The sequence below is a fragment of the Ranitomeya imitator genome, chromosome 4 (assembly GCF_032444005.1).
Source record: "Ranitomeya imitator isolate aRanImi1 chromosome 4, aRanImi1.pri, whole genome shotgun sequence".
Taxonomy (NCBI): Eukaryota; Metazoa; Chordata; class Amphibia; order Anura; family Dendrobatidae; genus Ranitomeya; species Ranitomeya imitator.
Window position 1 is genome coordinate 157,247,307 of NC_091285.1, and position 72,089 is coordinate 157,319,395.

The window sequence follows — 72,089 nt, forward strand, 5'->3', positions numbered from 1 at the left end:
CGGGTTACTAAGCGCGGCCCTGCGCTTAGTAACCCGATGTTTACCCTGGTTACTGGCGTCGTTGGTCGCTGGAGAGCTGTCTGTGTGACAGCTCTCCAGCGACCAAACAGCGACGCTGCAGCGATCCGGATCGTTGTCGGTATCGCTGCAGCGTCGCTTAGTGTGACGGTACCTTTAGCCACAGATGAGGGTAAACACAAAAACCAAAAATGAAGACATAGTGGGTAGGACAATGGGTTAAGCTGAATATCAGGCAAGTAAGTGAGCCAAGACACACCTGGAGATACACAGTATCGGAAAAAGTACAGCCAATTCACGAGTGGAAAGCAGAGGATGTAAAAAGAGGGTATGAAAATCACTAGGAATTTTTGATGTGGGTGTTAACTTCAGGCGGAAAATAACGAGATTAATTTTCAGTATTATTTGGAATGGTTCAATGAACTTAGGAGCCAACGTCTTGCACCAAGTATTTAAGGACATATAAGAAAAAAAGTCAGCTCACCATTCCTAGATTCCAGGTGCATGGATCTCCATCTTGATCCCATGTATATGCATTTAGAAAAAGCCTTAAAAATATAGTTCAAGCTCTTAGATTAAAATGTCAGTGCTTCATTAATACAAGCTTAAAATTGCATGGCACTAGTGTTAAGGTACCGTCACACTGAACGATATCGCTGGCAATCCGTGATGTTGCAGCGTCCTGGATAGCGATATCGTTCAGTTTGACAGGCAGCAGCGATCAGGATCCTGCTGTGATGTCGTTGGTCGCTGCAGAAAGTCCAGCACTTTATTTCATCGCTGGACTCCCACAGACATCACTGAATCGGCGTGTGTGACGCCGATTCAGCGATGTCTTCACTGGTAACCAGGGTAAACATCGGGTTACTAAGCGCAGGGCCGCGCTAAGTAACCCGATGTTTACCCTGGTTACCAGCGTAAAAGTAAAAAAAAAACAAACACTACATACTTACCTTCCGCTGTCTATCCTCGGCGCTGTGCTTCTCTGCACTGGCTGTGAGCGCCGGCCAGCCGGAAAGCACAGCGGTGATGTCACCGCTCTGCTTTCCGGCCGCTGTGCTCACAGTCAGTGCAGGAAAGCACAGCACCGAGGACAGACAGCGGAAGGTAAGTATGTAGTGTTTGTTTTTTTTACTTTTACAATGGTAACCAGGGTAAACATCGGGTTCCTAAGCGCAGCCCTGCGCTTAGTAACCCGATGTTTACCGGCATCGTTGGTCGCTGGAGAGCTGTCTGTGTGACAGCTCTCCAGTGACCAAACAGCGACGCTGCAGCGATTGACATCATTGTCAGTATCGCTGCAGCGTCGCTGAGTGTGAAGGTACCTTTAGACGCTGGGATTCTCCCACTATACAGGGTAAATCCTAAGCCTTGTCTGCTTCTGCGGTCTCCCATTCAGCTTCGGTCACTGTGGATGCTGCTGAGCAAAGATGTCAGTGTAAGGCTATGTGCACATGTTGCGGATTAGGCTTAGGAATTTTTGGTGCGGATTCTGCCTCTCCTGGCAGAAAACGCACCTGCGGATTTGTCGCGTTTTTGCTGCGGTTTTCTTGCGGATTTGCAGCGCTTTTTACCCCTACAGTTTTCTATAATGGAATGGATACAAAAACGCTGAAGATTCACAAAAAAGAAGTGACATGCTGCTTCTTTTAAACCGCAGCGTTTCCGCAGTGGATTTTCCGCAAAGTGTGCACAGCATTTTTTTTTCTCATTAATTTACATTGTACTGTAAATCAATTGCGGATCTGCAGCATTTCTGCACCTCAAAAAACGCTGCGGATCCGCAGAGAATCCGCAACGTGTGCACATACCCTTAGGATTGGCGGAACGCACCGAGTATATATATATATATATTGAGTAGAAGGTGCCTTCGCAACTGGGGTCCACCGTGCATGAGAGTACATGCTGCTAGTAAAAGACTATACGGCGGTATAAGCGATACTTCACAGATTTGCTCGAGAAAGAGAACGCTGTGCCCTGTTAACCTCACAGAGGAACAGCTACCTAATAGAGCCGACAGTGGTCATGCAGTCAGCATAGCATACACAAAACTCCTCACCGGGGGTGCCGATATTCTAGGAACTTAATTCAGCTGAACCCTGACCATATGTAAGCATGACCACACTGGTGCTGAGCTCAGAACATAGGTTAATACTAGCGCATGGCCATGCGGCCATGCAAACCTTTTATAGCTGCAGCTACCTAGAGGAAGAATGCGAGCTACTACAGTACCTGAGCAACTTCATAACCTTCCTGGAGGACCAATGGGAGCTGCTGCAGTACCTGAGCATGTGACCCCCGACCTCCAATAATAGGTCTTACCCTGGGCATGCTCAGACAGGGAAAAGCAGGACTTAGTCCCAGAGGCATCTGCATTTCCGCTGAGCAGTACTGGCTACAATGGCTGAGCCTGGAAAGGCAGCAGTAATCATCTGCACCATATCAAGCTGAGCCAGATGCTGGGATCGACATCTCCGCTGAGCAGGCTCCACTGTGGCTAAAGAAAAATGGGAGACTGCAGCAGAGATGGTTCAATATTCCCCCTGTGCAGAGGCAGGAACTTGACCCCTAACATTCAGTGCCATCATCTTGCTCAGGCTCTTGCTGTTCGTCTGGTTACTGCTGGCTGTTCAGCCAAGTCTATGGTGACCAGCGATAGGCAGCGGCGGACAGACGCTCTAGAGGCTAAGTCCAGAAATCACCCTACTGAGCATGCTCGTGATGTGGCGAGTGGCGACGTCTCATTGGAGGTTGGTCATCAGCTGCTCTGGTGATGCGGCAGCTCCGGATTGGTCCACAAGCAAGGTCCTGTCCGACTAGACATGACCTGAACGTATAAAAGGTCCTCTGGGGTGCATGCCAGCACGCTAATGTCAATCTCTTTATGTGTGTGCGTATGGGGCATTGCAACAGTGTGGTCTTTTACAGCATGTGCTCAGAGTCAGCGATAAGCCTTTAGAATTCCAGTCCTCCGGAGTGTAGATTGTCTGTTTGAATTCAGGGCTGGCGTCTAGCCATTAGAATTCCAGCACCTCCGGAGAGGAGTTGATTGAATGCTTTTGCTGACTGTGAGACCACTGTTTGCTTCTCACCCCATGAGCAGGCTTCAATCCTCTGTGAGGTTAACAGAGATCATATCTACCATCATTCATATTCCGTTACTGTGTGTGAGTGACACAGCTCTATTTCAGAGAATCTATTCCATTACTGTGTGCGAGTGACACAGCTTCAAGCGCTGCTCACTGATTGATGTTTAAGGCTACTTTCACACTAGCGTCGTTTGGCCTCCGTCGCAATGCGTCTTTTTTCTAGGAAAATCGCATCCTGCAAAGTTGCCCGCAGGATGCGTTTTTTCTCCATAGACTTTCATTAGCGACGCATTGCGATGGATTGCCACACGTCACATCCGTAGTGCGACGGATGCGTCGTGTTTTTGCAGTCCGTCGGGACAAAAAAAGTTGCATGCAATGTTTTTTTGTCTGTCGGTTCTGCTTTTTCCGACTGCGCATGCGTGGCCGGAACTCCGCCTCCTCCTCCCCGGACCTTACAATGGGGCAGCGGAAGCATTGAAAAACTGCATCCGGTGCCCCCGTTGTGATTTTATTTCACAGTATGCGTCGGTACGTCGGCCCGACGCACTGCGACGGGCCCGTACCGACGCTAGTGTGAAAGTAGTCTAACTCAATGTGTGCAAGCAATCGCTCGGTGTGTGTTCTGTCATTGTTCACACTAGCTACAGTTCTTCATCTATGCACGGTGGACCCCAGGATGCGATTGCACTTCTATATTAACTGAATTAGTGCAATCCGTCCACCCTAACAACTAGGCTGTCAGAAATTGTGAAACAAAAGATATAAAGCTCATTTCTCTCCAAACATGAATAGCAAATCATAAGTGATTTAAAACAGTACTTGATAAAAAGGTCCTACCATTATTTAAACCCTCGGGACTCCTTGTCCCAAATTTATTGATCTTAAGAGCTTCCTGAATGAGGAAACATTACCTCATATCCCCTTACTGAAAAGGTTGATTAACCCTCTCTATCCCAAATGCTTGGAAAAAGGGAGATATCATGATAGTGGCACGCAATAAACTGGTGCCGATGAAATATTATGATTGACATTTCTGGTGTTAAAATGTCATATAAATGTTTAGATATATGTGTTTTTAGCGTTCACAAAGTGCGTCCTATATATGTTTTATAAAACATTGTGCAGCACATTGCATAAATGACAATCTGAGAATTGCAATTAATAAATTACTTGACATTAAAAATGTCGGAATTATCATAACTTGAAAATGTTTTAGTGTTAATCACGTGTGCACATTTTGCACTGCTTACTACTACACCTAAAAAAACAGTGCAGCATGACCACTTACCGCTAGTGATCAGCGAGTTTGCTCGTTAGGCCGGCGTCACACTAGCGTATTGCATCGGATGCGAGAGCATCGGATGCGATATGCTAATGACACTCGGCTCCTGCTCGCAGCAGAGCAGGAGCCGAGTGTCATGCGTCTGTGCTCCGATTCTCTCGCACAGGGAGGATCGGCGCACAGCTGCGGAGGAGGCGGAGAAATGAATTTCTCCATCTCCTCCATTGCTGGGGTCCGCTTATAGCGCTGTCTCACTCGCACCCATAGGCTTATATGGGTGCGAGTGAGCCGAGAGTTTTCCTCGGTCCGAGACAATCGCAGCATGCTGCGATTGTCTTGGACCGATGAAAACGGCCGACAAAAAGTCGGCTGCTGGGAGCGGCCCCATATGTTAACATTGGTCCGAGTGCAATGCAATTTTTTATCTAAGGGTACTTAAACCACAGCGCCGTTAATTAACGGCGCTGTGGAAAAAGTAAATAGCGCCCCCCAGAGTCGGATTTCCTCCAGGGTCTCGGCTGCCGAGGGTAGCCGAGACCCCAGAGAACATGATTCGGGGGTTTTTTAACCCACCCCGCATTTGCGATCGCCGGTAATTAACCGTTTACCGGCGATCGCAAAAAAAAAAAAAAAACGCGATCTCTTTTTAATTTCTCTGTCCTCTGATGTGATCGCACATCGGAGGACAGAGAAAAGGGGTCCCAGGTAGCCCCCCAATACTTACCTATCTCCCCCGATGCTCCTCTTGTCTCCCGGTGGGCGCCGCCATCTTCAAACTGGCGGGCGCATGCGCAGTGCGCCCGCCGGCCGGCCCCGCGAGAATCTTTGGGGTCTCGGCTGCCGGGGGTAGCCGAGACCCCAAAGAGCATGATCAGGGTCGGTTTTAGCGACCCCTGTTTTGCGATCGCCGGTAATTAACTGTTTACCGGCGACCGCAAAAAAAAAAAAAAAGAAGTCAAAGTGTAATTCTCTGTCCTCTGATGTGATCGCACATCAGAGGACAGAGAAATAGGGGGATTCGGGGACCCTGCCATACTCACCTGTGTCCCTGGGTCCTCCTGCTGCTCCTCCTGGCTGCCGGCAAAAGAAAATGGCGGGCGCATGCGCAGTGCGCCCGCCATCTGTCTCCATCTGCCGGCCGGCAGGAGAAGAGCAGTTGGGGCTAAAATTAGGGTTAGGGTTAGGGGTAGGGTTAGGGGTAGGGTTAGGGTTAGGGCTAGGGTTAGGGGTAGGGTTAGGGGTAGGGGTAGGGTTAGGGTTAGGGTTAGGGTTAGGGGTAAAGTTAGGGGTAGGGTTAGGGGTAGGGTTAGGGCTAGGGTTAGGGGTAGGGTTAGGGGTAGGGGTAGGGTTGGGGGTAGGGGTAGGGTTAGGGGTAGGGTTAGGGTTAGGGCTAGGGTTAGGGCTAGGGTTAGGGGTAGGGTTAGGGCTAGGGGTAGGGTTAGGGCTAGGGTTAGGGCTAGGGGTAGGGTTAGGGCTAGGATTAGGGTTAGGGTTAGAGCTAAATTTAGGGTTAGGGTTGGGGCTAAATTTAGGGTTAGGGTTGGGGCTAAATTTAGAGTTAGGGTTGGCGCTAAATTTAGGGTTAGGCTTCTTTCACACTTACGTCGGTACGGGGCCGTCGCAATGCATCGGCCCGACATACCGACGCACGTTGTGAAAATTGTGCACAACGTGGGCAGCGGATGAAGTTTTTCAATGCATCCGCTGCCCAATCTATGTCCTGGGGAGGAGGGGGCGGAGTTACGGCCACGCATGTGCGGTCAGAAATGGGATGCGACATACAAAAAAACGTTACATTGAACGTTTTTTTGTGCTGACGATCAGCCAAAACACTGATCCAGTGAACGACGGACGCGACGTGTGGCCATCCGTCACGATCCGTCGGCAAAACAAGTCTATGGGCAAAAAACGCATCCTGCGGGCACATTTGCAGGATCCGTTTCTTGTCCAAAACGACGGATTGCGATGGATGCCAAACAACGCAAGTGTGAAAGTAGCCTTAGGGCTAGGGTTAGGGTTGGGGCTTAAGTTGGGCTAGGGTTGGGGCTAAAGTTAGGGTTAGAGTTGGGATTAGGGTTAGGGTTGGCATTAGGGTTACGCTTGGGATTAGGGATAGGTTTGGGATTAGGGTTAAGGTTAGGGTTGTGATTAGGGGTGTATTGGGATTAGGGTTAGGTTTGAGGTTAGGGTTGAGATTAGGATTAGGGGTGTGTTGGATTTAGGGTTTTGATTAGGGTTATGGTTAGGGTTGACATTAGGGTTGTTTTGGGGTAAGGGTTGTGATTATCGTTAGGGTTGTGATTAGGATTATGGATCAGGTTGGGATTAGGGTTAGGGGTGTGTTGGGGTTAGGGTTGGAGCTAGAATTGGGGGGTTTCCACTGTTTAGGTACATCAGGGGGTCTCCAAACACGATAGCCAATTTTGCGCTCAAAAAGTCAAATGGTGCTCCCTCCCTTCTGAGCTCTGCCGTGCACCCAAACAGTGGGTTACCCCCACATATGGGGCATCAGCATACTCGGGATAAATTGGACAAAAACTTCTGGGGTCCAATTTCTCTTGTTACCCTTGTGAAAATAAAAACTTGGGGGCTACAAAATCCTTTTTGTGGAAAAATATATATATATATATATTCTTTTTATGACTCTGCATTATAAACTTCTGTGAAGCACTTGGGCATTCAAAGTTCTCACCACACATCTATATAAGTTCCTTGGGGGGTCTAGATTCCAAAACGGTGTCACTTACGGGGGGTTACTACTGTTTAGGTACATCAGGGGCTCTGCAAACGCAACATAACGCCCACAGACCATTCTATCTAAGTCTGCATTCCAAAACGGCGCTCCTTCCCTTCCGAGCTCTGCCGTGCGCCCAAACAGTGGTTTACCCACACATATGGGGCATCAGCATACTCAGGATAAATTGGACAACAACTTTAGTGGTCCAATTTCTCCTGTTACCCTTGTGAAAATAAAAACTTGGGGGCTACAATATCTTTTTTGTGAAAAAAAAAATATTTTTTATTTTCACGACTCTGCATTCTAAACTTCTGTGAAGCACTTGGGCATTCAAAGTTCTCACCACACATCTAGATAAGTTCCTTGGGGGGTCTAGTTTCCAAAACGGGGTCACTTGTGGGGGGTTACTACAGTTTAGGTACATCAGGGGCTCTGCAATCGCAACATAACGCCCACAGACGATTCTATTAAAGTCTGCATTCCAAAAAGGCGCTCCTTCCCTTCCGAGCTCTGCCGTGCGCCCAAACAGTGGTTTACCCACACATATGGGGCATCAGCGTACTCGAGATAAATTGGACAACAACTATTGCAGTCCAATTTCTCCTGATACCCTTGTGAAAATAAAAACTTGGGGGCTACAATATCTTTTTTGTGGAAAAAAAAATATTTTTTATTTTCACGACTCTGCATTCTAAACTTCTGTGAAGCACTTGGGCATTCAGAGTTCTCACCACACATCTAGATAAGTTCCTTGGGGGTCTAGTTTCCAAAATGGGGTCACTTGTGGAGGGTTTCTACTGGTTAGGTACATCAGGGGCTCTGCAAACGCAACATAATGCCCGCAGATCATTCTATCAAAGTCTGCATTCCAAAACGGCGCTCCTTCCTTCCGAGCTCTGCCGTACGCCCAAACAGTGGTTTACCCCCACATATGGGGTACCAGCATACTCAGGACAAATTGGACAACAACTTTAGTGGTCCAATTTCTCCTGTTACCCTTGTGAAAATAGAAACTTGGGGGCTACAATATCTTTTTTGTGAAAAAAAAAAATATTTTTTATTTTCACGACTCTGCATTCTAAACTTCTGTGAAGCACTTGGGCATTCAAAGTTCTCACCACACATCTAGATAAGTTCCTTGGGGGGTCTAGTTTCCAAAATGGGGTCACTTGTGGGGTGTTATTACAGTTTAGGTACATCAGGGGCTCTGCAAACGCAACATAATGCCCGCAGACCATTCTATCAAAGTCTGCATTCCAAAACGGCGCTCCTTCCTTCCGAGCTCTGCCGTACGCCCAAACAGTGGTTTACCCCCACATATGGGGTACCAGCATACTCAGGACAAATTGGACAACAACTTTAGTGGTCCAATTTCTCTTGTTACCCTTGTGAAAATAAAAACTTGGGGGCTAAAAAATCTTTTTTGTGGAAAAAAAAAATATTTTTTATTTTCACGACTCTGCATTATAAACTTCTGTGAAGCACTTGGGCATTCAAAGTTCTCACCACACATCTAGATAAGTTCCATGGGGGGTCTAGTTTCCAAAATGGGGTCACTTGTGGGGGATTTCTACTGTTTAGGCACATCAGGGGCTCTCCAAACGCGACATGGCGTCCGATCTCAATTCCAGCCAATTCTACATTGAAAAAGTAAAACGGCACTCTTTCTCTTCCAAGCTCTGCGGTGCGCCCAAACAGTGGTTTACCCCCACATATTGGGTATCGACGTACTCAGGAGAAATTGCACAACAACTTTAGTGGTCTAATTTCTCCTGTTACCCTTGTGAAAATAAAAATTTGTGGGCAAAAATATAATTTTTGAAGAAAAAATGCGATTTTTTTTTTTCATGGCTCTACGTTATAAACTTCTGTGAAGCACATGGGGGTTCAAAGTGCTCACCACACATCTAGATAAGTTCCTTAAGGGGTCTAGTTTCCAAAATGGTGTCACTTGTAGGGGTTTCCACCGTTAAGGCACATTAGGGGCTCTCCAAACGCGACATCGCGTCCAATCTCAATTCCAGCCAATTCTACATTGAAAAAGTAAAACGACACTCCTTCTCTTCCAAGCTCTGCGGTGCGCCCAACAGTGGTTTACCCCCACATATTGGGTATCGACGTACTCAGGAGAAATTGCACAACAACTTTTGTGGTCTAATTTCTCCTGTTACCCTTGTGAAAATAAAAATTTGTGGGCAAAAAATCATTTTTGTAGAAAAAATACGATTTTTTTTTTTCACGGCTCTACGTTATAAACTTCTGTGAAGCACATGGGGGTTCAAAGTGCTCACCACACATCTAGATAAGTTCCTTAAGGGGTCTAGTTTCCAAAATGGGGTCACTTGTGGGGGGTTTCTACTGTTTAGGCACATCAGGGGCTCTCCAAACGCGACATGGCGTCCAATCTCAATTCCAGCCAATTCTACATTGAAAAAGTAAAACGGCGCTCCTTCACTTCCAAGCTCTGCGGTGCGCCCAAACAGTGGTTTACCCTCACATATGGGGTATCGACGTATTCAGGAGAAATCGCTCAACAACTTTTGTGGTCTAATTTCTCCTGTTACCCTTGTGAAAATAAGAATTTGTGGGCGAAAAGATCATTTTTGTGTAAACAAAAGCGATTTTTTTATTTTCACGGCTCTACGTTATAAACTTCTGTGAAGCACTTGGGAGTTCAAAGTGCTAACCTACATCTAGATAAGTTCCTTAAGGGGTCTAGTTTCCAAAATGGTGTCACTTGTGGGGAGTTTCCACTGTTTAGGCACATCAGGGGCTCTCTAAACGTGACATGGCGTGCTATCTCAATTCCAGCCAATTCTGCATTGAAAAAGTCAAACGGCGCTCCTTCACTTCTAAGTTCTGCGGTGCGCCCAAAAAGTGGTTTACCCCCACATGTGGGGTATTGGCGTATTCAGGAGAAATTGCGTAACAAAATTTATGGTTACATTTCTGTTTTTACACTTGTGAAAATAAAAAAAATGGTTCTGAATTAAGATGTTTGCAAAAAAAAGTTAAATGTTCATTTTTTCCTTCCACATTGTTTCAGTTCCTGTGAAGCACGTAAAGGGTTTATAAACTTCTTGAATGTGGTTTTGAGAACCTTGAGGGGTGTAGTTTTTAGAATGGTGTCACACTTGGGTATTTTCTATCATATAGACCCCTCAAAATGACTTCAAATGTGATGTGGTCCCTAAAAAAAAATGGTGTTGTAAAAATGAGAAATTGCTGGTCAACTTTTAACCCTTATAACTCCCTAACAAAAAAAAATTTTGTTTCCAAAGTTGTGCTGATGTAAAGTAGACATGTGGGAAATGTTATTTATTAACTATTTTTCATGACATATCTGTCTGATTTAAGGGCATAAAAATACAAAATTTGAAAATTGCAAAATTTTAAAAATTTTCGCCATATTTCCGTTTTTTTCATAAATAATCGCAAGTAATATCGAAGAAATGTTACCACTAACATGAAGTACAATATGTCATGAAAAAACAATCTCAGAATCAGCGGGATCCGTTGAAGCGTTCCAGAGTTATAACCTCATAAAGTGACAGTGGTCAGAGTTGCAAAAATTGGCTCGGTCATTAAGTACCAAATTGGCTCTGTCACTAAGGGGTTAAATTATGTCTCTGAGTTTATTAAACCGGGGACTTTTTTGCAAAGAAATAAACGGTTTGTCAGAATGAAAAACCAACTTCTTGTTTTTATTTTTATTGCCCCCCTAAAATAAGATTCTTCCAATTTTAACAGTGAGCTAACACTGAAGCTCTGTTTTGCATCCATCCCAAATAACCTTTCTTGCGGAATTTGTTTAGAGAATGAATAAAGTTCAACATGTATCTCTTCACTATTACTGCAATATCTTTTAATTCTAGTGCAGTCACCATGCATTTAAGTTAAAGAACTCAAAATATTAGACGTGACATGACCCTTAGCTGTACAATTCTCCCTGTTGATTCAGAGGGGTATGGATAACAAAGCTGTTGATTCAATGTGGCACTTACTTCTTTGAAGACGGTGAAAGGTTAGCACAATGAAGTGTTGATGCCTAGGAATGATGCAGCCAGTATAATAGCATGAGACAGGCGTGAGGCCGATACATCCTATATCTGTATTATCGGTCTAGCCCATGTTCCCTAGTCGATCTAACAATGTAAATGAATGATCTTTTATTACTTTTATGATATGCACAGTAATTCAAACACTGGAAAAGGACACACTTCTGAGTATGCAAGCTGAATAATTGAATTTAGATTGTGAGCCCCATCGGGGACAGCGATGATAATGTGTGCAAACTGTAAAGCGCTGCGGAATATGTTAGCGCTATATAAAAATAAAGATTATTATTATTATTATTATTATTATTATTATATACCTGAGGCTGAGAGGTGGAGTAAATCTATGTATACAAATTTCAAAAAACTGACTAGCACATCCAAGCAGAAAACAGGTGTGAAAAGGTGCTTACTAAGAGTAGCCATCTCCATATAGAAAAATTGTAAAATTGTGAACACTTAGCGCATAAATTGGACACTTCATGTGTACCCAGCAGCCACTATAAGGCAATTTTAGTTGCTGGGAACCAGCTTAATGTGAATCCTCTCTTAGGCTAAATCCTACATTTATATGGGAAGGTAAGATCTGTAAAATGATTTCACTTTTTGCCCTGTTCGTAAAAAAAAAAATGTATGGCGCCTGTGATTTCTTTTTTTTAACCAATAAGACTTAAACTATTTATTTAGACTGTAATTATGACAATTTTACAGTATACTGTGAATGGAGCTAATGTCTTTAACCCCTTTACCCCCGAGGGTGGTTTGCATGTTAATTTTACAATTCTGACCACTGTCCTTTATGAGGTAGTAACCCTGGAAAGCTTCAATGGATCCCAATGATTCTGATATGTTTTTTTTCGAGACATATTGTACTTCATGCTAGTAGTAAAATTTATTTGATATGGCTTGCAATTGTTTGTGAAAAAAATGGAAATTTGGCTAAAATTTAGAACATTTTGCTATTTTCCAACTTTGAAATTTCATGCCCTTAACTTTTCCCTCTTGTCTAATTTACATCAGCACAATTTTGGAACCAAGAGACATCGCTCCCTATTAAACTATTTCTACTGTGATGAAATTGATGCCACTTTGCTGATGTCTGACACTAATTTTTGGAAATATGAACACTCCTGGTTGGGTGTTAATCTGCTGGGTTTGCTGTAGTGGAAGATGTCTCAGTCCCTATTATACTATTTCTACTCTCGTGAAATTGTTTACTTCGGTGATGTCAGGCCCTAATTTTTGAAAATGTGATCACTTATGGTTGGGTGTCCATCTGCTGGGTTGGGTGTAGTGGAAGAGATGTCACTTTCTATTATACTTATGCCACTTTTTTTGTGTCAGGCCCTACTTTTTGGAAATGTGAACACTCCTGGTTTTGTGTCCATCTGCTGGATTGTTTATAGTGAGAAAGATGTTGCTCTCTATTATTTTATTTCTACTGTGGTGAAATTGATGCCACTTTGATGGTGTCTGACACTAATTTTAGGAAATGTAAACACTCCTGGATGGGTATCCATCTGCTGGGTTGGCTGTAGTGGAAGAAATGTTGTTCCCTATTATACTATTTCTACTGTAGTGAAATTGATGCCATTTTCTTCGTGTCTGCCACTAATATTTGGAAATATGAACTCTACTAGTTGGGTGTCCATCTGCTGGGTTAGCTGCAGAGGAAGATGTGTCTGTTCCTGTTCTAATATTTCTACTCTCGTAAAATTGATGCCACTTTGGTGGTGTCAGACCCTTATTTTTGGATATGTGAAAATCCCTGGTTACGTGTCCATCTGCTGTGTTTGCTGCAGTGGAGGATATATCGCTCCCTATTATACTATTTCTACTGTGGTGAAATTGATGCCACTTTGTTGGTGTCTGTCAATTATTTTTGGAAATGTGCTAACTCCTGGTTGGGTGTCCATCTGCTGGGTTGGATGCAGTGGAGGGAATGTCGCTCTCTATTATAGTATTTCTTATGTGGTAAAATTGATGCCACTTTATTGGTGTCAGGCTCTTATTTTTGAAAATGTGAACACTGCTGGCTGTGTGTCCATCTACTAGGTTGGTTGTAATGAGAGAGATGTTGCTGCCTATTATATTATTACTACTGTGGGGAAATTAATGCTACTTTGTTGGTGTCTGCCACTAATTTATGGAAATGTGAACACTCCTGGTTGGGTGTCCATCTGCTGGGTTGGCTGCAGTGCAAGATACAGTGCCTTTGCGAAAGTATTCGGCCCCCTGGAACTTTTCAACCTTTTCCCACATATCATGCTTCAAACACAAAGATACCAAATTTAAATTTTGGTGAAGAATCAACAACAAGTGGAACACAATTGTGAAGTTGAATGAAATGTATTGGTTATTTTAAATTTTGGCAAACAGCTCGAGCTCAGTGAGGTTTGAGCACTTCTTCCACATGTTTGCTGTGTCTTCCAGGTTGCTTGTTGCAAACTTTAAAGGACACTTTCTATGGATATCTTTGAGAAATGGCTTTCTTCTTGCCACTCTTCCATAAAGGTCAGATTTGTGCAGTGTATGACTGAGTGTTGTCCTATGGACAGACTGTCCCACCTCAGCTGTAGATCTCTGCAGTTCATCCAGAGTGATCATGGGCCTCTTGGCGGCATCTCTGATCAGTCTTCTCCTTGTTTGAGATGAAAGTTTAGAGGGACGCCCGGGTCTTTGTAGATTTGCAGTGGTATGATACTCCTTTAATTTCAATATGATCACTTGCACAGTGCTCCAAGGGATGTTTAAAGTTTTGGAAATAATTTTGTATCCAAATCCGGCTTTAAGCTTCTCCACAATAGTATTATGGACCTGCCTGTTGTGTTCATGGGTCTTCATGATGCTCTATGTGCTTGAAACAGAACCCTGAGACTATCACAGAGCAGGTGCAGGAGACTTGATTACACACAGGTGGATTATATTTATCATCATTAGGTATTTAGGACAACATTGGATCATTCAGAGATCCACAATGAACTTCTGGATTGAGTTTGCTGCATTGAAAGTAAAGAGGCAGAAAAATATTGCACGGCCCACTTTTCAGTTTTTGATTTTCCACAAAAATTTAAAATAACCAATAAATTTCATTCAAATTCACAATTGTTTTCCACTTGTTGTTGATTCTTTACCAAAAATTTACATTTGGTATCTTTATGTTTGAAGCATGATATGTGGGAAAAGGTTGAAAAGTTCCAGGGGGCCGAATACTTTTGCAAGGCAGTGTATGTCACTGCCTATTATTCTATTTCTACTCTTGTAAAATTGTCACTTCAGTGGTGTCAGGACCTAATTTTAGCAAATAGAACACTCCTGGTTGGGTGTCTTTCTGCTGGGTTGGCTGTAGTGGAAGATGTCTCGGTTCTTATTATACTAATTCTACTCTTGTGAAATTGATGCCACATCGGTGGTGTCAGGCCCTAATTTTTGGAAATGTGAACACTCCTGGTTGGGTGTCCTTCTGCTGTGTTGTCTGCAGTGGAAAATATGTCGCTCTCTATTATACTATTTCTACTGTGGTGTAATTGATGCCACTTTGATGGTGTCTGCCATCTGCACCCATTGTTCTAGTGACTATACATTACCTGCCTGTATTCTTCAACCCTATAAAGTAAATGAAAAAAAGAGGCAAAGCCTCAGCCAGCTCACCGATTCACTTCACAGGTGCAGGGAACCCGTTCTGACCCAACAAGTCTTCAATCCAGAAAAAAAAGTTTGTAGTTCCAGCTCCTTTAAAATTTCCAATTCTTTATTTATCCATTAAAAATACAAAGTCCTTGTACAGCGTGGATGTTGATACAGTGGATACAACTAAACAAGCAATGCATTTTGATCAGATAAGATCTTTTTCACAGCTTGGACTCACCCTCATCTGTGAGTCTTTTTATATGGTGTTACTTACGTTCTTACATAGTTAATTAATCCACCTGGTAATGAATACCAGATCCGCCCCCACTGAATTTCATTTGGCATTTCTAAAGCACTTACACACTATAAAATATATACATACACAACACAATACAAAAACATAGTAATACAATTTATAGATAGTAATACATCAGTTTATTTTTCCTATTTAAGCCTTTCGGATGTCTTGTATGCAGGTTATTGATCCAATAAGCTTCTTTCGTCAAAAGAGGCCTTTTTATGTCACCTCCGCGCACCGTTTTTTTTTTTACCCGTTCTATTCCCTGGACCTTTATTGAGGACAAATTTCCTGCATGAAATGTTATAAAATGTTTGGCTACCATTGAGATATTTCTGTTATTATTACTGCCTTTCAAGGTGTCTCTTATATGTTCAGATATGCGCGTTTTTAATTTCCTAGTGGTGCAGCCTATATAAATCAAATTGCACAATTCACAGTCTATTTTATATACAACATTATTAGTATGACAATTGATAAATTGTTTTATGTCATAAGCCATAGCATTTGAGTTATCAGAAAAAGTTTTGCCTATGCGCGCATGTTCACATGTGCTGCATGATGTTGTGCCGCACCTATAGAAGCCCTTTGTTTCCAGCCGTGTAGTGGATTTGGTGTTAGAACGAAACACACCTGGAGAAACTAAATTTCCCACGGTAGTAGCCCTCCTTGAAACCACATTTATACCTTCTTCTAATACATTCAGCAGCGTGGCATCTTCATATAAAATCGGTAAACATTTATTGATTATTTTTTTTATATCATTAAACTGTGGACTATAATGTAATCAAATAAAAGGCTTATTATTATGTCTTTCTCTTAAATTATGTTTTTTCGGCACTAACATTGCTTCTCTTTCTTTCTTACTGACTATTTTCTCTGCCCTTTTCAAAGTCCATTTGGGATATTTTCTTGCTCTTAATTTATTTTCTAATTCCTTAAATTCCTCATTCCTATCCTCTACTTTGCTGCAGTTTCTTTTTAATCTTGTATATTCCCCCACAGGTATTGATTTTATTGTGTGTTTCGGGTGGCTGCTGGTAGCGTGCAGGACCGTGTTTCCACTAACAGGTTTCTTATGTGTTTTACTGATAATAGCCTGTCCCTGCTTCTCCACCAACTCCAAATCCAAAAAGGAAATCTGTTCACTATCGCACCTGTGTGTGAATTGTAGGTTAAATCCATTATCATTCATGTAGCTAACAAAGTTCGGTATGACAGATACACCCCCCCAAATAATGAGTAGGTCATAAATGTATCTACCGTACCAAACTATGTCCCCCGACTAGGGATTATTTTCAGAATAAATAAATTCACTTTCCCAAAGAGCCATGGTAAGATTGGCTAAAGATGGGGAGTATTTCGCTCCCATAGGGATGCCCGTTTTTTGCAGGAATATATCACTGTCAAAAGAAAAGACATTATGGGTCAATAAAAAGAAAACCACTTGATACAAAAAGTTTTTTAAATCTTCAGAGTAATTGCTGTGTTTTTCCACATGAAATTCCAACGCCTTCATGGCCAGTTCGTGTGGAATACAAGTAAATAAGGAGATGACATCACAGCAGAGCCATATATAATGACCTTGCCATATTTTCTTGGAAAAGGTTTTTAAAACTTCCCTTGAGTCTTTGACGTATCCTGGAAGCCTCCGTACCAATGGCTGTAATAGTGTATCCACCCATTCACACAGGTGCTCATTCATCGATCCCATGCCGGAGACTATCGGTCTCATGGGGGGAATACCGCTGCCTTTGTGAACTTTTGGAAGTCCATACATAATGGGTAGCTTTGGATATGGTGTTATTAGGTAATCAGCTTGTTTCCTACTTATAACCCCCAAATTGAGACCTTCTTGAACAATTACATCAATGTCATTATCAAAAGTTTTGGCGGAACTCCTCGTTAATTTTTCTTATGTCTCTGTATCTGACAATAATTCCCACATCTTCTGTCTGTAATTCCTGATCCCTCCTTCGGGCCACACCAGCTTACCGGCTCTAGTGGGTCAGCTTCTACTCTCTGTTTGTCATCCCTGGAGTAGCAGCTGGTGCCACCTCCTTGTCCCTTCTTGGGTAACGGATTTCACCTGCTGCCACCTATTCGAGTTCGGATTTCATAAGCCACCTAGTTACACCCATCCAGGCTTTTGGAGGGCTACAACAAAGTGGTTTTACAACCTTGCCTGCTAAAGTATCCATCTGCTGGGTTGGCTGTAGTTGAAAAGATATCGCTACCTATATTAGGCTATTTCCTCTGTGGTGTAACTGATGCCAATTTGTTGGTGTCTGCCACTAATCTTTGGAAATGGGAACACTCCAGGTTGGGTGTCGATCTACTGTAGTGCAAAAAGTGTCAGTCCCTATTATACTATTTCTACTCTAGTGAAATTTATGCCAATTCAGTGTTGTCAGGCCTTAATTTTTGGAAATATGAATACTCCTGGTTGGGTCTCCATCTGCTGAGTTGGCTTTAGTGGAAGAGATATTGCTCCCTATTATACTATTACTAATGTGGCGAAATTGATGCCATTTTGTTAGTGTCTGCCACTAATTTTTGGAAATGTGGACACTCTTGGTTGGGTGTCCATCTGCTGGGTTGGCTACAGTGGAAGATGTGTCAGTCCCTATTATAATATTTCTACTGTGGTGAAATTGATTCCAGTTTTTTGGTGTCTGCCACTAATTTTTGGAAATGTGAACACTCCTGATTTGGTGTCCTTCTGCTGGGTTGGCTGTATTGGAAGATAAGTCGCTGCCTATTTTAATATCTCCACTCTTGCGAAATTGATGCCACTTGAGTGGCATTAGGTCCTAATTTTAGGAAATATGAACACTCCTGCTTTGGTGTCTATCTGCTGGATTGGCTGTAGTGGAAGATGTCTCAGTCCCTATTATACTATTTCTACTCTTGTGAAATTGATGCCACCTCGGTGGTGACAGGCCCTAATTGTTTTTTAATTTTTAAAATTTTTAAATTTTTAAATGCCACTCCTTATTATACTATTTGCAGTGTGGTGAAATTGTTGCCACTTTGTTGGTGTCTGCCACTAATTTTTGGATATGTGAACACTCCTGTTTGGTTGGCTGTAGTGGAAGACGTGTCGGTCCCTATTATAGTATTTCTACTGTGATTAAATTGACTCCAATTTGTTGTTGTCTGCCACTATTTTTTGGAAATGTGAACATTCCTCTGTAGGTCAGCCCTGGAATAGCACCTGGTGCCGCCTCCTTGTCCCTTCTTGGGTCATGGTTTTCACCTGCTGCAGCTTATCCGAGTTCGGATTTTGTAGGCCACCTAGTTACGCCCCTCCAGGCTTTCAGAGGGCTATTGCACAGAAGTTTTACAACCTTGCCTGTTAAAGTATCCATCTGCTGTGTTGGCCGTAGTGGAAGAGACATCGCTCCCTATTATGCTATTTCTACTGTGGTAAAATTGATGCCACTTTTGTGGTGTCTGCCACCAATTGTTTAAAATGCAAAACTTCTGATTGGGTCTCTCCATCTGCTGAGTTGGCTGTAGTGCAAGAGGTGTCGGTTCCTATTATACTATTTCTACTGTGGTGAAATTGATGCCACTTTGTTGGTGTCTGCCACTTATTTCTGTAAATGTGTAGATTCCTGGTTGGGTCTTCTTCATGTGTGTTGCCTGTAGCAGTAGGCCTTTCAGACCAGCAGGCCTAGATTGCCTATGAGTCAACTTCCCATGTTATTATCCTTACATTTTGCTGACAGTAGTCTACGAAATTGATATTTGTGCCACCTGAGTGTGGCTGAGCATGAATGCAGGTTGATCTGTTGCATGTGGTATCAGGGCTCCCAGCACAACAGGCCTACACCGATCCCTCACCCACCTCGCTTTAATTTAACATTCAATTCAAAGCTGTAAATGCTATCCCAGACCCCTATACCTCATGCATGACTGATTGCTATCGTGCCATTATAAAATTTGTACTGTATGTGAATTGATGCCACTTTCCTGGTGTTTGCCCCTAATTTGTGGTGTTTTGGCAGCTTTTGGGCCCATGTGAAGGGGTTGTGTATGAGTTTGCTTTTGCCTCCCATTAACTTGAATCACGTTTGGCTGTGTTCGTCAAATATTTTCAGAAAAAATTGTCGAATATTGCAAATTCGGCAATATTTATCTGAACCGAACACTGAATTATTCGCTCCTCTCTACATATAATCATGAATATTTATATATACTGTATATATATATATATATATATATATATATATATATATATATATATATTTGTATATGTATATATACATATATTCTATGTGGAACTGTACTTACTGTCAATCATACATAAATAAAGGATTTTTATATGCTGCGTAGAGTTGTAGTCAGTGTTTGTATCTCACTTTGAAAAATATTAGCTATGCATACACTAGTGGCCAAAATTGTGTTCTTTCTCTAGTAGCATGTAGGGTATCCTTTAGCATCGATAACAGCTTTGTATCTTCTTGGCATTGATTCAGCAAGACTTCTCAGGTTCTCTGTGGTTATAACATGGTACCAGGAACTGATAACAGCTGCAATCAATGCCTGTTTTGTTGCTCGGTTGCTTACTAGATACCAATCTCTTTAATCTTAACCACAGATTTTTGATAGGATTCAGATAAGGACTGTTTCCTGGCTATGAAAGCACATCATTTTTTTTTGCTTTCAACCCATTTTAGACATTGCCTTGCAGTGTGACATGGTGCTCCATCCTGTTAAAAAATAATTTCGGTCTGTTCCTTGCCAAGGTCACAAATTGATAGGATGAGCTTTGGTTCAAGGACATCATGAATATATTTTGAAGCGTTTACATTTCCCTCAAGGCCCTGTTTTCTCCCAATTCCATCCCAGGACATGCAGCCTCATATCATAACACTCTCAGGATGTTTCATTGTAGCTGTCATACACTCTGGAAGAGCAGTCTTTCTTTGGCCTTCTGTGAACATTATGCACTCCGTCACTACCGAAAATTGATATTCTCGTTTCATCACTCCAGATTACTTTCTTCCAATTTTCAGATGTCCAGCTTAGATGTTCTTTTGCCCAGGAAATTATTTTACTTCTCTGTTTAAGATATAGGAATGGCTTTTCCTTGGTGTTTATGCTTTCAGACCGGCAACAAGTAATCGTCGACGTACTGTTTTATCCGACACTGAAACTCCTCCATCGTGCAAGAACTGGTTGAGTTCCTTGGCTGATGCTCTTCTGTTTTGCAAAGCTAACCTAACAATTCTTCTGTCTGATTTTTAAGTTGTTGCCTTTTTCCTTTCTCTTCCACTCTTAGCTTTGAGTATCAGCAAAATGTGAATACAGCTTTTGCACTCCAAAAGCAGTGACTCCACCACCCATCTTCCTAGCCATTTCTCTGAAACTGTATCCCTCCTTCCTCAAAACAATAGCCGTAGCTCTCTTTTTTGGAGACCAATCAGACCTCTTTGTGGCTGGCATAATAAAAAAGTAAAAGAAAAAATCATTCAGTGGTTTGTGAGCTCAAAATAGAAATTTGTAATTATTCAGTTAAAAAAATAAATTTAAATATTAATAAAATACAAGAAATACAAATTCCCAATAGTTTGTAAAGAAATTAAAGCCTGTAGGATGTATATTGAAAGGATCAAGTGATGACTGTAGCCTTAAAACACTACTACCAATTTAATGCGAACATAACGAAAAGTTAACATATAACTACAAATTTATGAATTTTACTCACAGAGAACGAAGTCCAGTATTTCTTGTCAAAATTATAAAAAATACTGACTAAATATCAAAAACAAATCTCCCAATATCTTTAGTAACAGATTGGGTGCCTGGGCTATAAATATAATTATGTAATCAAGCAAGTAAGATTGCAGAAAGTTCCAGAAGCCTTGAAAATTATTAAAAATTTAAAGTGTATCCACGATTTTGGCCACTAGTCTATGTAAAGAAAACAAAGTTAGTCAATTCTTCTCTCCTGCTGTCCTCAAACTGATGTTGTGATAAGGAAATCTGAGGCAATAAATCTGATGGTGCATGCTCTACTGCATACACTTATTCTCTCTTATACTCCTTTGTGCCCACGTCACCTCCGCTCACGTGTTTTCCTCTAAGCTTCCTTATTGGCTCTTTACACTTTTTAAACCATCACTTTCCCTCCCAACACATGTTCCTTGATGGAACCGAGCAGAGTGCTTGCTTAGGGGTTAAGTCATGCACATTCATTATTCTAGGGTTAAAGTTAACTTGCCATAGGCAAGCATCAGTATTGCATAATGAGACAAGAAAACTTTTCCATGGATAGCTATTTCGCTGCTTTATGTTGCACCTTTGAGCAGAAATTCATATTTTATTTATATGGTGGGTGAATCAATGCGCTTGTAGTTTTCAGCTTCTCTTAGTTTCTCCGCACCTGCACCACCCTCCACTACTTGATTGACAATAAAGACAGAGGTTCTGTTGCAATACATCACTTCTGCTCTCCAGTCCACAGAGCATAATAAACGCTAGATGTAAAAAATAGAAAAAATACTTATCCTCACCTCACTGCATCTCTTTCTGGTCTCTCTACTCTTCACTATTTCACTATCCCCAGTCGGGTCCTTGCCAAATCTTCTAATAACCTTAGCATGTGCTGAAATCCCCAGGCCAGGAAAAGGTAATGATGTCATGACATTATGACATGCTCAGTTACCTTATCAGCAAACACAGAACTGTCTCTAAATTGAGAGGCCAAAGGATTTATGAGACCGAACTTACAACAGTAAGAAAATGTGACAAGAACCGGACGGGTGACGGAACGGAGGGGCCTGAAAGGTGATTTGAAAATTGTGTATAAGTATTTTCTTTTAATTTTTTTACGTTCATTTGTCACACCGTCACAGCTACAGCCAAAATTTTGCACAGTCTGGATCCCGAGAACGTCATAGGCTATGTTGTGAGGCGAAATTTTAACCCCGCGTGTTCCAATTCACCAAACAATTTTGCCCCTATCTACATAATAGGGAAAAAGTGAAAGGAAAAGTGTTGGAGTCAAATTGACAGCTGTCAGATGTGAACAAGGGGGATTTAAAGAATGAGAGTGATGGCGACAAAGAGTATATTGCTAAGGTGGGGCCCTGACATGGGATACTCACCACACACGGGGATATGAACACACACAAAATGCACCACACACTACCATGTGCCTTAACACATACTCCACCCTAAGCACACATTTCACCACACATACACCAACCTCACCACATAAAAGTCGAAACACAAAACTCACCACGCGCAAAATTCGCCACATGCAAAACTCGCCACATGCAAAACTAGGCGCACACAAATCTAGTCACACGTACAAAACTCACCTCATGGAAAACTTGCCACATGCAAAACTTGCACACGCGGAAAAATTGCCACATGCACAAACAGTTGCAACACATGCAAAAGTTGCCTCACACAAAACTTGCACATACTCAAAAAGCACAACACATAAAACTTGCCACGCACAAAACTCACCATGTGCAAAACTTGATGCACACAACTTACTACACTAACCTGTCACATGCAACTCGACACACAAAAAGTTGCATCATGCATGTCGCCACACAAAACTTATCTCACAAAAGTTGCTACATGCTTGTCGCCACATGCAACTCAACACACACAACTTGACACATGAAACACGCCCTAAAACACAAGCAAGTCTGGTATTATCATTCAAAAATAAAAATCTGATTAATAAGCAGACAAACTACAAGAGCAACTAATGTACCATATAGGAAATACGGCAGCTGTCAGTCACATGACCTGTCTATTATGTGTATGTGTGAGCTAATATATACTGCCAGGGGGGATGGCTTCCTATTGGCTGGGGATTTATCAGGCTGCCAATTTAGCTTACAAATACTGAGGTAAAAATACTGACCAAATAACGTGTGAACGAGGTCTAATACAGGAGGAGATGACATACAGGTACATACTATATACAGGGGAGATGACACACAGGTATATACTATATAGAGGAGCAGATGACACACAGGTATATAATATACACAGGAGGAGATGACTTACAAGTATATACTATATACAGGAGGAGCTGACATACAGGTATATACTATATATAGAATGAGATGGCATACAGGTATATACTATACTAGCTATTGAACCCGTTCTATGCCCGGGTGGCGAGCATTTATATTGGTATATGGTCTCCATCCTGGTATGTGCTGCTCCTTCCTGCGTCCCCATCCTGTCATGTGCTGCTGCATCCTGCGCCCCATTCTGTCATGTGCTGTACCCATCCTGCGCCCCCATTCTGACATGTGCTGCTCCATCCTGCGCCCCCATTCTGTCATGTGCTGTTCCCATCCTGCGCCTCGTTCTGTCATGTGCTGCTCCCATCCTGCACCTCCATTCTGTCATTTGCTGCTTCCATCCTGTGCCCTCGTTCTGTCATTTGCTGCTCCCATCCTGCGCCCCCGTTCTGTCATGTGCTGCTCCCATCCTGCGCCCTTATCCTGTCATGTGCTACTCCCATCCTGCGCCCCCGTTCTGTCATGTGCTGCTCCCATCCTGCACCCCCGTTCTGTCATGTGCTGCTCCCATCCTGCTCCCCCATTCTGTCATGTGCTGCGCCCATCCTGCACCCCCCGTTCTATCATGTGCTGCTTCCATCCTGCACCCCCGTTCTGTCATGTGCTGCTGCCATCCTGCACCCCCGTTCTGTCATGTGCTGCTCCCATCCTTCCCCCCCGTTCTGTCATGTGCTGCTCCCATCCTGCGCCACCGTTCTTTAATTTGCTGCTCCCATCCATATGCCCCATGCGCTGCTCCATAAGATGCTCCATAGTATATGCCCCGTATCAGGTGGCGTAAGTAACAAATAGCTGTGGCATGAAGTGCCACAGCCTCATGCCACAGCAATTTGTTACTTGCGCCACCGGATTCCTTTCTGCCGCCATTTTCTTGGTCCTCCTGCTGGTGGAATCGGCGCCTGCGCAGTCCGTGCTTTCGGCGCCATTTTCTTGAAGACACACTGCAGTCTTCAAGAAAATGGCGCCGGAAAGCGCGGACTGCGCAGGCACCGATTCCGGCAGCAGGACCAAGAAAATGGCGGCGGAAAGTAGAGTTGAGCGACCTTGACCTTTTTAGAGTCGAGCCGGGTTTTGCGAAACCCGACTATGTCCAAAGTCGGGTCGAGTGAAATCGGCCGATTATGACGTAAAGTCGGGATCGACCGAAACACGAAACCCAATGCAAGTCAATGGGGCAGCATAGTCGGCAGTGAGTGGGGGCCAGGAAAACACCTAGAGTACCCATTTTAATGTCAAAACCATCCATTCTTCTTAATGAAGCTTGTCAAGCGTAATTTACCTTATAATAATTGGAAGGCATTTGAAATTGGGGGTCATTTGGCTAAAGTTGTGGGGGGTAGGGCTGGTTCAAGTAATTAGTGGGCCCAGGAAATCTGGACCACGTCACGGCAGTGGAGCAGGGAGAGGTAAGTATTTCAACTTTGCAAGTGCTGTGAACCTGAGCAAGCAGGGGGGGCCCACTCGTTGGCATTGGCACTGGCACAGGGCCCCTCAAAGTACAGCGGTGTGTTTGCACGGCGGGGGCGCCTCCCACCGGCAGCAACACTTTTGCGTACTATGAGAGGCCCTGTGCCAGTGACGTCGCCAACTAGTATTCCTCCCCCCACCTGATGAAGGAACCTGCACTTTCATCTGCACCTTCCTCTTTGTCCCCGTGTAAGGTGGTATGGTATGCGGGAAGAGCAACCTGACTTTCAGCAGGGTCACAATGTTGTTGTGTAGCGTGCACGGGGAATGTTGCGTTATGGGTCAATGTACCAGCAGACTCATCTATCACTGGCTGGGCAATGGGCACGATGAAGTGGAAACACAGATATAGGCCCAAAGAAGAAAGTGGGCTAAATGCAGTTCAAAATTGGTAACACAGGAATAACCAGGGGGCATTGCAGTGGAGGACAACTGGAATGAGAGGCTGACACAGAGAGTAGGGCCAAATCAGTAAGTAGTCGAAATGCAGTTCAAAATTGGCAACCGTAGTAAACAGGCGGCACAGCTTTGTTCAGTGGAGGAGAACAGCAAGGAGTGGCAGACACCGATAGTAGGCCCCAACCCAACTAGTAGGCCAAATGCAGTCTAACATTAACAACTACTTAACGAGAGGCTGAAAATGGAATTTCAGGACAGGAAACCAGGAGAACAGCAAGGAGTGGCAGACACCGATAGTAGGCCCCAAACCAACTAGTACGCCAAATGCAGTTGTTCCATTTAACCACAATTTAATGAGAGCCTGAAGATAGAAGCTCAGGAAAGGCAACCTGGGGAACACCTTGGAGTGTAACACACCATCTCTCTCCACCCCATACCCATTTTGTAGGCCTAATGCTGTGTACTTTTCTACAACTACTAAACGAGAGTCGGAAGACCGAAGCAATGGCAAGGAAACCTGGGGAACACCTTGGAGTGTAACACACCATCTCTCTCCACCCCATACCCAATTTGTAAGCCTAATGCTGCCTACTTTCCGACACCTACTAAACGAGAGCATGAAGATCGAAGTTCAGGAAAGGCAACCTGGGGAACACCTTGGAGTGTAACACACCATCTCTCTCCACCCCATACCCATTTTTTAGGCCTAATGCAGTGTACTTTTCTACAACTACTAAACGAGAGTCGGAAGACCGAAGCAATGGCAAGGAAACCTGGGGAACACCTTGGAGTGTAACACACCATCTCTCTCCACCCCATTCCCCATTTTTTAGGCCTAATGCAGCCTACTTTCCGACACCTACTAAACGAGAGCATGAAGATCGAAGCTCAGGAAAGGCAACCTGGGGAACACCTTGGAGTGTAACACACCATCTCTCTCCACCCCATACCCATTTTGTAGGCCTAATGCTGTGTACTTTTCTACAACTACTAAACGAGAGTCGGAAGACCGAAGCAATGGCAAGGAAACCTGGGGAACACCTTGGAGTGTAACACACCATCTCTCTCCACCCCATACCCAATTTGTAGGCCTAATGCAGCCTACTTTCCGACACCTACTAAACGAGAGCATGAAGATCGAAGCTCAGGAAAGGCAACCTGGGGAACACCTTGGAGTGTAACACACCATCTCTCTCCACCCCATACCCAATTTGTAGGCCTAATGCAGCCTACTTTCCGACACCTACTAAACGAGAGCATGAAGATCGAAGCTCAGGAAAGGCAACCTGGGGAACACCTTGGAGTGTAACACACCATCTCTCTCCACCCCATACCCAATTTGTAGGCCTAATGCAGCCTACTTTCCGACACCTACTAAACGAGAGCATGAAGATCGAAGCTCAGGAAAGGCAACCTGGGGAACACCTTGGAGTGTAACACACCATCTCTCTCCACCCCATACCCATTTTTTAGGCCTAATGCAGTGTACTTTTCTACAACTACTAAACGAGAGTCGGAAGACCGAAGCAATGGCAAGGAAACCTGGGGAACACCTTGGAGTGTAACACACCATCTCTCTCCACCCCATTCCCCATTTTTTAGGCCTAATGCAGCCTACTTTCCGACATCTACTAAACGAGAGCATGAAGATCGAAGCTCAGGAAAGGCAACCTGGGGAACACCTTGGAGTGTAACACACCATCTCTCTCCACCCCATACCCATTTTGTAGGCCTAATGCAGCTTACTTTTCTACAACTACTAAACGAGAGCATGAAGATCGAAGCTCAGGAAAGGCAACCTGGTGAAAACCTTGGAGTGTAACACAACCTGTCTCTACACCCCATACCAAATTTGTAGGCCTAATGCAGCGTAGTTTCCACCAACTACTAAACGAGAGCCGGAAGATCGAAGCTCATGAAAGGCAACCCGGGGAACACCTTGGAGTGTAACACAACCTCTCTCTACACCACGAAAGGGCTGATTCTTAGGAAGGAAGGCTGTTGTAAATAAGCATTGCGCGTCCGAGGGTGATTATATTCTTATTCGGTATCTACTCACCCTCGGACGCGCCATGCTTCTTGATTTGTAATTAATGTTTATTTGCAATGTGCTTTTGACTTACTCAATTATTTTTTTAATTATTGATTTTATTAAATTAATAGTTTAACATCTTATTGGAAATAATTTAAAGGAGACGCGACAGGACAACACTCGGTGGATGCCATATCTGTGTTAACAACTCCAAAAAACTTTCAGTTAACTTCTTGCAGGAGAAAGAAATTGTAGCTGTTGGACCTTTGTAGTACAGTTCCAGATATTTGTTGTGTGTTTGTTTTGATTGTTAAAATGTCTGCATTTGAGATCTCAACACGATCTTATTTTTTATAATCAAATTAATTTTTTAAATATTTTATTAGGTTGGTTCAAGGGGTACATGGGCCGCAGTAGACAGGTCAGTGGAGGCCTAGTGGAAGGAGGGACCGCAGATGCGCCACTGTTTCACCCATACACAATTAGTAGGCCTAATGCAGCGTAGTTTCCAACAGCTACTAAACGAGAGCCGGAAGATCGAAGCTCAGGAAAGGCAACCTGGGGAACACCTTGGAGTGTAACACAACCTCTCTCTACACCACGGAAGGGCTGATTCTTAGGAAGGAAGGCTGTTTTAAATAAGCATTGTGCGTCCGAGGGTGATTATATTCTTATTCGGTATCTACTCACCCTCGGACGCGCCATGCTTCTTGATTTGTAATTAATGTTTATTTGCAATGTGCTTTTGACTTACTCAATTATTTTTTTAATTATTGATTTTATTAAATTAATAGTTTAACATCTTATTGGAAATAATTTAAAGGAGACGCGACAGGACAACACTCGGTGGATGCCATATCTGTGTTAACAACTCCAAAAAACTTTCAGTTAACTTCTTGCAGGAGAAAGAAATTGTAGCTGTTGGACCTTTGTAGTACAGTTCCAGATATTTGTTGTGTGTTTGTTTTGATTGTTAAAATGTCTGCATTTGAGATCTCAACACGATCTTATTTTTTATAATCAAATTAATTTTTTAAATATTTTATTAGGTTGGTTCAAGGGGTACACGGGCCGCAGTAGACAGGTCAGTGGAGGTCTAGTGGAAGGAGGGACCGCAGATGCGCCACTGTTTCACCCATACACAATTAGTAGGCCTAATGCAGCGTAGTTTCCAACAGCTACTAAACGAGAGCCGGAAGATCGAAGCTCAGGAAAGGCAACCTGGGGAACACCTTGGAGTGTAACACAACCTCTCTCTACACCACGGAAGGGCTGATTCTTAGGAAGGAAGGCTGTTTTAAATAAGCATTGCGCGTCCGAGGGTGATTATATTCTTATTCGGTATCTACTCACCCTCGGACGCGCCATGCTTCTTGATTTGTAATTAATGTTTATTTGCAATGTGCTTTTGACTTACTCAATTAATTTTTTAATTATTGATTTTATTAAATTAATAGTTTAACATCTTATTGGAAATAATTTAAAGGAGACGCGACAGGACAACACTCGGTGGATGCCATATCTGTGTTAACAACTCCAAAAAACTTTCAGTTAACTTCTTGCAGGAGAAAGAAATTGTAGCTGTTGGACCTTTGTAGTACAGTTCCAGATATTTGTTGTGTGTTTGTTTTGATTGTTAAAATGTCTGCATTTGAGATCTCAACACGATCTTATTTTTTATAATCAAATTAATTTTTTTTATATTTTATTAGGTTGGTTCAAGGGGTACACGGGCAGCAATAGACAGGTCAGTGGAGGCCTAGTGGAAGGAGTGACGGCAGACAGGCATCAAAGGCCTAATATTGGGCTGGCTGTAGGCAAGTTAAAATTGGTTCCAGGGGAACACGGCCATCAGTGGCCTGGTCAGTGTAGTTGTAGTTGAAAGAACGGGACGCAGACAGGCTTCGAAGGCCTAACATAATAACATAGGGCTGGCTGTAGGCAAGTTAAAATTGGTTCCAGGGGAACACGGCCATCAGTGGCCTGGTCAGTGTAGTTGTAGTTGAAAGAACGGGACGCAGACAGGCTTCGAAGGCCTAACATAACAAACTTGGGCTGGCTGTAGGCACTTTTAAATTGGTTCCAGGGGTACACGGGCAGCAGTGGTCTGGTCAGTGGAAGTCTAGTGGAAGGAGTGACCGCAGACAGGCTTCCAAGGCCTAACATAACAAACTTGGGCTGGCTGTAGGCACTTTTAAATTGGTTCCAGGGGTACATGGGCAGCAGTGGTCTGGTCAGTGGAAGTCTAGTGGAAGGAGTGACCGCAGACAGGCTTCCAAGGCCTAACATAACAAACTTGGGCTGGCTGTAGGCACTTTTAAATTGGTTCCAGGGGTACACGGGCAGCAGTGGTCTGGTCTGTGGAAGTCTAGTGGAAGGAGTGACCGCAGACAGGCTTCGAAGGCCTAACATAACAAACTTGGGCTGGCTGTAGGCACTTTTAAATTGGTTCCAGGGGTACACGGGCAGCAGTGGTCTGGTCAGTGGAAGTCTAGTGGAAGGAGTGACCGCAGACAGGCTTCCAAGGCCTAACATAACAAACTTGGGCTGGCTGTAGGCACTTTTAAATTGGTTCCAGGGGTACACGGGCAGCAGTGGTCTGGTCTGTGGAAGTCTAGTGGAAGGAGTGACCGCAGACAGGCTTCGAAGGCCTAACATAACAAACTTGGGCTGGCTGTAGGCACTTTTAAATTGGTTCCAGGGGTACACGGGCAGCAGTGGTCTGGTCAGTGGAAGTCTAGTGGAAGGAGTGACCGCAGACAGGCTTCCAAGGCCTAACATAACAAACTTGGGCTGGCTGTAGGCACTTTTAAATTGGTTCCAGGGGTACATGGGCAGCAGTGGTCTGGTCAGTGGAAGTCTAGTGGAAGGAGTGACCGCAGACAGGCTTCCAAGGCCTAACATAACAAACTTGGGCTGGCTGTAGGCACTTTTAAATTGGTTCCAGGGGTACACGGGCAGCAGTGGTCTGGTCTGTGGAAGTCTAGTGGAAGGAGTGACCGCAGACAGGCTTCGAAGGCCTAACATAACAAACTTGGGCTGGCTGTAGGCACTTTTAAATTGGTTCCAGGGGTACACGGGCAGCAGTGGTCTGGTCAGTGGAAGTCTAGTGGAAGGAGTGACGGCAGACAGTCTTCGAAGGCCTAACATAACAAAATTGGGCTGACTGTAGGCACTTTTAAATTGGTTCCAGGGTAACACGGCCAGCAGTGGCCTGGTCAGTGTAGTAGTTGTAGAAAGAAGGGACCGCAGACAGGCTTCGAAGGCCTAACATAACAAAAATGTCAAAACAATGGTATTGTCAGTGCCAGGCATTGAAGGATGTCAGCGCCTAGACTACACATTGGTGAAGCTGTGAGAGATAATTTTGCTAGTGGTAGAGCACTGTTTGAGCTGGGGGGGGGAACTGTCTTGTGGCCGGCGGTACAGGCACAGGGCCCCTCATATTACAACGGTGTGTCTGACGTTGGGTGCGCACCACCACCGCCAGAGACACTTTATTGTACTATGAGGGACCCAGTGGCAGTGCCGTCGACCAAAAGCGGCCACACCCACCTCTTCAGACAAACAGCACTCTCAAGGGTCCAAGAGCAAAGTGGCGATAGCACGGCCCCGTGTGGGGAGTTTGGCCATTTCGTGAGGTGGAAACATGTCGTATGCTGGACAATCAGGTGAAGAAAATTACGAGATTGGAAAAGTCATTCAGAATAGTCCACAGGCAAGACCTTTTCATAGGAAAGCTAGGTGTCAGCCGGGCAGGGTGGGGCAAAAGATTTTGAAATCCAGTTGTGGTTCATTTTAATGAAGGTTAGATCATCTACATTTTGGGTAGCCAGACGAGTCCTTTTTTCTGTTAGTATTGAACCTGCAGCACTGAATACTCTTTCTGATAGGACACTAGCTGCCGGGCAAGCAAGCTCCTGCAATGCATATTCTGCCAATTCTGGCCAGGTGTCTAATTTGGATGCCCAGTAATCAAATGGGAATGACGGTTGAGGGAGAACGTCGATAAGGGATGAAAAATAGTTTGTAACCATACTGGACAAATGTTGTCTCCTGTCACTTTGAATTGATGCTGCAGTACCTGTCCTGTCTGCGGTCATAGAAAAATCACTCCACAACCTGGTCAGAAAACCCCTCTGGCCAACGCCACTTCTGATTTCTGCCCCTCTAACACCTCTGGTCTGCTGGCCCCTGGAGCTCGTGTGAGAACGATCACGGGCGCTGTGTGCAGGGAATGCCAGAAGCAAACGGTCAACAAGAGTTGATTGTTTTGTTGCTAATATTAGTTCCAAGTTCTCATGTGGCATAATATTTTGCAATTTACCTTTATAGCGAGGATCAAGGAGGCAGGCCAACCAGTAATCGTCATCGTTCATCATTTTTGTAATGCGTGTGTCCCTTTTGAGGATACGCAAGGCATAATCCGCCATGTGGGCCAAAGTTCCCGTTGTCAAATCTGCGGTTGTGCTTGGTTGAGGGGCAGTTGCAGGCAAATCTACGTCACTTGTGTCCCTCAAAAAACCAGAACCCGGCCTTGCCACGCCACCAATTTCCCGTGCCCCCGGGAAAGCTTCCTCATTAAAAATATACTCATCCCCATCATCCTCCTCATCCTCCACCTCCTCTTCGCCCGGTACCTCGTCATGTACACTGCCCTGACCAGACAATCGCTGACTGTCATCAAGGCTTTCCTCTTCCTCTGGTGCAGACGCCTGATCCTTTATGTGCGTCAAACTTTGCATCAGCAGACGCATTAGGGGGATGCTCATGCTTATTATGGCGTTGTCTGCACTAACCAGCCGTGTGCATTGCTCAAAACACTGAAGGACTTGACACATGTCTTGAATCTTCGACCACTGCACACCTGACAACTCCATGTCTGCCATCCTACTGCCTGCCCGTGTATGTGTATCCTCCCACAAAAACATAACAGCCCGCCTCTGTTCGCACAGTCTCTGAAGCATGTGCAGTGTTGAGTTCCACCTTGTTGCAACGTCTATGATTAGGCGATGCTGGGGAAGGTTCAAAGAACGCTGATAGGTCTGCATACGGCTGGAGTGTACAGGCGAACGGCGGATATGTGCGCAAAGTCCACGCACTTTGAGGAGCAGGTCGGATAACCCCGGATAACTTTTCAGGAAGCACTGCACCACCAGGTTTAAGGTGTGAGCCAGGCAAGGAATGTGTTTCAGTTGGGAAAGGGAGATGGCAGCCATGAAATTCCTTCCGTTATCACTCACTACCTTGCCTGCCTCAAGATCTACAGTGCCCAGCCACGACTGCGTTTCTTGCTGCAAGAACTCGGACAGAACTTCCGCGGTGTGTCTATTGTCGCCTGCAGGAGGACGAGGAGGAGGAGGAGGAGGAGGGGGTGCGAACGGCTACAGACAACTGTTTACTAGACCGTGGGCTAGGCAGAACTGTCCCAAACTTGCTGTCCCCTGTGGACCCTGAATCCACCACATTTACCCAGTGTGCCGTGATGGACACGTAACGTCCCTGGCCATGCCTACTGGTCCATGCATCTGTTGTCAGGTGCACCTTTGTGCTCACAGATTGCCTGAGTGCATGGACGATGCGCTCTTTAACATGCTGGTGGAGGGCTGGGATGGCTTTTCTGGAAAAAAAAGTGTCGACTGGGTAGCTCGTAGCGTGGTACAGCGTAGTCCATCAGGTCTTTGAAAGCTTCGCTTTCAACTAACCGGTAGGGCATCATCTCTAACGAGATTAGTCTAGCTATGTGGGCGTTCAAACCCTGTGTACGCGGATGCGAGGCTAAGTATTTCCTTTTTCTAACCATAGTCTCATGTAGGGTGAGCTGGACTGGAGAGCTGGAGATCGTGGAACTAGCGGGGGTGCCGGTGGACATGGCAGACTGAGAGACGGTGGGAGATGGTATTGTTGCCGCCGGTGCCCTAGATGCAGTGTTTCCTACTACGAAACTGGTGATTCCCTGACCCTGACTGCTTTGGCCTGGCAAAGATACCTGCACAGATACAGCAGGTGGTGCGCTAAATGGTGGTCCTACACTGCCGGAAGGGATGTTGCGTTGTTGACTAGCTTCATTGGCCGAGGGTGCAACAACCTTAAGGGACGTTTGGTAGTTAGTCCAAGCTTTCAAATGCATGGTGGTTAAATGTCTATGCATGCAACTAGTATTGAGACTTTTCAGATTCTGACCTCTGCTTAAGGAAGTAGAACATTTTTGACAGATGACTTTGCGCTGATCAATTGGATGTTGTTTAAAAAAATGCCAGACTGCACTCTTTCTAGCATCGGATACCTTTTCAGGCATTGCAGACTGAGCTTTAACCGGATGGCCACGCTGTCCTCCACCAGGTTTTGGCTTTGCCACGCGTTTTGGGCAAGATACGGGCCCGGCAGATGGAACCTGTGGCGATGTTGATGCCTGCTGCGGCCCCTCCTCCTCCTCTGCTTCAGAACTGCTGCCGCCTGCACCCTGTTCCCCCAATGGCTGCCAATCGGGGTCAAGAACTGGGTCATCTAATAACTCTTCTTGTACCTCCTGCGCAACTTCGTCTGTGTCACCGTGTCGTTCGGTGGTATAGCGTTCGTGATGGGGCAACATAGTCTCATCAGGGTCTGATTCTTGATCAGCACCCTGCGAGGGCAATGTTGTGGTCTGAGTCAAAGGACCAGCATAGTAGTCTGGCTGTGGCTGTGCGTCAGTGCACTCCATGTCAGATTCAATTTGTAATGGGCATGGACTGTTAACTGCTTCACTTTCTAAGCCAGGGACGGTATGTGTAAAGAGCTCCATGGAGTAACCCGTTGTGTCGCCTGCTGCATTCTTCTCTGTTGTTGTTTTTGCTGAAGAGGACAAGGAAGTGACTTGTCCCTGACCGTGAACATCCACTAACGACGCGCTGCTTTTACTTTTACCAGTTTCACGAGAGGAGGCAAAAGAGCTAGAGGCTGAGTCAGCAAGATAAGCCAAAACTTGCTCTTGCTCTTGCTGCTCCGGCTTTAAAAGCGGTTTTCCTAATCCCAGAAAAGGGAGCGTTCGAGGCCTTGTGTAGCCGGACGACGAACCTGGCTCCACAGCTCCAGACTTAGGTGCAATATTTTTTTCCCCACGACCACCTGATGCTCCACCACTACCACTACCCTCATTACCAGCTGACAATGAACGCCCCCGGCCACGACCTCTTCCACTAGACTTCCTCATTGTTTTAAAAACGTAACCAAACTAACGTTATTTGTTGCAGTCACACAACTTACACGGTGAGCTATAACTTCAGTATGATTTAGCTACCCCTTTACAGGTTGGTGAGACCACAGCGAAAATCAGGCCCAATGTTACACACTCTTTTTTTGGTGGCTGCAAATTAGAGAGATGCCGCACACGCAGGACTGTCACTGAAGCACAAATGTTAATATTAATGTCACACTATTATTTTTTTTTTATTTTTATTTTTTTCAGGAACACTTTAGAAACCCCCCAAAAAAAAAAAAATAGATTTTTGCAGGGAGAATTTAGAAAACAAATGTAACAAACTATATGCTTTCTATGGGCCACTGAGTGAGAGATGACGCACACAGGAATCAGGAGTGGCACACAAGCCCAGAGGCCAATATTTTTCTACCAATGATTGATGGAGTTATTTTCTCTGGTAGATTTTGGAACCCAAATCAAGGAAAAAAAATATAGGCTTTCTATGGACCACAAATGGAGAGAGAGAGAGAGAGAGAGAGAGAGATGGCACACCCAGGAGTCAAGACTGGCACACAAGCAGAAAGGCCAATATTAATCTCCCATTTTTTTGGGGGGTTTGTTTTTTTTTTTTTTTCAGGGAGACTTTAGAAAAAAAAATAATAAAAAAAATATGATTTTATCAGGAAGAATTTAGAAACCAAATAAAATAAAATTATTTTTTCAGGGAGAATTTATAAAACAAATAAAAACAAAAATAGGCGTTCTATGGCCCACTGACTGAGAGATGACGCACACAGGAGTCAGGAGTGGCACACAAGCCCAGAGGCCAATATTTTTCTACCAATGATTGATGTAGTTATTTTCTCTGGTAGATTTTGGAACCCAAATCAAGGAAAAAAAATATAGGCTTTCTATGGACCACAATTGGAGAGAGAGAGAGAGAGAGAGAGAGAGAGATGGCACACCCAGGAGTCAAGACTGGCACACAAGCAGAAAGGCCAATATTAATCTCCCACTGTTTTTTTTGTTTGTTTTTTTTTTTTTTTTTTCAGGGAGACTTTAGAAGAAAAAATAATAAAAAAAATATGATTTTATCAGGAAGAATTTAGAAACCAAATAAAATAAAATGATTTTTTCAGGGAGAATTTATAAAACAAATAAAAACAAAAATAGGCGTTCTATGGCCCACTGACTGAGAGATGACGCACACAGGAGTCAGGAGTGGCACACAAGCCCAGAGGCCAATATTTTTCTACCAATGATTGATGTAGTTATTTTCTCTGGTAGATTTTGGAACCCAAATCAAGGAAAAAAAAATATAGGCTTTCTATGGACCACAATTGGAGAGAGAGAGAGAGAGAGAGAGAGAGAGAGATGGCACCCCAGGAGTCAAGACTGGCACACAAGCAGAAAGGCCAATATTAATCTCCCACTGTTTCTTTTGGTTGTTTTTTTTTTTTTTTTTCAGGGAGACTTTAGAAAAAAAAATAATAAAAAAAATATGATTTTATCAGGAAGAATTTAGAAACCAAATAAAATAAAATGATTTTTTCAGGGAGAATTTATAAAACAAATAAAAACAAAAATAGGCGTTCTATGGCCCACTGACTGAGAGATGACGCACACAGGAGTCAGGAGTGGCACACAAGCCCAGAGGCCAATATTTTTCTACCAATGATTGATGTAGTTATTTTCTCTGGTAGATTTTGGAACCCAAATCAAGGAAAAAAAATATAGGCTTTCTATGGACCACAATTGGAGAGAGAGAGAGAGAGAGAGAGACAGATGGCACACCCAGGAGTCAAGACTGGCACACAAGCAGAAAGGCCAATATTAATCTCCCACTGTTTTTTTTGGTTGTTTTTTTTTTTTTTTTTCAGGGAGACTTTAGAAAAAAAAATAATAAAAAAAATATGATTTTATCAGGAAGAATTTAGAAACCAAATAAAATAAAATGATTTTTTCAGGGAGAATTTATAAAACAAATAAAAACAAAAATAGGCGTTCTATGGCCCACTGACTGAGAGATGACGCACACAGGAGTCAGGAGTGGCACACAAGCCCAGAGGCCAATATTTTTCTACCAATGATTGATGTAGTTATTTTCTCTGGTAGATTTTGGAACCCAAATCAAGGAATAAAAATATAGGCTTTCTATGGACCACAATTGGAGAGAGAGAGAGAGAGAGAGAGAGAGAGAGATGGCACACCCAGGAGTCAAGACTGGCACACAAGCAGAAAGGCCAATATTAATCTCCCACTGTTTTTTTTGGTTGTTTTTTTTTTTTTTTTTCAGGGAGACTTTAGAAAAAAAAATAATAAAAAAAATATGATTTTATCAGGAAGAATTTAGAAACCAAATAAAATAAAATGATTTTTTCAGGGAGAATTTATAAAACAAATAAAACCAAAAATAGGCGTTCTATGGCCCACTGACTGAGAGATGACGCACCCAGGAGTCAAGACTGGCACACAAGCAGAAAGGCCAATATTAATCTCCCACTGTTTTTTTTTTTTTTTTTTTTTTCAGGGAGACTTTAGAAAAAAAAATAATAAAAAAAATATGATTTTATCAGGAAGAATTTAGAAACCAAATAAAATAAAATGATTTTTTCAGGGAGAATTTAGAAAACAAATAAAACCAAAAATAGGCGTTCTATGGCCCACTGACTGAGAGAGAGAGAGAGATGGAACGCTTAGTACTGGCACACAAGCCCAAAGGGCAATATTAATCTCCCTTTTTTTTTCAGGGAGAATTTCTAAAACCCAAAAAAAATAAAAAATAGGCTTTCTATGGCCCACTATTTGTGAGAGAGATGGGACGCTCAGGACTGGCACAGATGGCACGCTCAGGACTGGCACAGAAGCCCAGAGGCCAATATTAATCTCCCTTTTTTTCTGGGAGAATTTATAAAACCAAAAAAATATTTAAATAGGCTTTCTATGGCCCACTATTTGTGAGAGAGATGGCACGCTCAGGACTGGCACAGATGGCACGCTCACAACTGGCACACAAGCCCAGAGGCCAATATTAATCTCCCTTTTTTCAGGGAAAATTTATAAAACCAAAAAAAAAATTAAATAGGCTTTCTATGGCCCACTATTTGTGAGAGAGATGGCACGCTCAGGACTGGCACAGATGGCACGCTCACAACTGGCACACAAGCCCAGAGGCCAATATTAATCTCCCTTTTTTTCAGGGAGAATTTATAAAACCAAAAAAAAAATTAAATAGGCTTTCTATGGCCCACTATTTGTGAGAGAGATGGCACGCTCAGGGCTGGCACAGATGGCACGCTCAGGACTGGCACACAAGCCCAGAGGCCAATATTAATCTCCCTTTTTTTCAGGGAGAATTTATAAAACCCAAAAAAAAATAAAATAGGCTTTCTATGGCCCACTATTTGTGAGAGAGATGGCACACTCAGGACTGGCACACAAGCCCAAAGGCCAATATTAATCTCCCACTGTATTTTTATCAGGGAGAATTTATACACCCCACAAAAAAAAATACAGAAAAATGAAAAGGCTTTCTATGGCCCACTATGTGAGAGAGATGGCACACACAGGGATGGCACTCTAGCAGAAATGCCAAATTGCCAATCTTAATCTCCCACCAAAAAAAAAAAAAAAAAAAAACAGGGAATGTCCTACAATTACTATCTCCCTGCCTGCAGTAATCTCAGCCAGGTATGGCAGGCAGCTACTATCTCCCTGCCTGCAGTAATCTCAGCCAGGTATGGCAGGCAGCAATAAGGAGTGGACTGATGCACAAATGAAATAAAAAGTGTGGACAAACAAAAAAGATAGCTGTGCAGAAAGGAAGGAACAAGAGGATTTGTGCTTTGAAAAAAGCAGTTGGTTTGCACAGCGGCGTACACACAGCAATGCAGCTATCAGGGAGCCTTCTAGGGCAGCCCAATGAGCTACAGCGCTGAGGGGAAAAAAAAAAAAAAAAAAACTTCCACTGTCCCTGCACACCGAGGGTGGTGTTGGACAGTGCAAATCGCTGCAGCACAAGCGGTTTTGTGGTTAATGGACCCTGCCTAACGCTATCCCTGCTTCTGACAAAGCGGCAGCAACCTCTCCCTAAGCTCAGATCAGCAGCAGTAAGATGGCGGTCGGCGGGAACGCCTCTTTATAGCCCCTGTGACGTCGCAGACAGCAAGCCAATCACTGCAATGCCCTTCTCTAAGATGGTGGGGACCAGGACCTATGTCATCACGCTGCCCACACTCTGCGTTTACCTTCATTGGCTGAGAAATGGCGCTTTTCGCGTCATTGAAACGCGACTTTGGCGCGAAAGTCGCGTACCGCATGGCCGACCCCGCACAGGGGTCGGATCGGGTTTCATGAAACCCCGACTTAGCCAAAAGTCGGCGACTTTTGAAAATGTTCGACCCGTTTCGCTCAACCCTAGCGGAAAGGAATCAGGTGGTGTAAGTAACAAATTGCTGTGGCATGAAGTGCCACAGCTTCATGCCACAGCAATTTGTTACTTACGCCATTCCTTTCCGCCCATTTTCTTCGTCCTCCTGCTGCCGGAATCGGCGCCTGTGCAGTCCGTGCATTCCGGCACCATTTTCTTGAAGACACACCTGCAGTGTGTCTTCAAGAAAATGGCGCTGAAAAGTGCGGACTGCGCAGGTTTCCAGCGCCATTTTCTTGAAGACACACCTGCAGTGTGTCTTCAAGAAAATGGCGCCGGAAAGCGCGGACTGCGCAGGCGCCGATTCCGGCAGCAGGAGGATGAAGAAAATGGGCAGAAAGGAATGGCATAAGTAACAAATTGCTGTGGCATGAAGTGCCACAGCATAATCAGGTCGCAAATATGTGCACGGTGTCCCCCTGCTCCCCACCCCCTGCTCCCGGCAGTCCGTGCCTTCCGGCGCCATTTTTTTCTGACACTCTATAATGTAACGCTAGGAGCGTCGCGCCTGCGCAGTCTATAAAGGCTTCGGACAGAGTGACGCTCCCAGCGTTATATTATAGATATAGTGTTGAGCATTCCGATACTGCAAATATCGGGTATTGGCCAATATTTGCTGTATTGGAATTCGGATACCGAGTTCCGATACTTTTGCGATATCGGATACCGGAATCGGAAGTTCATATAGTGCAATGATGCACTATAAAGGAGTGTGGGCAGGGCGTGGGTGGAGACTGCGTGTGTGAGTGTGGGCGGGGTCTGTGCGTGACAGTGGGGGGTCTGTGCCTGCCTGCCGGGGGTCTGTGTGGGCCTGCCGGGGCTCTGTGCGGCATGCCGGGGCTCTGTGCGTGTGTGCCGGGGCTCTGTGCGGGCTGCTGGGGCCCTGTGCAGCGTGCTGGGGCTCTCTTTGGTGTGTCAGGGCTCTGTGCGGCGTGCCGGGGCTTTGTGCAGCGGGCTGGGGCTCTGTGCGGGCTGCCGGGGCTCTGTGCGTGGGTGCAGGCATCGTCCGATGGGACTACAAGTCCCATCAGACGATGCCTAATACAGTGACAGTGATTTACACATTAGCCAATGATGGGACAGTAGTAGTCCCATCATCCGGCTATTGTGTTGAATGTAAAAAAACAAAAAAATACTACATACATACATTCTACATACATACTACATACTGTTGTGAATTCTGCTCTTGGGCTCCCTCCGGTGGTTATGAGTGGTAGTGCTGCGGTAGTTGGATCGCAGCATTTATCAGGTGTATCCATTTTTTGCAATTTGGGCTGGGCTATTTAAGTCCTGCTTTATCCTTTGTCAGTGCCAGTTGTCTATTGTTTTTGGAGGATTCACATCCATACTTGGTCTCTCCTGGTCTGCTGTTCATTTCTTCAAAGATAAGTTCTGGCCTTGTATTTGCTGTCCACCTGATGTGGACCTTATTGTCTGTGCATTTTCTTGTTTTGTTTTGTCCAGCTTTGTCTGTGTAGGATTTTTTGCAGCCAAGCTGTGTCTCTGGAGATGCAGATATACCCTCCATGTCTTTAGTCAGATGTGGTGTTTTGTATTTTCTGTGGTGGATATTTTCTAGTGTTTTAATACTGACCGCATAGTACTCTGTCCTATTCTTCCTTTTTAGCTAGTATGGCCTCCTATGCTAAATCCTGATTTCATGTCTGCGTATGTTATTTCCCTCTCCTTTCACAGTCAATATTTGTGGGCGGCTGTCTGTCCTTTGGGGATTTTCTCTGAGGCAAGATAGTTTTCCCGTTTCTGTCTTTAGGGGTAGTTAGTTCTTAGGCTGTGTCGAGGGGTCTAGGGAGTGTTAGGTACCCCCCACGGCTACTTCTAGTTGTGCTGCTAGTTCAGGGTTTGCGGTCAGTAAAGGTACCACCTTCTCCAGAGTACGTCTCATGCTGCTCCTAGGCGACCAGATCATAACAGTACAACTGGCCAACAATGAGTTAAATGCATCTCAGAAGAAGGGAAGGAAGCTCTTGAGCCATTTTTTTTCTCCAGTCTATTCTGTGTTCTCTTCCCTCTTAATCTCTGGGTGGCTACGGAACCTAGTATTAACATGAATGTTCAGGAGTTAGTTTCTCGGGTGGATCAGCTTGCTGCTAGGGTACAGGGTATTTCAGATTTTATTATTCAGACTCCTGCCTTAGAACCTAAGATTTCCACTTCTGATTTATTTTTTGGTGACATCCAAATTTTTGAGTTTCAAAAATAATTGTAAACTGTTTTTTGCATTGAGACCCCGTTCTTCTGGTGATCCCATTCAGCAGGTTAAAATCATCATATCCTTGCTGCATGGTGACCCACAGGATTGGGCATTTTCCCTGGAATCTGGCAATCCTGCTTTGCTTAATGTTGATTCTTTCTTTCAAGCATTGGGGTTATTGTATGATGAGCCTAATTCTGTGGATCGAGCTGAGAAGATCTTTTTGGCCCCGTGTCAGGGTCAAGAAGCGGCAGAATCGTATTGCCAGAAATTTAGAAAATGGTCTGTACTGACTAAATGGAATGAGGATGCCTTGGCGGCAATTTTCAGAAAGGGTCTTTCTGAATCCATTAAAGATGTTATGGTGGGGTTCCCCACGCCTGCTGGTCTGAGTGATTCTATTTCTCTGGCCATTCAGATTGATCGGCGCTTGCGCGAGCGCAGAGTTGTGCACACTGTGGCGTTGTCCTCCGAGAGGAGCCCTGGGCCTATGCAGTGTGATAGGATTTTGTCTAGAGCTGAACGACAAGGATTTAGGCGTCAGAATAGGTTGTGGTTTTACTGCGGCGATTCTGCTCATGTTATTTCTGATTGCCCTAAGCGTACAAAGATAATCGCTAGTTCTGTTACCATCAGTACTGTACAACCAAAATTTCTGTTATCTGTGACCTTGATTTGCTCATTATCATCATTTTCTGTCATGGCATTTGTGGATTCAGGCGTCGCTCTGAATTTAATGGACTTAGAATTTGCCAGACATTGTGGTTTCCCCTTGCAGCCTTTGCAGAACCCTATTCCTTTAAGGGGGATTGATGCTACACCGCTGGCTAAAAATAAACCTCAGTTTTGGACACAGCTGACCATGCGCATGGCGCCAGCCCATCAGGAAGATTGTCATTTTCTGGTGTTGCATAATTTGCATGATGTTATTGTGCTGGGTTTTCCATGATTACAGCTACATAATCCGGTGTTAGATTGGAAATCCATGTCTGTGACTAGTTGGGGTTGTCAGGGGGTTCATGATCACGTTCCTTTGATGTTGATTTCCTCTTCCCCCTCTTCTGAAATTCCTGAGTTTTTGTCAGATTTCCAGGATGTATTCGATGATCCTAAATCCAGTTCCCTTCCGCCACATAGGGACTATGATTGTGCTATTGACTTGATTCCAGGTTGTAAGTTCCCTAAGGGTCGACTTTTCAACCTGTCTGTGCCAGAACATGCCGCTATGCGGAGCTATATTAAGGAGTCTTTGGAGAAGGGGCATATTCGGCCATCTTCTTCACCATTGGGTGCAGGTTTTTTTTGTTGCCAAGAAGGATGGCTCCTTGAGACCGTGTATTGATTATCGCCTCTTGAATAAGATCACAGTCAAATTTCAATACCCTTTGCCTTTGCTTACTGATTTATTTGCTAGGATTAAGGGGGCTAGCTGGTTTACTAAGATTGACCTTCAAGGGGCATATAATCTTATTCGTATTAAACAGGGTGACGAGTGGAAAACTGCATTTAATACGCCCGAAGGCCATTTTGAATACCTAGTGATGCCATTCGGACTCTCTAATGCCCCATCTGTGTTCCAGTCCTTCATGCATGATATCTTTCAGAGTTATCTTGATAAATTCATGGTTGTATATTTGGATGATATTTTGATTTTTTCCGATGATTGGGAGTCTCATGTGAAACAGGTCAGGATGGTATTTCAGATCCTCCGTGATAATGCTTTGTTTGTGAAGGGGTCGAAGTGCCTCTTTGGAGTGCAGAAGGTTTCTTTTTTGGGCTTCATTTTTTCTCCCTCATCTATAGAAATGGATCCGGTTAAGGTTCAGGCCATTCATGATTGGATTCAGCCCACATCTGTGAAGAGCCTTCAGAAATTCTTGGGCTTTGCTAATTTTTATCGTCGTTTTATTGCCAACTTCTCCAGTGTGGTTAAACCTCTGACCGATTTGACGAAGAAAGGCGCTGATGTGACGAATTGGTCCTCTGCGGCTGTTTCTGCCTTTCAGGAGCTTAAACACCGATTTACTTCTGCCCCTGTGTTGCGTCAGCCGGATGTTTCTCTTCCATTTCAGGTTGAGGTTGACCCATCTGAGATTGGGGCAGGGGCCGTTTTGTCTTAGAGGAATTCTGATGGTTCCTTGATGAAACCGTGTGCCTTCTTTTCTCGGAAGTTTTCGCCTGTGGAACGCAATTATGATGTCAGCAATCGGGAGTTGTTGGCTATGAAGTGGGCATTTGAGGAGTGGCGTCATTAGCCTGAGGGGGCCAAGCACCGTATTGTGGTCTTGACCGATCATAAGAATCTGATTTACCTCGAGTCTGCCAAACGCCTGAATCCTAGACAGGCTCGATGGTCCCTGTTTTTCTCCCGTTTTGATTTTGTGGTCTCGTACCTTCCTGGTACTAAGAATGTTAAGGCGGATGCCCTCTCTAGGAGTTTTTTTCCTGATTCCCCTGGGGTTCTTGAGCCGGTCGGCATTCTGAAGGAAGGGGTGATTCTTTCTGCCACCTCCCCTGATTTACGACGGGTTCTTCAGGAATTTCAGGCTAATGAACCTGACCGCTGTCCAGTGGGGAAACTGTTTGTTTCTGATAGATGGACTAGTAAAGTGATTTCTGAGGTTCTTTGTTCTGTGTTGGCTGGCCATCCTGGGATTTTTGGTACCAGAGGTTTGGTTGGTAGGTCCTTTTGGTGGCCTTCTTTGTCGCGGGATGTGCGTTCTTTTGTGCAGTCCTGTGGGATTTGTGCGTGAGCTAAGCCTTGCTGTTCCGCGTAGTACGACAGCTGGCGCACTCCTAAATATGTGTAAGTGCAACATGGGTGGGGGTGCAGAACCAGTGGCTGGAATGTACTACACAAAGAAAAAAGGAAAGAAGCCACTACACAAATGTTCGCACACCACCTGATACGTATCAAAAAGGAACAACTTTAATGGGTAACACAACAGTAAAAACAATTAAAAACAATAGAACAAAACTCCCCCCGTCAGGTCCAAAAAAAACTCATAACTGTTATATATATATATGCTGCATAAAACATATGACTATAGAGCCGGCTGTGTTCACAATACGGTACCATGTAATATCACAAAAAGCAATACCATCAGAAACCGGGCATCCAGAGGGTCTGGGCCCCAATGCCCCAATGCCCTACCAAGAAAACTCAAGGGGGAGAGGGAGAAGGAGGACAACGCGCCCAACCCCCTCAAATGAGACCCCCTGAAAAGTCCAAACGATTATAGCGTTTGATGTGCAGACGCTTGAGACGTATGATAACGCCGTGCCACCCTGTAGAATGTAAGCAGGGACAACAATACCTGGGCACAAGCTGCAAAAAGACCCCTAGGCTTCCGTAAATGGTACCTAACTGGCCATATAATCACCTTCAGTAGGAACACACAGCCGCAAGTGGAGCAGGACCGACACGAGGGAGGACCCAACGCGTGTCGCGGTTACACGGACCGCTTCGTCAGGGGGAAGTCACTGTTGTGTTACCCATTAAAGTTGTTCCTTTTTGATACGTATCAGGTGAAGCCTTGCTGTTCCCGCACTAGTGGGTTGCTTCTGCCTTTGCCGGTCCCTGAGAGACCTTGGACGCATATTTCTATGGATTTTATTTCAGATCTTCCGGTTTCCCAGAGGATGTCGGTTATCTGGGTGGTTTGTGACCGGTTTTCTAAGATGGTTCATTTGGTACCTTTGCCTAAATTGCATTCCTCTTCTGATTTGGTTCCGTTGTTTTTTCAGCATGTGGTTCGTTTGCATGGCATCCCGGAGAATATTGTGTCCGATAGAGGTTCCCAGTTTGTTTCTAGGTTTTGGCGGGCCTTTTGTGCTAGGCTGGGCATTGATTTTTCTTTTTCTTCCGCATTTCATCCTCAGACAAATGGCCAGACGGAGCGAACTAATCAGACTTTGGAAACTTATTTGAGATACTTTGTGCTGATCAGGATGATTGGGTGGCGTTCTTGCCATGGGCCGAGTTTGCCCTTAATAATCGGGCTAGTTCTGCTACCTTGGTTTCGCCTTTTTTTTGTAATTTTGGTTTTCATCCTCGTTTTTCTTCAGGGCAGGTTGAGCCTTCTGATTGTCCTGGTGTGGATTCAGTGGTTGACAGGCTGCAGCGTATTTGGGCTCATGTGGTGGACAATTTGGTGTTGTCTCAGGAGGAGGCTCAGCGTTTTGCTAACCGTCGTCGGTGTGTTGGTTCCCGAATTCGGGTTGGGGATTTGGTCTGGTTGTCTTCCCGTCATGTTCCTATGAAGGTTTCTTCCCCTAAGTTCAAGCCTCGGTTTATTGGTCCTTATAGGATTTCTGAGATTATCAATCTGGTGTCTTTTCGTTTGGCCCTTCCAGCCTCTTTTTCCATCCATAATGTGTTCCATAGATCTTTGTTGCGGAAGTACGTGGTGCCCGTTGTTCCCTCTGCTGATCCTCCGGCCCCGATGTTGATTGATGGAGAGTTGGAGTATGTGGTTGAGAAGATTTTGGATTCTCATTTTTCGAGGCGGAAGCTTCAGTATCTGGTCAAATGGAAGGGTTATGGCCAGGAGGATAATTCTTGGGTTGTTGCCTCCGATGTTCATGCTGACGATTTGGTTCGTGCCTTTCATTTGGCTCGTCCTGATTGGCCTGGGGGCTCTGGTGAGGGTTCAGTGACCCCTCCTCAGGGGGGGTACTGTTGTGAATTCTGCTCTTGGGCTCCCTCCGGTGGTTATGAGTGGTAGTGCTGCGGTAGTTGGATTGCAGCATTTATCAGGTGTATCCATTTTTTGCAATTTGGGCTGGGCTATTTAAGTCCTGCTTTATCCTTTGTCAGTGCTAGTTGTCCATTGTTTTTGGAGGATTCACATCCATACTTGGTCTCTCCTGGTCTGCTGTTCATTTCTTCAAAGATAAGTTCTGGCCTTGTATTTGCTGTCCACCTGCTGTGGACCTTATTGTCTGTGCATTTTCTTGTTTTGTTTTGTCCAGCTTTGTCTGTGTAGGATTTTTTGCAGCCAAGCTGTGTCTCTGGAGATGCAGATATACCCTCCATGTCTTTAGTCAGATGTGGTGTTTTGTATTTTCTGTGGTGGATATTTTCTAGTGTTTTTATACTGACCGCATAGTACTCTGTCCTATTCTTCCTTTTTAGCTAGCATGGCCTCCTATGCTAAATCCTGATTTCATGTCTGCGTATGTAATTTCCCTCTCCTTTCACAGTCAATATTTGTGGGCGGCTGTCTGTCCTTTGGGGATTTTCTCTGAGGCAAGATAGTTTTCCCGTTTCTATCTTTAGGGGTAGTTAGTTCTTAGGCTGTGTCGAGGGGTCTAGGGAGTGTTAGGTACCCCCCACGGCTACTTCTAGTTGTGCTGCTAGTTCAGGGTTTGCAGTCAGTAAAGGTGCCACCTTCTCCAGAGTACGTGTCATGCTGCTCCTAGGCCACCAGATCATAACAACATACATACTACATACATACTACATACTACATACATACTACATACATACATACATACTACATACATACTAGATACACACATACATGCTACATACATACATACTACATACATACTACATACATACATACTACATACATACTACATACAGTACATTCACACATTACATACATTATATTCATACATTACATACAGTACATACATACAGACATACAGTACATTAAACATAGAGTTCATATTTACCATTACTTGTCACTTTGTTCCCCGAAGCCAGTGTCATCTGTACAAAAATATGAAAATAACAAACAACCAATATAATCCCTGTCTGCAGAAATTCAAGAGTGTCCCACGATGATCTCCCGTGGAGAACGGCAGCATCAGCTGGTGCGACCGCTCTCCAGGGGCTCCAGGAACACAATGACGGGAGGAAGGTATCCTTCCGCACTGTATTCCTCTGCCGCTGTAAAAAAAAATAGTCCCTAGTCTCAGTTTTGGCATTGGTGTGTGAGAAATTTTCCCACGCAGCAATTGCCATAAAGTGAGACTTTGAACTATAGTAACCTCAGTGATGCACTGCAGGAGCCATTGTCTCCTGTCAGTGTGTCACTGAGGGTCCTATAGAGCAGTGACATCACCCAATGTCACTGTTCTATAGGGGAGATCGTCATGGGACACTCATTATTAATTGGACTACGGCGGATAGGTAGTATGCGGTTTATTATTTTATGTTTTTTGCAGGCGCACAAGTGTGGTAAGTATGGTTAAATGAAGAATATTAAAATACTTTTTTCCTAATGTGTGTGTGTTTTATTAACCCTTTATTACTATTGGATTAATAATGGATAGGCGTCTTATTGACGCTTCTCCGTTATTAACCCGCTTAAAGTCACCTTACAATAGCAAGGTGACATTAACCCCTTATTACCCCATATCCCACCGCTACACAGGAGTGGGAAGAAAGGGGCTAAGTGCCAGAAATGGCGTATCTTACAGATGCACCATTTCTGGGGCGGCTGCGAACTGGAATTTGTAGCCGGGGGGGGGGCAATATCCATGGCCCCTCTCTAGGCTATGAATATCAGCCCACAGCTGTCTGCATGGCCTTTCTGGCTATAAAATATTGGGGGACCCCACTTAATTTTTTTGGGAGGTCCCCCTATTTTGATAGCCAGTAAAGGCTACGCAGACAGCTGCGGGCTGATATTCATAGCAGGCTACAGATATTGGCCCCCGGCCGTCGGCTTTCCCCCTCTGGCACAGAAAATTGCACAGGAGCCCATGCCGTTTTTTTCCATTTATTTATTCCCGGTTTTTCTCATCAGGCACAATTTGGATGATTGTTTTTTGAATATATTCACTCATCTCTACTCTGTATATTGTGTCCGCAAACTATTCTAGGAAAGTCTGCACTCCAGAAGGCAAATAGTGTTCCACACTCCTGAGTCTCACCGTATGGCAAAGCAGTACTGTACAGCCATATATGAGAAATTTCTACATTCAGCAGAAATTGTGGGACAAATTTTGGTGCCATATTTAGCCATTTCTCCTTGTGAAAATGTAAATTCTGAGGCTAAAACAAATATTTTTGTGGTGAAAATGTAATTATTTTTTCTTGACTGCCCAATGGTATAAAATTCTGTGGCACACTTGTGGTGTCCATATTATTATTATCATAACTATTATTATTATTTATTATTATAGGGCCATTTACTTCATGACACTTTACATGTGAAAAGGAGTATACCTAATAAATAACAAGTACAATAATCTTAAACAAAAAAAGTCACTATAAGAACAGGAGGAGATAGTACCCTGCCTGTGAGGGCTCAGAATCTACAAGGGATGGGTAAGGATACAGTAGATGAGGGTAGAGCTGGTCGTGTACCGGTTTGGTGGTAATTGCAAGTTGTAGGCTTGTCAGAAGAAGTAGGTCTTCTGGTTCCTTTTGAAGCTTTCCACGGTAGGCGAGAGTCTGATATGTTGTGGTAGAGGGTCCCAGAGTAGGGGGATGCGCAGGAAAAATCTTGAATACGATTGTGGGAAGAGGACATGAGAGGGGAGTAGAGAAGGAGACCTTGTGAGGATTAGAGTTTGCATGCAGGTAAGTACCGGAAAATGACTTAACAGATGTATGAAGGAGACAGGTTGTGGATGGCTTTGTATGTCATGGTTAGGGTTTTGAACTGGAGTCTCTGGGTAATGGGGAGCCAGTGAAGGGATTGACAGAGGGGGGAAGCTGGAGAATAGCGGGGGATAAGTGCATTAGTTGGGCAGCAGAGTTTAGAATAGATTGCAGGGGTTCAAGAGTGTTAGAAGGGAGGCCACAAAATAGGCGGTTGCAGTAGTCAAGGCGAGTGATGATTAGTGAATGGACTAGGACTTTTGCAGATTCTTGGCTGAGGAAAATACGGATCCGGGAAATATTTGTGAGTTGAAGTCAGCAGAAAATGGAAAGGTCTTGGATATGTGGCTTTAAGGAGAGAGCAGAGTCAAGGGTTACTCCAAGTCAGCGAGCTTGTGAGACTGGGGACCGTGAGCAGCCATTTACATTAATGAATAGGTCTGTTGGGGGAGTTCAGTGAGATGGGGGAAAGTTGATGAATTCTGTTTTGTTTGTATTAAGTTTTAGAAATCTATCGGAGAAGAAGGATGAAATAGAAGACAGACATTGTTGGATTTTGGTTAGTAAGGAGGTGATATCTAGTTCAAAGTGGTAGATCTGTGTGTCATCAGCATAGAGTTGATATTGCAAGCCGTAAGATTATATGAGCTGCCCCGGCCGAATGATCCATGTCTATATGTCCTTATGATCACTGCAACTCTAGATTAATTCATCAAGAGGTGTATTTTTTAACATGGTGTCACTTCAGAAGGGTTCTGCTGTTCTGGGACTTCAGGGGCTCTCCAAGTGTGTCATGGCATCGGTAAACCATAACAGTAAAATGTATACTATAATATGGTGCTCCTGAAAAGTATTTCTTGTTTACTTGTAGGGTATTGGCGCACTCAGGAGAAATTTTTACAACATACTAAAATCCATTTTTTCCCTATTAGCTTTTAGAAAAAAATAAAACTTGGTTCTAAAAAACATTTTAGAGGTAAAAATGTAATTATTCTTTCTCTACTGCCCAAATGAATAAAAATCTGTGTGGCACATGTGGTGTCAATATGATCACTGCACCCCTAAATGAATTCATTGGGCATTGGGGAGTGACATTTTTAAAATGAAGTCACATATGGAGGGGTTTCTGCTGATTTATCACTTCAAGGACTCTATCAATGTGACATGGCACCCTCAAACTATATATATATATATACATATATATATATATATATATATATATATATTTATACTAGATTGTGGCCCGATTCTAACGCATCGGGTATTCTAGAATATGCATTTCCCCGTAGTATATGGACAATGATGATTCCAGAATTCGCAGCAGTCTGTGCCCGTCGCTGATTGGTCGAGGCAACCTTTATGACATCATCATCGCCATGGCAACCATTATGACATCTACGTCGATACTGTGCCCGTCGCTGATTGGTCGAGGCGAATTCGCGGCAGACTGTGCCCGTTGCTGATTGGTCGAGGCAACTTTTATGACATCATCGTCGCCATGCTGTGCCCGTTGCTGATTGGTCGAGGCCTGGCGGCCTCGACCAATCAGAGAGGCGGGATTTCCAGGACAGACAGACAGACAGAAAGACAGACAGACAGAAAGACAGACAGACGGAAAAACCCTTAGACAATTATATATATAGACTAGCTGAAGAGCCCGGCGTTGCCTGGGCATAGTAAATATCTGTGGTTAGTTATAGCACCTCACTTCTCTTATTTTCCCATCACGCCTCTCATTTTCCAATCACATCTTTCATTTTCCCCCTCACATCTCTCATTTTCTCCCTCACACCTCTCATTTTCTCCCTCACTCCTCTCATTCCCCCCTAACACTTGTCATTTCAACCTCACATCTGTCATTTTCTGATCACTCCACTATTTTTCCTCACTCCTCTCATTTTGCACTCACACCTTTTAATTTTCACCTCACACCTCTCATTTTTACCTCATCACCTCAGTATATACATGTTTGTCATCTCCCTTATATATAGTATACATCTGTATGTCATCTCCTGTATATAGTATATATCTGAATGTCATCTCCTTCTATATATAGTATATACCTGTATGTCATCTCCTCCTGTATATAGTATATACCTGTGTGTCATCTCCCCTGTATATAGTATATATCTGAGTGTCATCTCCTCCTGCATATAGTATATACCTGCATGTCATCTTCTATATATAGCATATACCTGTATGTCATCTCCTCCTGTATATAGTATATACCTGTGTGTCATCTCCCCTGTATATAGTATATATCTGAGTGTCATCTCCTCCTGCATATAGTATATACCTGCATGTCATCTTCTATATATAGCATATACCTGTATGTCATCTCCTCCTGTATATAGTATATACCTGTATGTCATCTCCTCCTGTATATATATGTACCTATATGTCATCTCCTCCTCTATAAAGTATATACCTGTGTCTCATCTCTCCTGTATATAGTATATATCTGTGTGTCATCTCCCCTGTATATAGTATATACCTGTGTGTCATCTCCTCCTGTATTAGACCTCGTTCACACGTTATGTGCTCAGTATTTTTACCTCAGTATTTGTAAGCTAAATTGGCAGCCTGATAAATCCCCAGCCAACAGGAAGCACTCCCCCTGGCAGTATATATTAGCTCACACATACACATAATAGACAGGTCATGTGACTGACAGCTGCCGTATTTCCTATATGGTGCAATTGTTGTAGTTTGTCTGCTTATTAATCAGATTTTTATTTTTGAAGGATAATACCAGACTTGTGTGTGTTTTAGGGTGAGTTTCGTTTGTCAAGTTGTGTGTTTTGAGTTGCGTGTGGCGACTAGTGTTGAGCATTCCGATACCGCAAGTATCGGGTATCGGCCGATACTTGCGGTATCGGAATTCCGATACCGAGATCCGATACTTTTGTGGTATCGGGTATCGGTATCGGATACATAGAGATGTGTAAAATAAAGAATTAAAATAAAAAATATTGATATATTTACCTCTCCGGCGGCCCCTGGTGAGTCCGCCGGTAACCAGCAGGCTTCGTTGTTCAAACTCAGCGCTTTTAGGACCTGAGAAACACGTCCCGGCTTCTGATTGGTCGCGGGCCGCCCATGTGACCGCCACGCGACCAATCACAAGCCGCGACGTCACCGCAAGCTATTAGCGCGCTCATTTTTGAAAAATGAGCGCGTTAATGACTTTCAAAGACGTTGCGGCTTGTGATTGGTCGCGGCTACGCGACCAATCACAAGCCGCGACGTCACCGCAAGCTATTAGCGCGCTAATTTTTGAAAAATGAGCGCGTTAATGACTTTCAAAGACGTAGCGGCTTGTGATTGGTCGCGGCCACGCGACCAATCACAAGCCGCGACGTCACCGCAAGCTATTAACGCGCTCATTTTTAAAAATGAGCGCGTTAATGGCTTTCAAAGACGTAGCGGGTTGTGATTGGTCGCGGCTGCGACCAATCACAAGCCGCGACATCACCGCAAGCTATTGACGCGCTCATTTTTAAAAATGAGCGCGTTAATGGCTTTGAAAGACATAGCGGCTTGTGATTGGTCGCGTGGCCGCGACCAATCACAAGCCGCTACGTCTTTGAAAATCATTAACGCGCTCATTTTTCTTTAAAATTTAAAATGAGCGCGCTAATAGCTTGCGGTGACGTCGCGGCTTGTGATTGGTCGCGGCCACGCGACCAATCACAAGCCGCTATGTCTTTCAAAGCCATTAACGCGCTCATTTTTAAAAATGAGCGCGTCAATAGCTTGCGGTGACGTCGCGGCTTGTGATTGGTCGCGGCCACGCGACCAATCACAAGCCGCTATGTCTTTCAAAGCCATTAACGCGCTCATTTTTAAAAATGAGCGCGTCAATAGCTTGCGGTGACGTCGCGGCTTGTGATTGGTCGCGGCCGCGACCAATCACAACCCGCTACGTCTTTGAAAGCCATTAACGCGCTCATTTTTAAAAATGAGCGCGCTAATAGCTTGCGGTGACGTCGCGGCTTGTGATTGGTCGCATGGCGGTCACATGGGCGGCCCGCGACCAATCAGAAGCCGGGACGTGTTTCTCAGGTCCTAAAAGCGCTGATTTTGAACAAAGAAGCCGGCCGGTTACCCGCGCTGAGTTCAGGGGCCGCCGGAGAGGTAAATATATCAATATTTTTTATTTTTATTCTTTATTTTACACCTCCCTATGGATCCTAGGGCCTGAAGGAGAGTTTCCTCTCCTTCAGACCCTGGGAACCATGAGAATACCTTCCGATACTTGATGTCCCATTGACTTGTATTGGTATCGGATATCGGTATCGGCGATATCCGATATTTTTCGGGTATCGGCCGATACTATCCGATACCGATACTTTCAAGTATCGGACGGTATCGCTCAACACTAGTGGCGACATGCATGTAGCGACTTTTGTGAGATGAGTTTTGTGTAGCAACATGCGTGTAGCAACTTTTTGTGTGTCGAGTTGCATGTGACAGGTTAGTGTAGCAAGTTGTGTGCAGCAAGTTTTGCGCATGGCGAGTTTTGCGCGTTGCGAGTATTATGTGTGGTGCCTTTTGAGTATGTGCAAGTTTTGTGTGAGGCAACTTTTGCATGTGTTGCAACTTTTGTGCATGTGGCAATTTTTCCGCGTGTGCAAGTTTTGCGTGTGGCGAGTTTTTCATGAGGAGAATTTTGCACTTGTGGCGAGTTTTCCAAGAGCCTAGATTTTGCATGTGGCGAGTTCTGCGCGTGGCGAGTTTTGAGTGGCGACTTTTGTGTTTTGACTTTTATGTGGCGAGGTTGGTGTATTTGTGGTGAAATGTGTGCTGAGGGTAATATGTGTTCAAGCACGTGGTAGTGTGTGGCGCATTTTGTGTGTGTTCATATCCCCGTGTGTGGTGAGTATCCCATGTCGAGGCCCCACCTTAGCAACTGTACGGTATATACTCTTTGGCGCCATTGCTCTCATTCTTTAAGTCCCCCTTGTTCACATCTGGCAGCTGTCAATTTGCCTCCTACACTTTTCCTTTCATTTTTTCCCATTATGTAGATAGGGGCAAAATTGGTGATTTGGAAAGTGCAGGGTTAAAATTTCACCTCACAACATAGCCTATGACGCTCTAGGGGTCCAGACGTGTGACTGTGCAAAATTTTGTTTCTGTAGCTGCGACGCCTCCATCACTTTTCCTTTCACATTTTTCCCCATTATGTAGATAGGGGCAAAATTGTTTGGTGAATTGGAAAGCGCGGGGTTAATATTTCACCTCACAACATAGCCTATGACGCTCTCGGGGTCCAGACGTGTGACTGTGCAAAATTTTGTTGCTGTAGCTGCGACGCTTCCAACACTTTTCCTTTCACATTTTTCCCCATTATGTAGATAGGGGCAAAATTTTTTGGTGAATTGGAAAGCACGGGGTTAAAATTTCACCTCACAACGTAGCCTATGACGCTCTCAGGGTCCAGACGTGTGACTGTGCAAAATTTTGTTTCTGTAGCTGCGACGCCTTCATCACTTTTCTTTTCACATTTTTCCCCATTATGTAGATAGGGGCAAAATTGTTTGGTGAATTGGAACGCGCGGGGTTAAAATTTCGCCTCACAATATAGCCTATGACGCTCTCGGGGTCCAGACGTGTGACTGTGCAAAATTTTGTGGCTGTAGCTGCGACGGTGCAGATGCCAATCCCGGACATACATACACACATACACATACACACACACATTCAGCTTTATATAGTAGACTAGCTGAAGAGCCCGGTGTTGCCTGGGCATAGTAAATATCTATGGTTAGTTATAGCACCTCACTTGTCTTATTTTCCCATCACGCCTCTCATTTTCCCAATCACATCTTTCATTTTCCCCCTCACACCTCTCATTTTCTCCCTCACTCCTCTCATTCCCCCCTAACACTTGTCATTTCAACCTCACATCTGTCATTTTCTGATCACTCCACTATTTTTCCTCACTCCTCTCATTTTGCACTCACACCTTTTCATTTTCACTACACACCTCTCATTTTCACCTCATCACCTCAGTATATACATGTTTGTCATCTCCCTTATATATAGTATACATCTGTATGTCATCTCCTGTATATAGTATATACCTGTATGTCATCTCCCCTGTACATAGTATATACCTGCTGTGTGTCATCTCCCCTATATATAGTATATACCTGAATGTCATCTCCTTCTATATATAGTATATACCTGTATGTCATCTCCTCCTGTATATAGTATATACCTGTGTGTCATCTCCCCTGTATATAGTATATATCTGTGTGTCATCTCCTCCTGTATATAGTATATACCTGCATGTCATCTTCTATATATAGCATATACTTGTGTGTCATCTCCTCCTGTATATAGTATATACCTGTAGGTCATCTGCTCCTGTATATAGTATATACCTGTGTGTCATCTCCTCCTGTATATAGTATATACCTGTATGTCATCTCCTCCTGTATATATATGTACCTGTATGTCATCTCCTCCTCTATATAGTATATACCTGTGTGTCATCTCTCCTGTATATAGTATATATCTGTGTGTCATCTCCTCCTGTATTAGACCTCGTTCACACGTTATTTGCTCAGTATTTTTACCTCAGTATTTGTAAGCTAAATTGGCAGCCTGATAAATCCCCAGCCAACAGGAAGCCCTCTCCCTGGCAGTATATATTAGCTCACACATACACATAATAGACAGGTCATGTGACTGACAGCTGCCATATTTCCTATATGGTACATTTGTTGTAGTTTGTCTGCTTATTAATCAGATTTTTATTTTTGAAGGATAAAACCAGACTTGTGTGTGTTTTAGGGCGAGTTTCGTTTGTCAAGTTGTGTGTGTTGAGTTGCGTGTGGCAACATGCATGTAGCGACTTTTGTGAGATGAGTTTTGTGTGGCAACATGCGTGTAGCAACTTTTTGTGTGTCGAGTTGCATGTGACAGGTTAGTGTAGCAAGTTGTGTGCAGCAAGTTTTGCGCATGGCGAGTTTTGCGCGTGGCGAGTTTTATGTGTGGTGCATTTTGAGTATGTGAAAGTTTTGTGTGAGGCAACTTTTGCATGTGTTGCAAATTTTGTGCATGTGGCAATTTTTCCGCGTGTGCAAGTTTTGCGTGTGGCGAGTTTTCCATGAGGTGAGTTTTGCACTTGTGGCGAGTTTTGCAAGAGCCTAGTTTTTGCATGTGGCGAGTTCTACGCGTGGCGAGTTTTGAGTGGCGACTTTTGTGTTTCGACTTTTATGTGGCGAGGTTGGTGTATTTGTGGTGAAATGTGTGCTGAGGATAATATGTGTTCAAGCATGTGGTAGTGTGTGGCGCATTTTGTGTGTGTGTTTATATATCCGTGTGTGGTGAGTATCCCATGTCGGGGCCCCACCTTAACAACTGTACGGTATATACTCTTTTGCGCCATCGCTCTCATTCTTTAAGTCCCCCTTGTTCACATCTGGCAGCTGTCAATTTGCCTCCTACACTTTTCCTTTCATTTTTTCACATTATGTAGATAGGAGCAAAATTGTTTGGTGAATTGGAAAGCCCGGGGTTAAAATTTCACCTCACAACATAGCCTATGACGCTCTCGGGGTCCAGACGTGTGACTGTGCAAAATTTTGTGGCTGTAGCTGCGACGACTCCAACACTTTTCCTTTCACTTTTTCCCCCATTATGTAGATAGGGGCAAAATTGTTTGGTGAATTGGAAAGCACGGGGTTAAAATTTCACCTCACAACATAGCCTATGACGCTCTCAGGGTCCAGACGTGTGACTGTGCAAAATTTTGTAGCTGTAGCTGCGACGCCTCCAACACTTTTCCTTTCACTTTTTTCCCCATTATGTAGATAGGGGCAAAATTGTTTGGTGAATTGGAACGCGCGGGGTTAAAATTTCGCCTCACAACATAGCCTATGACGCTCTCGGGGTCCAGACGTGTGACTGTGCAAAATTTTGTGGCTGTAGCTGCGACGGTGCAGATGCCAATCCCAGACATACATACACACATACACACACACACATTCAGCTTTATATAGTAGACTAGCTGAAGAGCCCGGCGTTGCCTGGGCATAGTAAATATCTGTGGTTAGTTATAGCACCTCACTTCTCTTATTTTCCCATCACGCCTTTCATTTTCCGAATCACATCTTTCATTTTCCCCCTCACATCTCTCATTTTCTCCCTCACACCTCTCATTCCCCCCTAACACTTGTCATTTCAACCTCACATCTGCCATTTTCTGATCACTCCATTATTTTTCCTCACTCCTCTCATTTTGCACTCACACCTTTTCATTTTCACCTCACACCTCTCATTTTCACCTCATCACCTCAGTATATACATGTTTGTCATCTCCCTTATATATAGTATACATCTGTATGTCATCTCCTGTATATAGTATATACCTCTATGTCATCTCCTGTATATAGTATATACCTCTATGTCATCTCCCCTGTATATATTATATACCTGCTGTGTGTCATCTCCCCTATATATAGTATATACCTGAATGTCATCTCCTTCTATATATAGTATATACCTGTATGTCATCTCCTCCTGTATATAGTATATGTTAGGAGTCGAGTTTCCTCTGCTGCACAGGGGGAATCTCGATCCGTCTCCGCTGCAGTCTCCCATTCTCCTCCAGCCGCAGTGGAGTCTGCTCAGCAGGGACGTCGCTCCCAGTGTCTTGCTCGCTCTCACTCTGTACAGAGAGTTACTGCTGCTTCTTCAGCTCCTGCCATTAAAGTCAGTGCTGGTCAGCGGCGAGCGGACTTCCCTGGGACTAAGTCCTTGTTTGCGCACACTGAGCATGCCCAGAGCAAGATCTCCCATTGGAGATCGAGGGTCATGTGCTCTGGCTCTGCAGCGCATTCCATTGGTCCTCTTGGCAGGCCCTGGAAGGGCAAAGTTTCTGTGGCCACTTCCTGTCCTGCAATTATATAAACTGCGCATGACCGCACGGCCATGCGCTAGTGTACAATTGAATACGTGTGTTTGTTGTGAGTGCAAGTCGTTCATTAAATACCCCTACCCTATTGTATGATTGTTCGCGTATGGAGTATGGCTGCTATCTAGCGCCCGACAAATCACTCAACGTGTCACACACGTATCAGCGTCTATTGCTGTGACCGCCAGTGCGGCGCCACGCGCCAGTAGTGCGCTTCCTGACCCACGCCTGGGTGCTTAGTGGTGCCTGCCAGCACGGCACAGTTTGCACTTCGGTGCTCTAATTATAAGAGTTGCCTAACACACCCTGTTGCGGTGTTGTGTCAGCAAGTGGTCTAATCGGACTTCAATCCTAGTTGGGGTTAAGTTCGCTGACTGCTTGCTCGCCTTCTATGTGCGGTACCGCGATCCTGTGACGCAACAGGATGGCTTCCTTCACGTTGGGTGAAGTTTAACCCACGCGAGTATACTTATGAGTAGTGTTGAGCGATACCTTCCGATATCGGAAAGTATCGGTATCGGATAGGATCGGCTAGAGTTGAGCGACCTTGACCTTTTTAGAGTCGAGCCGGGTTTCGCGAAACCCGACTATCTCAAAAGTCGGGTCGAGTGAAATCGGCCGATTATGACGTAAAGTCGGGATCGACCGAAACACGAAACCCAATGCAAGTCAATGGGGCAGCATAGTCGGCAGTGAGTGGGGGCCAGGAAAACACCTAGAGTGCCCATTTTAATGTCAAAACCATCCATTCTTCTTAATGAAGCTTGTCAAGCGTAATTTACCTTATAATAATTGGAAGGCATTTGAAATTGGGGGTCATTTGGCTAAAGTTGTGGTGGGTAGGGCTGGTTCAAGTAATTAGTGGGCCCAGGAAATCTGGACCACGTCACGGCAGTGGAGCAGGGAGAGGTAAGTATTTCAACTTTGCAAGTACTGTGAACCTGAGCAAGCAGGGGGGGCCCACTCGTTGGCATTGGCACTGGCACAGGGCCCCTCAAAGTACAGCGGTGTGTTTGCACGGCGGGGGCGCCTCCCACCGGCAGCAACACTTTTGCGTACTATGAGAGGCCCTGTGCCAGTGACGTCGCCAACTAGTATTCCTCCCCCCACCTGATGAAGGAACCTTCACTTTCATCTGCACCTTCCTCTTTGTCCCCGTGTAAGGTGGTATGGTATGCAGGAAGAGCAACCTGACTTTCAGCAGGGTCACAATGTTGTTGTGTAGCGTGCACGGGGAATGTTGCGTTATGGGTCAATGTACCAGCAGACTCATCTATCACTGGCTGGGCAATGGGCAGGATGAGGAGGAAACACAGATATAGGCCCAAAGAATAAAGTTGGCTAAATGCAGTTCAAAATTGGTAACACAGGAATAACCAGGGGGCATTGCAGTGGAGGACAACTGGAATGAGAGGCTGACACAGAGAGTAGGCCCAAATCAGTAAGTAGTCGAAATGCAGTTCAAAATTGGCAACCGTAGTAAACAGGCGGCACAGCTTTGTTCAGTGGAGGAGAACAGCAAGGAGTGGCAGACACCGATAGTAGGCCCCAACCCAACTAGTAGGCCAAATGCAGTCTAACATTAACAACTACTTAACGAGCGCCTGAAAACGGAATTTCAGGACAGGAAACCAGGAGAACAGCAAGGAGCGGCAGACACTGTTAGTAGGCCCCAAACCAACTAGTACGCCAAATGCAGTTGTTCCATTTAACCACAATTTAACGAGAGCCTGAAGATAGAAGCTCAGGAAAGGCAACCTGGAGAACACCTTGGAGTGGAACACACCATCTCTCTCCACCCCATACCCATTTTGTAGGCCTAATGCAGTGTAGTTTTCTACAACTACTAAACGAGAGTCGGAAGACCGAAGCAATGGCAAGGAAACCTGGGGAACACCTTGGAGTGTAACACACCATCTCTCTCCACCCGATACCCATTTTGTAGGCCTAATGCAGTGTAGTTTTCTACAACTACTAAACGAGAGTCGGAAGACCGAAGCAATGGCATGTTAACCTGGGGAACACCTTGGAGTGTAACACACCATCTCTCTCCACCCGATACCCATTTTGTAGGCCTAATGCAGTGTAGTTTTCTACAACTACTAAACGAGAGTCGGAAGACCGAAGCAATGGCAAGGAAACCTGGGAAACACCTTTATAGTGTAACACACCATCTCTCTCCACCCGATACCCATTTTGTAGGCCTAATGCAGTGTAGTTTTCTACAACTACTAAACGAGAGTCGGAAGACCCAAGCAATGGCAAGGAAACCTGGGGAACACCTTGGAGTGTAACACACCATCTCTCTCCACCCGATACCCATTTTGTAGGCCTAATGCAGTGTAGTTTTCTACAACTACTAAACGAGAGTCGGAAGACCGAAGCAATGGCAAGGAAACCTGGGGAACACCTTGGAGTGTAACACACCATCTCTCTCCACCCGATACCCATTTTGTAGGCCTAATGCAGTGTAGTTTTCTACAACTACTAAACGAGAGTCGGAAGACCGAAGCAATGGCAAGGAAACCTGGGGAACACCTTGGAGTGTAACACACCATCTCTCTCCACCCCATACCCAATTTGTAGGCCTAATGCAGCCTACTTTCCGACAACTACTAAACGAGAGCATGAAGATCGAAGCTCAGGAAAGGCAACCTGGGGAACACCTTGGAGTGTAACACACCCTCTCTCTACACCACGGAAGGGCTGATTCTTAGGAAGGAAGGCTGTCGGAAAGAAGCAGGGCGCGTCCGAGGGTGATTATATTCTTATTAGGTATATACTCACCCTCGGACGCGCCCTGCTTCTTTATTTGTAATGAATGTTTATTTGCAATGTGGTTTTGACTTACTCTATTTTTTTGGTAAATAATGATTTTATTATTTTCATTGTTTTGCATCTTCTTGGCAATAATATAAAGAAGACGCGACAGGACAACACTCGGTGGATGCCATATCTGTGTTTAAAATTGAAAAAAACTTTCAGTTAACTACTTGCAGGAGAAAGTTATTGTAGCTGGTGGCCATTTTTAGTACTGTACCAGATTTTTGTTGTATGTGTTTGTTTTTAATGTTAAAATGTCTGCATTTGATATCTCTCCAGTATTTTCTTTTTTATAAGCAAAATACTTATTTTTATATTTTCTGATGTTGGTTCAAGGGGTACACGGGCAGCAGTAGACAGGTCAGTGGAGGCCTAGTGGAAGGAGGGACCGCAGACAGGCTTTGAAGGCCTAACATAATAAATTGGGCTGGCTGTAGGCAACTTAAAATTGGTTCCAGGGGAACACGGGCAGCAGTGGCCTGGTCAGTGTAGTAGTAGTGGAAAGAACAGGCCGCAGACAGGCTTCGAAGGCCTAACATAACAAAAATTGGGATGTAGGCAATTTACAATTGGTTCCAGGGGAACACGGACAGCAGTAGACAGGTCAGTGGAGGCCTAGTGGAAGGAGGGACCGCAGACAGGCTTCGAAGCCCTAACATAATAAATTGGGCTGGCTGTAGGCAATTTAAAATTGGTTCCAGGGGAACACGGGCGGCAGTAGACAGGTCAGTGGAGGCCTAGTGGAAGGAGGGACCGCAGACAGGCTTCGAAGCCCTAACATAATAAATTGGGCTGGCTGTAGGCAATTTAAAATTGGTTCCAGGGGAACACGGGCAGCAGTAGACAGGTCAGTGGAGGCCTAGTGGAAGGAGGGACCGCAGACAGGCTTCGAAGCCCTAACATAATAAATTGGGCTGGCTGTAGGCAATTTAAAATTGGTTCCAGGGGAACACGGGCGGCAGTAGACAGGTCAGTGAAGGCCTAGTGGAAGGAGGGACCGCAGACAGGCTTCGAAGCCCTAACATAATAAATTGGGCTGGCTGTAGGCAATTTACAATTGGTTCCAGGGGAACACGGGCAGCAGTAGACAGGTCAGTGGAGGCCTAGTGGAAGGAGGGACCGCAGACAGGCTTCGAAGCCCTAACATAATAAATTGGGCTGGCTGTAGGCAATTTAAAATTGGTTCCAGGGGAACACGGGCAGCAGTAGACAGGTCAGTGGAGGCCTAGTGGAAGGAGGGACCGCAGACAGGCTTCGAAGCCCTAACATAATAAATTGGGCTGGCTGTAGGCAATTTAAAATTGGTTCCAGGGGAACACGGGCGGCAGTAGACAGGTCAGTGGAGGCCTAGTGGAAGGAGGGACCGCAGACAGGCTTCGAAGCCCTAACATAATAAATTGGGCTGGCTGTAGGCAATTTAAAATTGGTTCCAGGGGAACACGGGAGCAGTAGACAGGTCAGTGGAGGCCTAGTGGAAGGAGGGACCGCAGACAGGCTTCGAAGCCCTAACATAATAAATTGGGCTGGCTGTAGGCAATTTAAAATTGGTTCCAGGGGAACACAGGCAGCAGTAGACAGGTCAGTGGAGGCCTAGTGGAAGGAGGGACCGCAGACAGGCTTCGAAGCCCTAACATAATAAATTGGGCTGGCTGTAGGCAATTTAAAATTGGTTCCAGGGGAACACGGGCGGCAGTAGACAGGTCAGTGGAGGCCTAGTGGAAGGAGGGACCGCAGACAGGCTTCGAAGCCCTAACATAATAAATTGGGCTGGCTGTAGGCAATTTAAAATTGGTTCCAGGGGAACACGGGCAGCAGTAGACAGGTCAGTGGAGGCCTAGTGGAAGGAGGGACCGCAGACAGGCTTCGAAGCCCTAACATAATAAATTGGGCTGGCTGTAGGCAATTTAAAATTGGTTCCAGGGGAACACGGGCGGCAGTAGCCAGGTCAGTGTAGTAGTAGTGGAAAGAACGGGCCGCAGACAGGCTTCGAAGGCCTAACATAACAAAAATTGGGCTGTAGGCAATTTAAAATTGGTTCCAGGGGAACACGGGTGGCAGTAGACAGGTCGGTGGAGGCCTAGTGGAAGGAGGGACCGCAGACAGGCTTCGAAGCCCTAACATAATAAATTGGGCTGGCTGTAGGCAATTTAAAATTGGTTCCAGGGGAACACGGGCGGCAGTAGACAGGTCAGTGGAGGCCTAGTGGAAGGAGGGACCGCAGACAGGCTTCGAAGCCCTAACATAATAAATTGGGCTGGCTGTAGGCAATTTAAAATTGGTTCCAGGGGAACACGGGCGGCAGTAGACAGGTCAGTGGAGGCCTAGTGGAAGGAGGGACCGCAGACAGGCTTCGAAGCCCTAACATAATAAATTGGGCTGGCTGTAGGCAATTTAAAATTGGTTCCAGGGGAACACGGGCGGCAGTAGCCAGGTCAGTGTAGTAGTAGTGGAAAGAACGGGCCGCAGACAGGCTTCGAAGGCCTAACATAACAAAAATTGGGCTGTAGGCAATTTAAAATTGGTTCCAGGGGAACACGGGTGGCAGTAGACAGGTCAGTGGAGGCCTAGTGGAAGGAGGGACTGCAGACAGGCTTCGAAGCCCTAACATAATAAATTGGGCTGGCTGTAGGCAATTTAAAATTGGTTCCAGGGGAACACGGGCAGCAGTAGACAGGTCAGTGGAGGCCTAGTGGAAGGAGTGACCGCAGACAGGCTTCGAAGGCCTAACATAAGAAAAATGTCAATACAATGGTATTGACAGTGCCAGGCATTGAAGGATGTCAGCGCATAGACTAAACATTGGTGGAGCTGTGAGAGAAAATTTTGCAAGTCGTAGAGCACTGTTTGACCTGGGGGGGGGGACTGTCTTGTGGCCGGCGGTACAGGCCCAGGGCCCCTCATATTACAACGGTGTGTCTGACGTTGGGTGCGCACCACCACCGCCAGACACTTTATTGTACTATGAGGGACCTAGTGGCAGTGCCGTCGACCAAAAGCGGGCACACCCACCTCTTCAGACAAACAGTACTCTCACGGGTGCTGGCGCCAAGTGGCGATACCACGGCCCCGTGTGGGGACTTTGGCCATTTAGGGAGGTGTTAACATGTCGGATGCTGGACAATCAGGTGCTGCAAATTACGAGATTGGAAAAGTCGTTCAGAATAGTCCACAGGCAAGACCTTTACATAGGAAAGCTAGGTGTCAGCCGGGCAAGGTGGGGCAAAAGATTTCGAAATCCAGTTGTGGTTCATTTTAATGAAGGTTAGATCATCTACATTTTGGGTAGCCAGACGAGTCCTTTTTTCTGTTAGTATTGAACCTGCAGCACTGAATACTCTTTTTGATAGGACACTAGCTGCCGGGCAAGCAAGCTCCTGCAATGCATATTCTGCCAATTCTGGCCAGGTGTCTAATTTGGATGCCCAGTAATCAAATGGGAATGACGGTTGAGGGAGAACGTCGATAAGGGATGAAAAATAGTTTGTAACCATACTGGACAAATGTTGTCTCCTGTCACTTTGAATTGATGCTGCAGTACCTGTCCTGTCTGCGGTCATAGCAAAATCACTCCACAACCTGGTCAGAAAACCCCTCTGGCCAACGCCACTTCTGATTTCTGCCCCTCTAACACCTCTGGTCTGCTGGCCCCTGCAGCTCGTGTTAGAACGATCACGGGCGCTGTGTGCAGGGAATGCCAGAAGCAAACGGTCAATAAGAGTTGATTGTTTGGTTGCTAATATTAGTTCCAAGTTCTCATGTGGCATTATATTTTGCAATTTGCCTTTATAGCGAGGATCAAGGAGGCAGGCCAACCAGAAATCGTCATCGTTCATCATTTTTGTTATGCGTGTGTCCCTTTTGAGGATACGTAAGGCATAATCTGCCATGTGGGCCAAAGTTCCAGTTCTCAAATCTGTGGTTGTGCTTGGTTGAGGGGCAGTTTCAGGCAAATCCACGTCACTTGTGTCCCTCCAAAAAGCAGAACCCGGCCTTGCCGCGCCAACAATTTCCACTGGCCCCGGAAAAGCTTCCTCATTAAAAATATAATCATTCCCATCATCCTCCTCGTCCTCCTCCTCCTGTTCGCCCGCTACCTCGTCCTGTACACTGCCCTGGCCAGACAATGGCTGACTGTCATCAAGGCTTTCCTCTTCCTCAGCTGCAGACGCCTGATCCTTTATGTGCGTCAAACTTTGCATCAGCAGACGCATTGGGGGGATGCTCATGCTTATTATGGCGTTGTCTGCACTAACCAGCCGTGTGCATTCCTCAAAACACTGAAGGACTTGACACATGTCTTGAATCTTCGACCACTGCACACCTGACAACTCCATGTCTGCCATCCTACTGCCTGCCCGTGTATGTGTATCCTCCCACAAAAACATAACAGCCCGCCTCTGTTCACACAGTCTCTGAAGCATGTGCAGTGTAGAGTTCCACCTTGTTGCAACGTCTATGATTAGGCGATGCTGGGGAAGGTTCAAAGAACGCTGATAGGTCTGCATACGGCTGGAGTGTACGGGCGAACGGCGGATATGTGAGCAAAGTCCACGCACTTTGAGGAGCAGGTCGGATAACCCCGGATAACTTTTCAGGAAGCACTGCACCACCAGGTTTAAGGTGTGAGCCAGGCAAGGAATGTGTTTCAGTTGGGAAAGGGAGATGGCAGCCATGAAATTCCTTTCGTTATCACTCACTACCTTGCCTGCCTCAAGATCTACAGTGCCCAGCCACGAGTGCGTTTCTTTCTGCAAGAACTCGGACAGAACTTCAGCGGTGTGTCTGTTGTCGCCCAAACACTTCATAGCCAATACAGCCTGCTGACGTTTGCCAGTAGCTGCCCCATAATGGGAGACCTGGTGTGCAACAGTGGCAGTTGCGGATGGAGTGGTTGTGCGACTGCGGTCTGTGGACGAGGTCTCGCTTCTGCAGGAGGACGAGGAGGAGGAGGAGGGGGTGCGAACGGCTACAGCCAACTGTTTCCTAGACCGTGGGCTAGGCAGAACTGTCCCAAACTTGCTGTCCCCTGTGGACCCTGCATCCACCACATTTACCCAGTGTGCCGTGATGGACACGTAACGTCCCTGGCCATGCCTACTGGTCCATGCATCTGTTGTCAGGTGCACCTTTGTGTTCACAGATTGCCTGAGTGCATGGACGATGCGCTCTTTAACATGCTGGTGGAGGGCTGGGATGGCTTTTCTGGAAAAAAAGTGTCGACTGGGTAGCTCGTAGCTTGGTACAGCATAGTCCATCAGGGCTTTGAAAGCTTCGCTTTCAACTAACCGGTAGGGCATCATCTCTAACGAGATTAGTCTAGCTATGTGGGCGTTCAAACCCTGTGTACGCGGATGCGAGGCTAAGTACTTCCTTTTTCTAACCATAGTCTCATGTAGGGTGAGCTGGACTGGAGAGCTGGAGATCGTGGAACTAGCGGGGGTGCCGGTGGACATGGCAGACTGAGAGACGGTGGGAGATGGTATTGTTGCCGCCGGTGCCCTAGATGCAGTGTTTCCTACTACGAAACTGGTGATTCCCTGACCCTGACTGCTTTGGCCTGGCAAAGAAACCTGAACAGATACTGCAGGTGGTGCAGAAAATGGTGGCCCTACACTGCCGGAAGGGATGTTGCGTTGATGACTAGCTTCATTGGCCGAGGGTGCTACAACCTTAACCCCTTTACCCCCAAGGGTGGTTTGCACGTTAATGACCAGGCCAATTTTTACAATTCTGACCACTGTCCCTTTATGCGGTTATAACTCCGAAACGCTTCAACGGATCTTAGCGATTCTGAGATTGTTTTCTTGTAACATATTGTACTTCATGATAGTGCTAAAATTTCTTCGATATAACTTGCGTTTATTTGTGAAAAAAACGGAAATTTGGCGAAAATTTTGAAAATTTCACAATTTTCCAACTTTGAATTTTTATTCTGTTAAACCAGAGAGTTATGTGACACAATATAGTTAATAAATAACATTTCCCACATGTCTACTTTATATCAGCACAATTTTTGAAACAAACTTTTTTTTTTCAAGGAAGTTATAAGGGTTAAAATTTGACCAGCAATTTCTCATTTTTACAACCAAATTTACAAAACCATTTTTTTTAGGGACCACCTCACATTTGAAGTCATTTTGAAGGGTCTATATGGCAGAAAATACCCAAAAGCGACACCATTCTAAAAACTGCACCCCTCAAGGTGCTCAAAACCACATTCAAGAAGTTTATTAACCCTTCAGGTGATTCACAGCAGCAGAAGCAACATGGAAGGAAAAAATTAACATTTTACTTTTTAGTCACAAAAATGATCTTTCAGCAATAATCTTTTTAATTTCCCAAGGGTAAAAAGAGAAAATGGACCTCAAAAGTTGTTGTCCAATTTATCCTGAGTACGCTGATACCCCACATGTGAGGGGGAACCAATTTTTGGGCGCATGGCAGGGCTCAGAAGGAAAGGAGCGCCGTTTGACTTTTTCAAGCTAAATTTGGCTGGAATTGAGATCGGACGCCATGTCGCGTTTGGCGACCCCCTGATGTGCCTAAACAGTGGAAACCCCCCACAAGTGACCCTATTTTGGAAACTAGACCCCCTAAGGAACTTATCTAGATGTGTCATGAGCACTTTTATCCCCCAAGTGCTTCACGAAAGTTTATAACGCCCGGGCGTGAAAAAAAAAAATCCTATTTTTTCCACAAACATGATCGTTTAGTCCCCAATTTTTTATTTTCTCAAGGGTAAAAGGAGAAATTGGACCCCAAAAGTTGTTGTCCAATTTGTCCTGAGTACGCTGATACCCCATATGTGGGGGGGACCACTGTTTGGGCGCATGGCAGGGCTCAGAAGGAAAGGAGCGCCGTTTGACTTTTTCAAGCTAAATTTGGCTGGAATTGAGATCGGACGCCATGTCGCGTTTGGCGACCCCCTGATGTGCCTAAGCAGTGGAAACCTCCCACAAATGACCCCATTTTGGAAACTAGACCCCCTAAGGAACTTATCTAGATGTGTCATGAGCACTTTTATCCCCCAAGTGCTTCACGAAAGTTTATAACGCCCGGGCGTGAAAAAAAAAAATCCTATTTTTTCCACAAACATGATCGTTTAGTCCCCAATTTTTTATTTTCTCAAGGGTAAAAGGAGAAATTGGACCCCAAAAGTTGTTGTCCAATTTGTCCTGAGTACGCTGATACCCCATATGTGGGGGGGACCACTGTTTGGGCGCATGGCAGGGCTCAGAAGGAAAGGAGCGCCGTTTGACTTTTTCAAGCTAAATTTGGCTGGAATTGAGGTCGGACGCCATGTCGCATTTGGCGACCCCCTGATGTGCCTAAACAGTGGAAACCCCCCACAAATGACCCAATTTTGGAAACTAGACCCCCTAAGGAACTTATCTAGATGTGTCATGAGCACTTTTATCCCCCAAGTTATTCACGAAAGTTTATAACGCCCGGGCGTGAAAAAAAAAATTCCTATTTTTTCCACAAACATGATCGTTTAGTCCCCGATTTTTCATTTTCTCAAGGGTAAAAGGAGAAATTGGACCCCAAAAGTTGTTGTCCAATTTGTCCTGAGTACGCTGATACCCCATATGTGGGGGGGGACCACTGTTTGGGCGCATGGCAGGGCTCAGAAGGAAAGGAGCGCCGTTTGACTTTTTCAAGCTAAATTTGGCTGGAATTGAGATCGGACGCCATGTCGCGTTTGGCGACCCCCTGATGTGCCTAAACAGTGGAAACCCCCCACAAATGACCCCATTTTGGAAACTAGACCCCCTAAGGAACTTATCTAGATGTTTTATGAGCACTTTTATCCCCCAAGTGCTTCACGAAAGTTTATAACACCCGGGCGTGAAAAAAAAAAATCCTATTTTTTCCACAAACATGATCGTTTAGTCCCCAATTTTTTATTTTCTCAAGGGTAAAAGGAGAAATTGGACCCCAAAAGTTGTTGTCCAATTTGTCCTGAGTACGCTGATACCCCATATGTGGGGGGGGACCACTGTTTGGGCGCATGGCAGGGCTCAGAAGGAAAGGAGCGCCGTTTGACTTTTTCAAGCTAAATTTGGCTGGAATTGAGATCGGACGCCATGTCGCGTTTGGCGACCCCCTGATGTGCCTAAACAGTGGAAACCCCCCACAAATGACCCCATTTTGGAAACTAGACCCCCTAAGGAACTTATCTAGATGTGTCATGAGCACTTTTATCCCCCAAGTGCTTCACGAAAGTTTATAACGCCCGGGCGTGAAAAAAAATATTCCTATTTTTTCCACAAACATGATCGCTTAGTCCCCAATTTTTATTTTCTCAAGGGTAAAAGGAGAAATTGGACCCCAAAAGTTGTTGTCCAATTTGTCCTGAGTACGCTGATACCCCATATTTGGGGGGAACCACTGTTTGGGCGCATGGCAGGGCTCAGAAGGAAAGGAGTGCCGTTTGACTTTTTCAAGCTAACTTTGGCTGGAATTGAGATCGGACGCCATGTCGCGTTTGGAGAGCCCATGATGTGCCTAAACAGTGGAAACCCCCCACAAGTGACCCCATTTTGGAAACTAGACCCTCTAAGGAACTTATCTAGTTGTGTGGTGAGAATTTTGAACCCCCACGTGCTTCACTAAAGTATATAATGCCCAGGCGTGAAAATAAAAAATCCTATTTTTTCCTACAAAAATGATATTTTAGTCCCCAATTTTTAATTTTCCCAAGGGTACCAGGAGAAATTGGACCCCAAAAGTTGTTGTCCAATTTGTCCTGAGTACGCTGATACCCCATATGTGGGGAGGAACTACTGTTTGGGCACACGTTGGGGCTCGAAAGGGAAGTAGTGACGTTTTGGAATGCAGACTTTGATGGAATGTTCTGCTGGCATCATGTTCCATTTGCAGAGCCCCTGATGTGACTAAACAGTAGAAACCCCCCACAAGTGACCCCATTTTGGAAACTGTACCCCCTAAGGAACTTATCTAGTTGTGTGGTGAGAATTTTGAACCCCCACGTGCTTCACTAAAGTTTATAATGCCCAGGCGTGAAAATAAAAAATCCTATTTTTTCCCACAAAAATGATATTTTAGTCCCCAATTTTTAATTTTCCCAAGGGTACCAGGAGAAATTGGACCCCAAAAGTTGTTGTCCAATTTGTCCTGAGTACGCTGATACCCCATATGTGGGGAGGAACTACTGTTTGGGCACACGTTGGGGCTCGAAAGGGAAGTAGTGACGTTTTGGAATGCAGACTTTGATGGAATGTTCTGCTGACATCATGTTCCATTTGCAGAGCCCCTGATGTGACTAAACAGTAGAAACCCCCCACAAGTGACCCCATTTTGGAAACTGTACCCCCTAAGGAACTTATCTAGGTGTTTGGTGAGAAATTTGAACCCCCACGTGCTTCACTAAAGTTTATAATGCCCAGGCGTGAAAATAAAAAATCCTATTTTTTCCCACAAAAATGATATTTTAGTCCCCAATTTTTAATTTTCCCAAAGGTAACAGGAGAAATTGGACATCAAAAGTTGTTGTCCAAATTGTCCTGATTACGCTGGTACGCCATATGTGGGAAAAAACTATTTAGGCACACGTTGGGGCTCGAAAGGGAAGTTGTGACGTTTTGGAATGCAGAAATTGTCTGCGGTCGTCATGTTCCGTTTGCAGAGCCCCTGATGTGCCTAAACAGTAAAAAAAAACCACAAGTGACATCATTTTGGAACCTAGACCCCCCCCAAGGAACTTATCTAGATGTGCCCCCTTTTTGGAACTAATGTACGCTTTCTTGTAAAGTAAATTAGTAGTGCATGGAGGTGTGGTACAATCTGAAGCAATCCTTCATACACAGGCCAGGTTTTTCGGGGCAGGTGTCGCATTGATAAATGGTGTCCTTGCGTATTCCCCTTTTGTAACACACTCGGCACCTTTTTTGCGGCTTACCTTTTCTGCCGGTTGGTGGGACCACCCCCGGAAAATGCTGGCCTGGTACGATACGAGCACCTTCAGTTCCGGAAGTACTGGGGCCCTCTCCTTCCGGAGTACCAAATATCAGGGCCTTAACCACTACCTCCTGGAACTGAAGGTACGACGTATCGGTGTGGCGTGCACATCGTAACAGCAGGAAAGCGTTGAGCATTGCCATTTGTACGATGTGGACGGCCAACTTTTTGTACCACACCTTGGCCTTTCTCAAAGCACTGTATGGTTGGAGGAGTTGATCAGAGAGATCAACCCCCCCCATGCTTTTGTTGTAGCCCAGTACACAGTCCGGTTTGCAGACCTGTGTAGAGGTACCCCGTACAGTGCTGAGGGCTCTGCCATCACCATGTATGGTGGTCAAGAGAAGGACATCCCTCTTGTCCTTGTACTTGACCACCAGCAGGTGGTCGCTACATTGGGCCTTGCTGTCACCTTTTCTGAGCATCTGCCAAAGTAGCGTCTTTGGGAGGCCTCTCTGATTTTTGCGCACAGTACCGCAGGCTGCGGTACCTCGCGCAGAGAGGGATTTGTAGAGTGGGATGCTGGTATAAAAGTTATCAGTATAGAGGTGATAACCTTTATCCAGCAGTGGGTGCACCAAATCCCACACGATCTTCCCACTCACTCCTAGGACAGGAGGACACTCAGGGGGTTCAATCCTGCTGTCCTTCCCTTCATACACTCTAAACCTGTGGATGTACCCTGAGGCACTCTCACACAGCTTGTAGAGTTTGATTCCGTACCTGGCTCTTTTGTTGGGCAGGTATTGACGGAATCCGAGCCGCCCCTTAAAATGGACCAAGGACTCATCCACGCAGATGTCCCTTTTGGGCACGTACACTTCAGAAAACTTTTTGTTGAAGTGTTCGATGACCGGCCGAACTTTGAACAGACGGTCAAAGTTGGGGTCATCTCGTGCGGGACACTGTGCATTATCGGAATAATGCAGGAATTTATGGATGGCCTCAAAACGTCTCCGAACCATGGCCATTCGGAATACTGGAGTGTTATATAAAACATCTACACTCCAATATTGCCGCATTTCTGGCTTCTTCACGATCCCCATGTGGAGGACCAGGCCCCAAAACTGCATCATTTCAACTGCGTCTACAGGAGACCAGTTGGAAAATGATGTACCGGGGTTTTGCTCCAAAAATTGACGAGCATACAAATTAGTTTGCTCCACCATGAGGTTAATAAAATCCTCAGAGAAAAAGACTTTGAAAAAGTCTGTTTCTGTGAGGCCCGTGGTGTCAAACTTGATTCCTGATTCTGCCACAAAATCAGGAATCAGTGGCTCGTAATTTTCGGGGGGCGAGGTCCATGTGGGTTCCGCAGTGGGGAGCGCTGGTTCAGGAGTGGTGGGGGCTGCCTCATCTTCTGTCCTGGGGCGTCTGCGTGGTGGTTCCGCAGGACCCGAGGAGGAAGAGGAAGAGGAGGAGGAAGAGGATGAAGAATCAGAAAAGTGAAGAAAAGTGGGATCCTCTCCCTCGCTATCAGTGTCGGAGGCAAGGAAAGCATATGCCTCCTCCAATGAATAGCGCTGTTGGGACGAACGGGACGAGCGGGACATTTTTGTGTGAATATGGTGATTGGGTGCACTTTATTGATAACTGTATGTGTATGTGTGGGGGGATAGTGATTTGTGCAAACTTATCTGAAAAGAAAATGCTAAAAGGAGAAGAAAAACCTGTAAAAAAAAAAAAAAAGGCAGGCACAAACTCTGATAAGAGAACTGCGTCACTTATCAAAGTTTGGCGGCTGCGGGATGTGTGTACGGAGGTTGCGCAAAAAGGCTGAAGGGAAAAAAGCGAGCGAGAGAGTTGATCGGTGAACTGCGTCACCAATCAACGCTCGGCAGCTGTTAAATGGGCGCACGGAAGGAGGTGCAAAGGGGGGTAAAAAGAGGGGGAAGGGAGAT